At 36.8% G+C, this 72,089-nt stretch overlaps 1 pseudogene; it reads right to left on the reverse strand.

The window, feature by feature from the left end:
• Positions 1-39,470: 39,470 nt before the first annotated feature.
• Positions 39,471-39,981, reverse strand: LOC150001890 (mediator of RNA polymerase II transcription subunit 28 pseudogene; annotated as a pseudogene).
• Positions 39,982-72,089: the final 32,108 nt, after the last annotated feature.

Consider the following 72,089-nt stretch of genomic DNA (forward strand, 5'->3'; position numbering starts at 1 on the left):
TCTTTCTTTCTGCTACATAGAATTCCATTGTGTAAATGTACCACAGTTTTTTGATCCACTCATCTACAGATGGGCACTTAGGTTGTTTCCAGCACTTGGCTATTGTAAATAGTGCTGCTATGAACATTGGAGTGCATAGGTTCTTTTGAATTGGTGTTTCGGGATTTTTTGGATATAATCCTAGCAATGGAATTGCTGGTTCAAAAGGCAGTTCCATTTTTAGTTTTTTAAGGAAATTCCAAACTGTTTTCCACAGTGGCTGCACCAATCTGCATTCCCACCAGCAATGCACCAGGGTTCCCGTTTCTCCGCATCCTCTCCAGCACAAGTTGTTTGTTGATTTGTTGATGATTGCCATTTTGACTGGTGTGAGGTGGTATCTCATTGTGGTTTTAATTTGCATCTCTCTGATGGTTAGTGATGTTGAGCATACTTTCATATGTCTATGGGCCCTCTGTATGTCTTCTTTGGAGAAGTGTTTGTTCAGGTCCTTTGCCCATTTTTTAATTGGGTTGTCTGTCTTCTTGGTGTTGAGTCGTATGAGTTCTTTATATATTTTGGAGATCAATCCCTTGTCTGAGATGTCATTGGCGAATATATTTTCCCATATGGTTGGTTTCCTTTGCATCTTGCTGATGTTTTCTTTGGCTGAGCAGAAACTTTTTAGTTTGATGTAGTCCCATTTGTTTATACTTTCCTTTATTTCCCTTGCCTTAGGAGATATATCAGTGAAAATGTTGCTACGTGGGATATCTGAAATTTTCCTGCCTATTTTTTCCTCTAGGACTTTTATGGTGTCACGGCTTACATTTAAGTCTTTGATCCATTTTGAGTTTATTCTGGTGTATGGTGTCAGCTGGTGGTCTAGTTTCATTTTTTTGCATGTCCCTGTCCAGTTCTCCCAACACCATTTGTTGAAGAGGCTCTTTTCATTCCATTTGATGTTCTTTCCCCCTTTGTCAAATATTAGTTGACCATATGAACCTGGGCTTATTTCTGGGCTCTCTATTCTGTTCCATTGATCTATATGTCTGTTTTTATGCCAGTACCAGACTGTTTTGATTACCGTGGCCTTGTAGTATAGTTTGATATCGGGTATTGTGATTCCTCCTACTGTGTTCTGCCTCAAAATTGTTGTGGCTATTCGGGCTCTTTTTTGGTTCCATATAAATTTTTGAAGTATTTGTTCTAGGTCTGTGAGATATGTTGCTGGTATTTTAATAGGGATTGCATTGAATCTATAAATTGCTTTGGGTAGTATGGACATTTTAATGATGTTGATTCTTCTCATCCATGAGCATGGTATACGCTTCCATTTATTTGTATCTTCTTTAATTTCTTTCTTCAGTGTTATGTAGTTTTCTGTGTACAGGTCTTTTACCTCTTTGGTTAAGTTTATTCCTAGGTATTTTATTTTTCTTGTTGCTATGGTAAATGGGATTTTTCTTTCAGTTTCTATCTCTGAGTTTTTATTGTTGGTGTATAAAAATGCCTTCGATTTCTTAATATTGACTTTGTATCCTGCTATTTTGCCGAATTCACTTATTAGATTGAGTAGTTTTTTTGTGGAGTCTAAAGGATTTTCTATGTACACTATCATGTCATCTGCAAATAATGACAGTTTTACTTCCTCTTTTCCAATTTGGATGCCTTTTATTTCTCTTTCTTGTCTGATTGCTGTGGCTAGAACTTCCAAGACTATGTTGAATAGGAGTGGAGAGAGCGGACATCCTTGTCTTGTTCCTGATCTCAGGGGGAATGCTCTCAGTTTTTGCCCATTGAGTATGATGTTGGCTTCAGGTTTCTCATATATGGCCTTTATTATGTTGAGGTATGCTCCCTCTATTCCCATTTTGCTGAGAGTTTTTATCATAAATGGGTGTTGTACTTTATCAAATGCTTTTTCCGCATCTATTGATATGATCATGTGGTTTTTGTCTTTCATTTTGTTTATGTGGTGTATCACGTTTATTGATTTGCGAATATTAAACCATCCTTGCATCCCTGGGATGAATCCTACTTGATCGTGGTGTATGATCTTTCTAATGTGTTGCTGGATCCGGTTTGCCAATATTTTGTTGAGAATTTTAGCATCTATGTTCATCAGCGATATTGGTCTGTAGTTTTCTTTCTTTGTTGTGTCTTGACCTGGTTTTGGAATTAGGGTTATACTGGCTTCATAGAATGAGTTTGGGAGTCTTCCCTCTTCTTGTATCTTTTGGAATAGTCTGAGGAGGATAGGAGTTAGTTCTTTCCTAAATGTTTTGTAGAATTCACTTGTGAAGCCATCTGGTCCTGGGCTTTTGTGTGCTGGGAGTTTGTTGATTACTGCTTCAATTTTGCTAGCTGTTATTGGTCTATTCAGACTTTCTGCTGCTTCTTGATTCAGTTTGGGCAGACTATAGTTTTCCAGGAATCTGTCCATTTCCTCTAGGTTGTCAAATTTCTTGCCATACAGTTGTTCATAATAATTTCTTATAATTCTTTGTATTTCTGTGGTATCAGTTGTGATTTCTCCTCTTTCATTTCTGATTTTATTTATTTGGGTTCTCTCTCTTTTTTTCTTGATGAGCCTGGCTAAAGGCTTGTCAATTTTGTTTATTTTTTCAAAGAACCAGCTCCTACTCTTGTTGATCTTTTGAATTGTTACTTTAGACTCTATGTCATTTAATTCTGCTCTGATCTTGATGATTTCCTTCCTTCTACTTGATCTGGGTTTTGCTTGTTGTTCTTCCTCTAGTTCTTGTAGCTGTAGGGTTAAATTTTTTATTAGAGATTCTTCTAGTTTTTTTAGGTAGGCTTGTATTGCTATGAACTTTCCTCTTAGGACTGCTTTCGCTGTATCCCATAGGTTTTGGGTTGTTGTGTGTTCATTATCATTGGTTTCCAGGAACTTTTTGATTTCTTCCTTGATGTCATTGTTAACCCATTCATTATTTAATAGCATGTTATTCATTCTCCATGAGTTTGAATGTTTTTGAGTTTTTTCCTTGAGGTTGATTTCCAATTTTAAGGCATTGTGATCTGAGAAGATGCTTGATATAATTTCAATTTTCTTGAATTTATTGAGGCTTGTTTTGTGTCCTACCATGTGGTCTATCTTTGAAAATGTTCCATGTGCACTTGAGAAATATGTATATTTTGCTTCTTTGGGGTGTAAACTTCTATATATATCGACTAAGTCTATTTGATCTAAAGTGTTGTTCAGTGCCTCAATATCTTTGGTGTTTCTTTGCTTTGAAGATCTGTCCATTGTTGACAATGGGGTGTTAAAGTCCCCTACGATGAGTGTGTTGCTGCCTATATCTTTCTTGGAGTCTTTCAAAATTTTCCTTACATATTTGGGTGCTCCTAAGTTGGGTGCATATATATTTATAAGGGTTATATCTTCTTGATGGATTTTTCCCTTAAGTATTATGAAATGCCCTTCTTTGTCTCTTTTTATGGACTTTGCTGTGAAATCTGTTTTGTCTGATATAAGTATTGCTACCCCGGCTTTTTTTTCATGTCCATTTGCTTGGAATACATTTTTCCATCCCTTTACTTTCAGTCTGTGTAGATCTTTTGTTCTAAGGTGGGTCTCTTGTAGACAGCATATATGTGGGTCATTCTTTCTAATCTATTCAGCTACCCTATGTCTTTTAATTGGAGCGTTTAATCCATTTACGTTTAAGGTTATTACTGATAAGTACTTATTCATTGTCATTTTCCCCCTTTGTACTCGTGTTCTTCTCTGTTTCTCTCTATTTCTTTATCTTTTTAGAGCAGACCCTTTAGCATCTCTTGCATTGCTGGTTTGGTGGAGATGTATTCTTTTAGTCTTCCTTTGTCTGAGAAACTCCTTATTTCGCCTTCCATTTTGAATGAGAGCCTTGCTGGGTAGAGTATTCTTGGTTGTAGGCCTTTGTTTTTCATTGCTTGGAATATTTTTTGCCATTCCCTTCTGGCTTGTAGTGTTTCTGCTGAGAAATCTGAGGATAGCCTTATTGGAGCTCCCTTGTATGTTATTAGTTGTTTCCCTCTTGCTGCTTTTAGGATTCTCTCTTTGTCTTTGGATGTTGCCATTTTAATTATGATGTGTCTTGAGGTGGGTCTGTTGGGGTTCATCTTCATTGGGACCCTCTGTGCCTCCTGGATTTGCGTGACTCTTTCTCTCCTCATGTGAGGGAAGTTTTCTGTCATTAGTTTTTCAAAGAGGTTTTCTATCCCTTGCTCTTCTTCTTCTCCTTCTGGAATTCCAATGATACGGATATTGTTACGTTTCATGTTGTCCTGCAGCTGTCTTAGAACCTCTTCAGTCTTGTTCAGTCTTTTTTCATTTTGTTGCATTGTCTGGGAGTTTTTGTGTACGTTGTCCTCCAGCTCGCTGATCCGATCTTCTGCTTCCTCTAGCCTGCTTTTAATTCCTTCTACTGTGTTCTTCAATTCAGAGATCGTATTCTTCATTTCCTCCTGGCTGTTATTGATAGCTTCCATGTCCTTTTTGATGCTGGTATAATTCTCAGTAAGTTCCTTATAGTTCTTCTGGAGTTCACTGTAGTTTTTCTGGAGTTCTTTGTAGTTTCCGCTGAGCTCATTTAGCTTCTCCATAATCCATGTTTTAAATTCTGTATCTGATATGTTGCTCCCCTCTATTTCATTTAGCACTCTTTCTGGGGATTCTACCTTTCCTTTTGATGGGGGGTTGTTTCTCTGTCTCCCCATTTTTGTGATTCCTTTTGTTTGTTGGTACTTCTTAGAATGATCTGCACTTCCTGGATCTGCCCCTGGTGGTGTCAGATCCTGTACCAGTCTGGGCCTAGGCAGCCTGTTGGAGACTTCCAGGGATCTACTGCCTTTGTCTCTCTTCTTTAGTTGTTACTATACTCAATCTGTGATCAGCCGTCAGGCTTAAGGACCGTGGGTGTGGCAACTTAATTCCTGTAGGCAGGGCTTTTATTTCCCCTTAGTATGACACCACTTGGAGGGGGATGGTCTGTCTGCTGTACTGGGGCTGAGTCAGCACTGGCTGGTCCTGGGAGGGGTTTAGTGTAGCTTCCACTTACTCCTCCGCCCTCCTGGATCTCCGTCTGTGTTGTCCTTGATGATATTTCTTTAATCTGTCTGGTTGTATTTCAGCTACTTTTTGGTGGATCTTTTTCTCTGATTAGTTGATTGAGAGTCACTCTGCCCACCTTGTCTTGAGATCTTTTGTGAAGGTGCTGCTAAAACATAATTACACAACCCAGGCAAGAAACCCACACCCTCCAATGTCTCCCCCAAATACAATCCCACTATAGGCTGCAAATGAGCCCGTGTTAATATACTTGTGGAGATACTGGGACTCTTATTTCGTAGGAGAAACAGAAAGGAGTTGTTTTTAATGAAGGAAGGGTAATTTTTGAGTTGGAAGTTGATAGAGTATTAATATTAGCAATTGGGATCAAGGTTATGTAAGAGAGCAATTAACACTTACACTGTCTGTTTGAAAAGGAGGGGAGGGTTACAGTGTGGAGAGAGAAAGTGGAAGTGTATAGTATTAGGATTATATAATCGGTATATACTATATGATTAGCGTGGGAGGTAGGGTAGACACAACAGACATCCAGATAGACAGACAGCCAGAAATTGAAAGAGAGGGCTGGGGAAGTTAGAAGGTAGGAAATAGATTGAGAGAGAATTTTTTAAGGATAAAAATACAGAGTAGAAAATAGCAAGACAGGAAGGGAGAGAGGAAAGAGAGAGAGAAAGTAGAGAAGAGAAGGGTAAGAGAGAGAACAAAAGAAGAAGGGGAGGTAGAAGAGAGGGGACTGGATTAAAATTCTTTTTTAAATTATATGTTATAAAAAAGTTTAGGAGATTAAAACATGATATAAAGTTGCAAGATAGAGAGAAAAGGTGAATATAGAGAGAGAGGAATAGGAGATAGGAAAGCAAGAGGATTTGGGAGGAAAAGAGCTCAGAAGAGGGAAGGAAATCAGGAGGAAGAGGAGATATTAGGGAGGGGAGGATTGAAATTGAAGAGTTGGCAAAAGATAGGATGAAGGAGAGAAATACAAGAGGTAGGGAAAGAAGTGGGGGGGTGGGGTAAAAAAAGAGAAGGGGTAAGAATAGGAGAGTAAAGGGAGAGGGGGATAGATTAGAATTATAATTTGAATATTAAGAGGTTAGAATATAAAGTGTAATAGGGAGAGAGAGAGATTATGTATAGGGAGAGAAGGAAAATAAGGACAAGAGATGAAAGAAAAATGAATGTAGACTGAAGGGGGACAAAATAAAGAAAGAAATTTAATAAAGTTGAAGGTGAGTAGCGCAGAGAAAGGAGAGAGTGAGAAAGGGAGAGAACTTAAAATTATAAAATTAACTGAGAATAGGATGCAGGGGAGAATGCTAAGGGGAGAGAAGGGGGGAAGGGGAGGGGAGAAAAGGAGCAAGAATAGGAAGGGACTGACGGTAGGGGTAGTTAGAGAGAGAGTGAGAGATAAAAGAATGAGGATTTTAACTCAATTCAACTTTTATGCACAGTCTCTGGGTGTTTTTGGTTTGTTTGTTTTTTGGTTTTTCCTTGCTTCCTTCCTGAGTCTGCTCCTATTTAAAATTCCATGAGTTTCAAATCTTTTCTGGTTGGTTGGCTGGCTGTGGGAGGGTTCTGCTTGATTCTGGGGTTGCTAGTCTTTTTTTCGTGGGCCTACCACCGCTCTGCTGTGAGCTGCCTTTAGTTGTCCCCTCCTAAGGCAGCCTCAGCCCTCCTCAGGCTTGTCCAGCTACTCCTTCCCTCTGTTGGTCCAGCCTGTGCCTGCCAGCAATCCCCGCTCTGCCTCCAGTCCTGTCTCTATTCCCAGGCTACAGCTTCTGCTCTCTTCCCTGTCTATATACCTGCGCACCCCACCTCTCTCCCTGTCTCAAGATCGTCCTTTTGTTCTGCAGGACTCTGGCACAGTCGGTCAAAGTGCCGGGCCCAGTGGCCCTTTCCTGCCCAGGGCCTCTCCCCTAGTCTGGAGCTTTGCAGTGGCTTTCCTGCCTGTGCTCTTCTCCTTGCCCCAAAACTTTCTCTATTCCGAGCTACCGCTTCCGCTGGCTTCCCTGTCTATCGGCCTGCGCGCTCTATCTTTCTTCCCGCCACAGCACCGTCCCTTTGTTCTGTGGGACTCTAGTGTGGTCGGTCAGCGCAGCACTCTCCTTCCCCGGAGCTCTCTGCCGGTCCGGAGCTTCACAGCAGCCCCTCCCCGCGGGCCCTTCTCCTTGCCCTAAAACCGTCTCCCCTCCAGAACCTCCGCCTCCGCTCTCTTCCCTACTTACACACCCTGCGCATCCTATTTCTCTCTTAGCCCCAAACCTGCCTTTTGTTTGTGGGATTCTAGCACGACTAAAGAGCAAACACTGATTTCAAGAACACAGTTCTCCCCCGGTCCGGAGTTCCGAAACAGCTTTTCTGTGCGGCCGGTCTCCTAGCCCCAAAACTGCTCCTTTGTTCTGTAGGGCCCTAGCGCAAGTGCTGGGCGCGCCCGGGATGCCGAGCTTTCCGTCGGAGGTTGCAGCTGAGGATGTTTCTCTCTAGACTCAGGTCACACAGTTTCTCCCAGTCCTGGTTGTTCACTGTTCTCTCACTCCTCTGGCTTTTTCGGCCAAATCCTCTCCCTAACTCCCTACAAGAATTCACTCCCGGCTAGTGAGCTCTCCGGCTTGATGTTGCAAACACACGGAGTCTCAGAATGACTCAGCCTGCAGTTTGTGATAAACCCCTCCACCCCCCTCCACGCTGCTCCCACGATCTCTTCCCCGTTCACGTTATCAGATATTCCCACTCACTCAGTCATTCCTCCCCGAGTTTGTTCCTCCTGGATTGTCTCCTTAACAGGAGCGAGCTGAGAACACTGTTCCTACTCCGTGGCCATCTTGGTCCCCACTCTCACATTATTCTTATTGACAGCAGTTCTAAGGCTTTTAAAATAAAATAAATAAATAAACAGTGAATCAATAAAGATTGGCTATTTACTGCAGATTACTAGCTTATCATTCACAAAATTACAGTAATGGTTACTGATGAAAATTCTATTTTATGTGAACCATTTTATTCTTATTATTTACTATTATTAATGTTACCATTATTATTTTCTCACCCTTCAGTTCACAAAATGTATCTTCTTAGTGAATTTTACTTCCAGTATCTTGCTATTATACTGTACATGATCTTATGAAAGACTGTTTTTCATGCAACATTTTCAGTGATACATTATCATAGAGACCATTAATGAATGAGTTTCATATCTTACTAATATTGTTTTAGGTACTATTTTTATTAATGTCTCAAGTTATAATTTTTCATACACTACTTGTGTTTATCTTCTATAAAAGTTTTCTTTTCAATTTTCATAGGGATTTAAAAAGAAAACATTAACTTTATATCTTTAAAATACATTTTATTTCAGAGATTCTCAATGATTACATTATCATAATGCTCATACTTTGTTCTCTTGTGTTGGTAACAAGTTAATTTTCACAAATTTCCTTTTTAGTTTGGATTCCACTTGTGTGTTAATCAAAATTAAAACAATAACACTATGATCATTCTGACATGCAACCAAGATAAGAAATAACTTGAAAAACAAATCAATTGCACTTTGTCTTTGACTAAGATCCAGACACTATAGTCAAATAAAGAAAATAATTATGTTGACTTTTGTACATACTATCCCTAAGCATTATATTTACTTGAAAGTAAATATAATTAGCATATGGATGTTACTGTGTTCCTTGGAAATAATTTATTTTGTTTAAATGCCTTATTTACTTTATTGTAAAGGGATTAAGGATGTAAACAAGAAATTTCTTTTGTTTAGGTTTGTCATTATCTCTTTTTTCCTTGCCATATAATTATGACTGCTAATTATTGCTACACAAAATAATTCTTGCTGAAATTTTTATGTTTGCTTTTTTCCTCACACTGGAAACTTTGTAGAATGGTATGGATTTCTTTTCATATGGTCTTACGGGAAAGGTCAAGAAAGAGAATATAGATAAAATAAGCTTAGATTGTGGCTACATTCCTTTATAATTGTATTAAAACATTCTGACAGCAAAAAATTAGTGACCAATATTAAAATGCTCTTAAAACTATGCACATGTATAGCACATGTAAATAAGCTTAGATCCCTTTGAAAGAAAATTAAATATACATGTGATATTCTGCAACTTAGATTAATAGCTATGGAGAAATGCATTATTATGGTAGCTTAAACTTATAATAAATTTAGGATATAACTGTAACATTCTGCATAAACAAACATATCCCTATTAACTAGTTTGTGTTGATATGCCTCATTTATATTTTCAGTGCATGCTTGTTTTGCTATAAAACTTCAAATTTATACATACATACAGAAAACATATGTACTAGGCTAACTGGACCAGTAGCAATTAAAAAGCACTATTGGTTGAAGAAAGAATGAAGGAAGGGGGAAGGAAGGAAGGAAGGAAAGAAGGAAGGATTTTATTACATCTGAAGACTTTGGACTTTGGCTACTCTAAAATGAGAAACCAGAGTACTAGAAAAGTTAGAATTATGAGACTGTATTTCTAGTATACAGAACACACTCAAGATGATCTTTTGTCAAAGATGATGGTGTTTTGATATTGTGTCAGTGGGTTTAAAAATATTTGATGCCTACACTTCCATAATTGTAGTGGCATTAAGCAAAAAATAGCATACATTTGGTGAGGTGGCTTATCTTCCAATATTGTTTTTATTATTTTACAGTTGTTATCATCTCATTTAACCTTCAGAATACCTTACATGTTAAATAATATTAGTTTTCAGGTCACACAGCTATTACATGTAGAAATTTGGATGGTGAATTATCATCCAAATTATCAATAGTAAACTGATCTATTTACCTATATTATGGCCTATGACACACAGAGGCAAATTCTGTCAAGAAGTTATATATATATATATATATATGTGTGTGTGTGTGTGTGTGTGTGTGTGTATGTGTGTGTGTGTGTAAGTCAGCTGTGTGTCAATGACAGAAAAACATTTCTTTAAGCAGTTTGATGAGTCTGTAATCTGAATTCAAATTTCAGGTGTTCAAAACTTCATTTGTAAAAAAAGAAGGCTAATATTTTACTGAAAATTTAGATTTGAGTGTGCTTTCATATTTTTGTAACCTCTTTTAAAGGCCTGTATAAACTTTTTTTAAAAATAATCGCCTAAGGTATAAAAACAAATATAATAATATAACATGTTATAAAGTTATATAATCACTTCTAGCAACACCACAGAGAAGATTATTAAAATCTTAGAAACTGTGAATGTCTCATCCTTGGCAAAAAAATGTTTGGAAAACAAGTGGAAAGCATATATTTTTAATCACAGCTCCATCATAAATAAGATAGATTTAAATTTCCATTTATCATCAATGATAATGTTTTATATGCAGTAATCTCCACATATCTTCAGTTTCATTTTCATTGGGTTTTTTCAGTTATCTGCGATCAACTGTGGTTCAAAAAATTAGAAGAAAAACGACAGAAATAAAAAACTCATAACTTTTGAATTGTGCACCATTCTTAGTGCATTGAAATCTTGTGGTATCCTTCCCTATCCCATGTAAGATGTGAATCATGTTCTTGTTTGGTTTCTCCAAACTGTATACATGCCCACCTTAATCACTTAGTTGCCATATTAGTTATTATGTAATCTGTTGTGGTATTGCAGTGCTTGTGTTCAAGTAACTTTTATTTTACTTAAGTTACCGAAGTGCAACAATTGTGATGATGACAATTCAGATATGCCAAAGAAAAGCCAGAAAGTGCTTTCTTTAATTAAAAGAAAACATATAGGGTTCATAGTATCTGTGGTTTTAGGCATCTTATGTATAAGGGAGATACTATTATATTGCAGTTTCATGAGGCATCTTGTATTTTAAGTGTCTAGGAAAATACCTGACATAGAGTAATCATGAAATACTTCTCAAATAAAGGGGAACAATAATGATAATGCGATAATCATGTTGAATTTTTAAAAATCCCTTTTTATTTTTAACATATATTAACAACATTGAAAAAATATCACCATTAACAGAAATTAAAATTTTAAAACATTCAGAAAAACCTCAACCTCTATATCAGTTAGAATCTTGGCATGAAACAATGTATCACACAGTAAAATGGGCAATTTTTAAAGAGCTAAATAATTTAATGTTTCAGAAAAAATAAATAGTTGTAATGCTTACTTTGGGCTAGTCATTTTGGGAGCCACTAATGAGAGAATTATAGAGAAAAGTATTGTGATGTGCTTAGAGCCTAGAGAGACTGCTCCATAGAGTTGGCCATCTAACAGGAGTTAGGATGTTTGGAAAGGACACAAGAACAACGATGAAAGAATGTAGAAGAAGATGATGGATGAGTGAGGAGAGGCTGCTCTTGCTTGCTCCCAAGACTGGGTTATAGTTTCAACTTAATATGGACAGAGTCTGTTAACACCTGGATACTGGTGGGAGTTGAGCCTTGGCACTACTGGCAGCAGAGGAGGCCACCTTTGAGTGACCTGTCTGGTGAAGTATGCAAAGGAGACATGGGAGAGGCATGAGTTCTGGCTTGCTTGGCTCCCTGGGCAGAAGCTGTAGGAGCCCAAAGTTTTCTTAATGCCCCTCAGTCTCACCTGAGAGCAGTCGGAGGTGGAGATCCAGACTGTGCCTGCTGGCAGAGCCAGGAGTTGCCCAGGTAACATCTGGCTCTGGGAGGCTGGGAGCAGCATTGTTTGTTTGTTTGTTTGTTTGTTTTGGTGGTTTATTCTTTTCCTTTTCTGTTTTATTTTTTTTTTTAATTTATTGATTTTTTTTGTGGAGGGAGAGAAAAGGCTAGGGGCATGGAGAGATTGTTGAGGAGAGTGCACACAGGAGCCCACTTGCAGGGACCCACTTGGCCCCCATACCCACCACCAGCCAGGGTGGCAGAATGTTCCTGGCAAGCCCACTGCCAGAGCAGGGGATTGCTACCTGCCCACATGATGCCAGCCAGTGTGTCAGAATGCCCCTGGCCTAATCATCCAATGGAACAAAGAATAGTTACCTGGCCCTCTTGCTTGCCAGCCAATGCAAGGGAATGCCCCCACCCACCAGTGTGGAAGAACACTTTTGGCATGCCCCCCAGTGTGCAGAGGAATGCCCCTGACCTGCATACAAGCACAGAAAAACGCCTCCCCCCCCAAAAAAAAACCCACCCTGCCCTACTGCCCACCCACCACACTGGGCAGCCTGCATCCTGGAAGAAAAAATGCACTTCCCACGTTCAATCTGGGCTGCAGCTGAAAGAGGGAGAAATGAACTAGAAGAGATTTTGAAAACTTTGGAATCTGGTTCTGGAGAAAAAAATGGAAGAGCTGTAGACCAGATCCCAGGGCAACTCAACCTCAGTGCTATGGGACAAATCTCATTAGAAGACTATGTCCCTCTAAGAGGCATTAGCCAGCCACAGCTCAACAACTGTCAGAAGTGGGCAGAGTGATTCTCAGTGAGCTAATTTAAAGGAAGGATCCAACAAAGAGCAACACAGCAAACAAAACCAAAATACTACTAGAGAGTCCAAATAAGAGGCATAAAGGGAATCCCAACAGCATCAAGTTAAGGAGATCAAGGAGTCTGTACCACTGAATCACACAGATTCTTACCACTGAAGGTCACACCATAAAACAGAAAATAAAGTCGGATCATTCTAAGAAGGAGAAAAAAACAAGTGCACAAAATGGAAAGGTGGAATAACACCCCAATAAACAGAAACAACACCCCACTAAAAGGAAAGGAGGAATTCCCAGAAAGAGTGATAGATGAAATAGAGGCAAACAAACTATCAGACATGGAATTCAAAACGATAATAATGAGGAAGCTCAATGAAGTCAATAGACTCAAAGAAAACTATAATGAACTCCAGGGGAACAACAAAGAACTCCAGGGAGACTACAAAGAACTCCAGGGAAGCTACAAGGAGCTGACTGAGAACTACACCAGAATAAAAAAAGACATATAATCTATAAATAAAAACCAGGAAAAAATAAAGAATACAATTTCTGAAATGAAGAACACAGTAGAAGCAATCAAAAGCAGGTTAAATGAGGCAGAGGATTGGGTCAATGAGTTAGAGGACAATGTAGGAAAAATTCCCAGATAATGCAACAACTCTAAAAAAGACTGAAAAATATTGAAGAGGGTTTAACATAACTGCAGGACAACATAAAATGAAACAATAACCTTTCATAGGGATACAAGAAAGAGAAGAAGAGGAGCATGGAATAGAAAACCTGATTGAAAAAGTAATGACAGAAAATTTTCCTAATTCGACAAGAGAAAAGTCATGCAAGTCCAGAAAGCACAGAGGGTCCCAGTGAAGATGAACTCAAAAGGGCCTACTCCAAGGCACATCATAATTAAAATGGCAATATTGAAAGACAAAAGAGAATCCTAGAGGAAGCAAGTGAAAAACAGCAAATAACATACAAGGAGCTCCGATAAGCTATCAATTGATTACTCAAAATAAATACTACAAGCCAAAAGAGAATGGCAAAAAATATTTCAAACAATGCAAAACAAAGACCTACGACCAAGACTACTATACCCAGCAAGTCTGTCTTTCAAAAAGGAAGGTGAAATAAGGAGTTTCTGAGAAAAAGAAAGTTATCAGAATACATCTCCACCAAACAAGCATTGCAAGAGATGCTAAAGGGAATGCTTTAAGAGGAATAAAAAGAAAGAGGTGGAGGAAAACAGGTACAAAAGAAAATGAATAAGTACATGTCAATAATAACCTTAAATGTAAATAATAACCTTAAATGTAAATGCATTAAATGTTCCAATCAAAATCATAGGCTAGTGGAATGGACATGAAAACATTACCCACGCATATGTTGTCTACAAGAGACACACAGTAAAACAAAAGATTTACACAGACTGAAAGTGAAGGAATGAACAAAAGCATTCTAAGCAAATGGACATTAAAAAAAAAAGCTGGGGTAGCAATCAGTCAAAACAGATTTAACACAAAAGTCATAAAAGAGACAAAGAAGAACATTTAACAATACGTAAGGGACCAACCCATCAAGAAGATATAACCCTTGTGAACATATATGCACCCAACATAGAGCATCCAAATATATAAGGAAAATCTTGGAAGACTACAATAAGGATATAAACTGCAACACACTCATAGTAGGGGACATTAACACCCCACTGACAACAATGGACAGATCTTCAAAAAAAAGAAACACCAAGGATATCAAGGCATTGAATAACACTCTATTAAATGGACTTAGTTGATATATAAAGTTTCACCTGAAAGAAGTAAAATATACATTCTTTCCAAGTGCACATGGAACAGTTTCACAGATAGACCACAAGGGAGGACATAAAACAAACCTCAACAAATTCAAGAAATTTTAAATTATATCAAGCATCTTCTCAGAACACAATGCCTGGAAACTAGGTATCAACCTCAAGGAAAACTCATGGAGAATGAATAAAATGATATTAAATAATGAATGGGTTCAAAATGACATCAAGGAAAAAATCAAGAAGTTTCTGGAAACAAATAATCAACACAAAACAGACCAAAATTTTTAGGAAGAACAACAGTAGTCCTGAGAAGAAAGTTTATACCAATACAGGCCTACCTAAAAAGGATAGAAGAGACAACTAAGAAGGAATACAACTACCTCAAAACTAGAAATAACCAGAAGTTCCACAATATCGAATTACATGGAAGTCCAGCAAACAAAGATATAAAGAAGAAATACTCATCCAGACATGTAGAAGGGGCGGAGCCAGGGCAGAGAGAACAAAGTGTGGTGGCGGTGGCAGTGAAGGCAGCAGCAGGCCAGCAGAAAGCACAATCACACATTTTAAAACGTTAGTAGGCACACCTGGGGAGCATTCCCAGCTCCTCAACAGATCTCACAGCTTATGGTCCTAGCACCGGGGAAAATCAAACCTCATTGCTTCTGACTATACAAACCACAGGGGGTTGAGGTGGGGGCAGAAACTGCTGGACTTTCAGCAGAGTCCGCTTGTTTAAAGGGCCTCCACGGTCCTGGAATGTCCATAGACACACCATTCTAAGAATGACAGCAAGGGCAGCAGCTAGAGAGGTGCCAGTCCAGTGCGGAATTGGGAGAGGTGCCTGAAAAAGGGGTGAGTACTGGGCAGGCGGCATTGTTCCCTCTTGTACCCCTCCCCCACATGCAGCACTACAATGTGGTGAAACATGTCGCCCTGCACTGAGGATTCCACAAGGCTCCATCCCTTTCAACATAAAAGAAGTAACAACTCTACCTGGGACATGGAGGCAAGCAAACACAGGAGCCTGTCAGAATGAGGACACAGAGAAGTATGGTCCAAAAGAGGGAATGAATCAAGTTCCAGTGGGAGAACTAAGTGATGAGGAGATAGCCAACCTCACAGATGAGGAGAGAGACAACCTAACAGATGCAGACTTCAAAACATTGGTGATAAATATGCTCACAAGCTTGACAGATATGCTTGAGTATGGCAAATGCATAAGAGAAGAAGTGAAGGTGATCCTAAGTGAAACAAAGAAAATCCACAAAAAACCAATGGGGAAGGAAAGAAACTGGATTCATATCAATGATATGGAGCATAAAGAAGATAAAACAGTCAACCAATGCAGATGAGGAAGAAAGAATTGAAAAAAATGAGGAAAACTCAACAAATTCTGCAATGAAGATGGACATATAGGTCTGGGAAGCACAGAGGGTCCCGGTTGAGCTGGACCCAGAGGGGACCACATCAGGATGCATCATGATTGAGATGCTAAAGATGAAAAAGAAAGAGAGAGTTCTGGGGGCAGAAAGAGAGAGGCAGAGAGTTGCCTACAGGGGGTTGCCTATAGAACTATCAGTTAATTTCTCAGAGGATGCTTTGCAGGCAGGAAGGGACTGGCAAGCAGTACTCAATGTGATGAAAAGTAACCTATAACCAAGATTACTCTATCCAGCAAAGTTATCATTTAGAGTGGAACGACAGATAAAGTGCTTCCCAGACAAGGTGAAGCTAAAGGAGCTCATCATCACCAAGCCATTATTATATGAAATGTCAAAGGTACTAACTTAAGAAAAAGAAGATCAAAACTAAGAATACTAAAACGACAACAAACTCACAACTATCAACAACTGAACTTAAAAAATAAAAAAAAAATTGACTAAGCAAACCAGAATAGGAACAGAATCATAGGTATGAGGATCATTTGGAGGGTTATCAGCAGGAATGGGGGAGGGGAAGAAATGGAGATATGGTGCAGGGATTAAGACGCATAACCAGTTGGTACAAAATAGACAGGGGAAAGTTACAAATAATATAGAAAAGGGTGAAGCCAAATAACTTATATGCACGACCCATGGACATAAACTAAAGGGGGTGGAATTGCTGGAGGGAAGGGAGAAACTGTGAAAAGAGGAGCAAAGAGAAAAAATTGGAACTACTGTAACAACATAATCAATAAAATATACTTAAAAAAAAAAAGACTGGCTTGAAAGGAAATGTAAGACAGTCTTTTAGGGTGCATTACCTGCCCTCTGCTCAGATTGTCAGCAATCTGAATAAAGCTCACAAAATAAAATAAATAAATAAATAAATAAAAAGATAGAAGAATCCAAAAAAAATAAAAAATCTAACCCTATAGCTACAAAAACTAGAGGATCCCAGAGTGAGTAAAAGGAAGAAAAATATCAAGATCAGAGCACAATTAAATGACATAGAGACTAAACAAACAATTCAAAAGTTCAACAAATTAGGGCCTGGTTCTTTGAAAAGATAAATAAAATTGACATGCCTTTAGCCACGCTCATCAAGAATAAGAGAGAGAAGACACAAATAAATAAAATCAGAAATGAAAGAAGGAAATTCACAACTGATATCACAGAAATACAAAACATTGTAAGAAATTACTACATACAAATGTATGGCAAGAAACTTGATAGCCTACATCTAATAAACAAATTTCTAGAAACATAAAATCTTCCAAAACTGAGGCAAGAAGAAACACAAAGCCTGAACAGACTGAAAACAAAGAGTGAAATTGAAGAAGTAATCAAAAAACTTCCAGCACACAAAAGCCCTAAACCAAATGACTTCACAGGTGAATTTACAAAACATTTAGGGAAGAACTAATGCCTACCGTTATCAAACTATTCCAAAAATCCAAGAAGAGGGAGGACTCCCAAACTCTTTCTATGAAACCAGTATACCCTAATTCTAAAACTAGGTAAAGACACAACAAAGAAAGAAAACTATAAGCCAATATAACTGATAAACATAGATGCTCACTCCTCAAGAAAATATTGGCAAACAAGATCCAGCAACACATTAAAGAATCACACACCATGATCAAGTGGGATTCATCCCAGGGATGCAAGAATGGTTTAATACTCACAAATCAATAAATGTAATACATCACACAAAAAATAAAAGAAAAAAGTCACACGAACATATCCATAGATGCTGAAAAAACATTTGATAAATTACAACACCCATTTATGATGAAAACACTCAGCAAAATGGGAATAGAGGGAGCATACCTCAGCATAATAATGGCCATATACGAGAAACCAGAAGCCAATATCATATTAAATGTACAAACACTGAATGCATTCCCCCTGAGATCAGGAACAAGACAAAGAGGTCCACTCTCTACTCCTATTCAACATAGTGTTGGAAGTTCTAGCCACAGCAATCAGACAAGATAAAAAAATAAAAGGTATCTAAATAGGAAAAGAGGAAATAAAACTGTCATTATTTGCAGATGACATGATAGTATACATCAGAAACGCTATAGACCACTCTAAAGAACTACTTTACATAATAAGTGAAGTTGGCAAAATAGCAGGATACTAAGTCAATATTGAAAAATCAAAGGTATTTGTTTACACAAACAATAAAATATCAGAGATAGAAACTAGATAAAAAAAATCACATTTACGATAGCAACAAGAAAAATAAAGTACCTAGGAATAAACCTAATCAAAGAGATAAATAACCTGACTCAGAAAACTACATAACACTGAAGAAAAAAATTAAGAAAGATATAAATAAATGGAAGTATATACCACATCTATGAATGGGAAGAATCAGCATCATTAAAATGTTGATACTACCCAAAGCAATTTATAGATTCAATGCAATCCCTATTAAAATATCAGACATATTTCACAGACCTAGAACAAATACTTCAAAAATGTATATGGAACCAAAAAAGACTGTGAATAGCCACAGCAATCTTGAGGAAGAAGAACACAGTATGAAGAATCACAATACCTGACATCAAACTATATTACAAACCCACTGTAATCAAAACAGACATAAGGATCAATGGAACAGAATAGAGAGCCCTGAAATAAACCCTAATCTATATGGTCAACTAACATTTGACAAAGGGGCATAAAATGTAGTAGGAAGAGCCTCTTCAACAAATGACGCTGGGATAACTGGACAGGGACATGTAAAAAAAATGAAACTAGACCACCAACTTACACCACACACCACAATAAACTCAAGATGGATCAAAAACTTAAATGTAGGCCATGACACCATAAAGGTTCTAGAGGAAAACATAGGCAGGAAAATTTTAGATATCACACGTAACAATATTTTCACTGATACATGTCCTAAGGCAAGGTAAATAAATGAGAAAATAAACAAATGGAACTACATCAAACTAAAGAGTTTCTGCTCAGCAAAAGAAAACATCAGCAAGATGAAAAGGAAACCAACCATATGGGAAAACATATTTGCCAATGATATCACAGACAGGGGACTGATCTCCAAAATATATAAAGAGCTTATACGACTCAACATCAAGAAAACAAACAACCCAATTAAATAATGGGCAAAGGACCTGAACAAACACTTCTCCAAAGAGGACATACAGAAGGTCCATAGGCACATTAAAAAATGCTCAACATCATTGGCCATCAGAGAGATGCAAATAAAAACGACAATGAGATACCACTTTATACCTGTCAGAATGGCCATCATCAACAAATCAAGAAACAACAAATGCTGGCGAGGATGTGGAGAAACAGGAACCCTACTGCACTGTTGTTGGGAATGCAGACTGGTGCAGCCACTATGGAAAACAGTATGGAATTACCTCAAAAAACTAAAAATGGAACTGCCTTTTGAACCAGCGATTCCACTGCTAAGATTATACCTGAAAAATCCTAAAACCCTAATTCAAAAGAACCTATGCACCCCTATGTTCATTGTAGCCCTGTTTACAATAGCTAAGTGCTGGAAACAGCCTAAGTGCCCATCTGTAGATGAGTGGATCAAAAAACTGTGATACATTTACACAATGGAATACTATGTAGCAGAAAGAAAGAAGGAACTCCTGGTATTTGCCACAACATGGATGGAACTAGAGAGAATTATGCTTAGTGAAATAAGCCAGGCAAAGAAAGCAAAATACCATATGATATCACCTAATACAGGAAACTAAAGAGCAACACAAACAAATGAACTAACTAGGACAAAGAGTAGAATAGTAGTCAGTAGGGGGGAAGGGGGAGGAAGAGAAGAGGGATAAGTAAGGGAAGGGTCTAGTCAAGGAACGTGTATAAATGACTCATGGACATGGACAACGGGAAGGGATATGATTGTGGGAGAAGGGATGGGCTGGGTAGGGAGAGCAATGGGGGAAAAACGGGACAACTGTAATTGAAAAACCAAAAAATAAAAGAAACTATAAAAAAAATGGGATTACACAAACTAAAAAGTTTCTGCTCAGCCAAATAAAACATCAGCAAGATGAAAAGGGAACCAACCATATGGGAAAGCATATTTGCCAATGATACTTCAGATGAGGAATTGATCTCCAAAATATGTAAAGTACTTTCGTGTCTCAACACCAATAAGACAGACAGCCCAATTAAAAAATGGGCAAAGGACCTGAACAAACACTCCTCCAAGAAGGATATATGTACAGAGGGTCCATAGGCATATGAAAGAATGCTCAACACCACTAGTCATCAGAGAGATGCAAACAAAAACCACAGTGAGATACCACCTCACACTGGTCAGGATGGCCTTCATCAACAAATCAACAAACAACAAGTGCTGGCAAGGATTTGAGAAATAGGAACCCTGGTGCACTGTTGGTGGAAATGCACACTGGTGATGCCACTATGGAAAACGGTATGGGATTTCCTCAAAAAACTAAAAAATGAAACTGCCTCTTGGGCCAGCAATTCCACTGCTAGGATTATACCTGAAGAATCCTGAAACACCAATTCGAAAGAATCTATGCATCCCTATGTTCATAGCAGCACGGTTTCCAATAGCCAAGTGCTGGAAACAGCCTGAATTCTCATCTGTAGATGAGTGGATTAAAAAACTGTGGTACATTTACACAATGAAATACTATGCAGCACAAAGAAAGAAGAAATTTCTGCCTTTTGTGACAACATGTATGGAACTACAGAGAATTATGCTCAGTGAAATAAGCCAGGCAACAAAAGAAAAATACCATATAATGATACAGGAGACTGATGAACAACATAAACAAATGAACAAAATTGAACAAGGAACAGAGTAACAGTCAGCGGAAGTCGGGGTGAGAGAAGAGGATGTAATTAAGGTATGGGTTTAGTAAAGGAACTAGTATAAATAACCCATGGACATGGACAATGGGGTGGGGATTGATGGTCAGAAAGGGGTGGTCTGGGTTGGGGGAAGAAATGGAGTTAAAGTGGGACAACTGTAATAGAAAAACAATAAAAATTAAAATAAAAAAAAGGACAGTGATCATAGAAAGAAAGTTTGAAGAAGATATGCCAATCTCACTCTCCTCATTTTCTCTAATTTCCTGTGCACAGTTTGTATTTGGTGAACACTGTCAAACAGTAGAGATAAGATAGCCCACTTAAGGTATGCATAGAAATTTTCTATCTAGGCACAGGTGGACCCAAGAGGAAAACAACAGACATAACAGATAATGCAATTTATATATAAAATAGAAGAATATGTATGACATATATATATATATATATATATATATATATATATATATATCGTCGTCGTCGGCAGCCGTCCATCTCGAGAGACGATGGTGTAGCTTCTTAAGAGTCTATCTGCACCGCTGAGAATGGCTGTGCAGTCCGACTCGGGAGTGACACTGTATCTGTCTCCTCCCGTGTTGAATCGACATCTTGCGATGACGCTGGAGTGTCCTCTCCAGTGAAGCTGAAGCTACAGAGCCTGGGCAGGGTGATATGGAGGGTCTGCTGTTGCCCATGCAGCAGACCCCCCCTCTCTTCGCAGCTGAAGGATCCAAGGGAAAGATGAAGTCAATACAGCTTTCTTCAGGTGCGCCGCAGGAGTTGCCGGTGTTGACTACAACGTCAAACCGCCTTAGGGACTCCGGCTCCGGATTTTCTGTCGGGGTTTACTCCCTTAGCCTTTCCCCTGAAGAGGTATGCCGCAAGGCAGCGGAGGTTTTTTTGGAATCAGAGTTTTCCTTCTCTGATGTGCCCTGACTGGAAGATCGAACCAGCGACACTTAGCTCGCCGGCCGACGCTCAATCCACTGAGCCAAACCAGCCAGGGTAATATATATATATGGGCTTACCTGGTCCCCTAAAAGCCATTTATTTTTATAATATATTCTAAAAACTGAACTGCTGACAATTTTCAATATAAAATACCTACTATAAATACAATTATTTTTAATAGCTTACTGATGTGCATCAGTGTTCTGTTGTTAAGTTTTTCTAAATGGTTGTTTGTTTAAGTTATCAGAAGGACTGCTTTAAGCTAAATGGAAGTTACATGTTCACAATAAATCTAGACATGAAAATCAATAGAAACATTTGAACCTGTGATGTTGGAAAAGTGCCTCTCAAAAAATAGTAAATGCTAAGAATTGAAAATCACATACATTATTACACATTATCACTACAAGTGAAGGCTTGTTGACACTATTCTGTTTTTATATCAAGGCAGCTGCAATACATTTGAAAAACATGAAACTATTTAAAGGATTTTCAAGCTTATTAATGAGGTCTCATAGACTGTAGGAGTATGTCAGCACTACCAATCAGGCTTTCTTATTCACTTAAGGGATCACTAGCATTAGTGTTTGATCTCACTTCTCAGTGAACTAGCAGTAAACAAGGTAAATGACATAAAGACACACTTTTTATACTAGGTAAGAAATAAGACATATGAACAAAGGAGTTAAGTGAGGATGTACAGGAATTATGGATAAGAAACAAGAGAGAAATTCATGAACTCATTGTAAAGAAACTCCCTTCATTCCCCATCCTCTCAGAAGTCTCATCCTGTGATGATATCTCAATCTTTCAAAGTCCTTATGCCCATATTACTGGGCTGCCAGTGTCTAGTAAATTCATGCTGCTCTAACGTTTTAATTTCCATTCTGTGAGTTTTTTTGTCTCCCCAAATACATTTTATGCTTATGTTCAGTATTTATGAATATTACAGAACATTCTAAATAGTAGCCTTAGCTATATCAACTCTCTAAAGCTACTGAGTTTTATCATAAAGGAATATTTGTGTTTGAGAAATTGTGAAGTTGTGAACTATTTTTCACATGTATAATAAATAATAAGCTTCGTACTCTATAAACTAGCATTTTAGCACATGTGCACACACATACACTATCACACATAAAATCTAAAGCACTCCACTATACCAGCCATTGTTAGTGAAAAGTCATTAAGGTAAGAAGAGTAAATAAAACAAAGCATTAAATGATGCACTTAATGAGATTTGTGAGGTGTGGGTGTGTTTTTAAGAAAATCAGAAAATTCAATTAAAAATCATAAGAATGCCACAAAGCAATAAATAGTTCTTTCATACTACAAAGAAAAAAAATTTATAAGATAAACATATCAATTTTCTGAAAAAATTTTATAGGTTTAATTCATTATGTTTTTTTATCCCAGAATTATTCAGAAGTGCATGCTAAAATAATAAAAATATTTTAAAAAATAGAAGCAATGAAAGGACTGATCTTTACAGTATTAAATTTTGTTATAATTAAATAATAGTTACAACATGATGATGGCATTAAAATACAGTGAGACAGAGAGTTTAAGATGTTGGAGGTGTGAGGGGAGGCTGTGCTTTCTAGCTCCCGAGACCCGTCTGTAGTTTGGACTAATTGCAGACAGAACATCTTAGTGAGAATCTGGACACTGGCAGGAGTTGAGCCTTGGCACTGATGGATTAGAGAAGACCATCTGGGAACAACCTGTTTGGTGAGGATAGCGGAGGAAAAAGGAACCAGATGGGATTTCTGACTGGGTTGGCTTCCTGAGCTGTGGCTGGAAGTACACAAACACTCTTTAATAACCACAGGCTTCCCCAGAGAGGAATCAGGAGGAGAGCAGGTCTCTGCCTTCTGGAAGAGCCAGGAGTGGGTCAGGTGGCATCTGATGCTGAGAGACAAGAAACAGCATACTGCTGTGTATGTAAGAATGTGTTTTTCCTTTATATTTTTCTCTTGTATTCTGCAGAGAGGGGAGGAGAGGTTGGGGTGAGAGGAGATTTTTGAGGAGCGCAAGAGCAGAAGTGCACTCACCCACTCCCCAAACCTCCCCCTGGGTTGTGCGAGCACGCGCAGGGAGGTGCCCTTGTTTGCTGGCACAGGCCTGCAACTAAGTCGCTGGCCGGGCCTCCAGGTGCCCCTCGAGCCCACCCCAACAAGCATAGAATCAACACTCCAATGGGCACAAAATCAACCCACTGGGCACACAGGAGACCATGCGCAGACACACCCCAGTAGGCGCCAAACCAGTGCACAAAACACTTGCACGGGTGCTGCTCGTGCCCGCCAAAGCAGGTGCAAGAACAGCGGGCAGGTGCAACTCATAGACGCCCACTTCCACCATGCACAGTGTCCGGGGCCCCAGAGACTAACTCTCCGGGCAAGGCTAAACAGGCTTGAGGCTAGCGCGCAGACCACTGTGCGTGCGCACGTGCGCGTACGGACAAGCTACCGGGATGGCTCCAATAGGCGCTAAATGAACACACCGGCCACCGAGCACAGGTATTACCTGGGCACATGACCCAGCGGGCATGAGACTAGCGCAACCATCACCTCATTGCAGGCGCACACCGCTGCCACCATGATCAGGAACCTCTAGCTTGCCTCAATAGACCAGGTGTGGATCCAGAAAAAGAAGACTGCACACAAAGGCTGAACTGAGTAAAAACACTATTTTTTAAAAGTTTTTATTTCTATTTTATTTTTTTTAATTTGCATTTTATTTTAATTTTTTTAAATTTATTTTTAATTTTAATTTTTATTTTTATTTATTTTATTTTTTAAAACTATCTCTTTAATTTGTTTCATTCCATCTCTCCCTTTCATCCTTCCTTTTTAATTTTTGTTTTTTTGTCTGTTTTTCTTAGCCTCCCTTTCACACTAAATATATAGCATATAACTACTATATATCTAATACTATACAATTCCACTTTCTTATTATATTCTGCATTCTTCCCTCTCTTTTTAATTATTAACATACAATGTAATTACTTACTGTCTTGCACAGACTAGACACTACTTGCTACTATTATTACTCTATCATTCCCCCTCTCAAAAATCATCTTTTTCTGCATTTAAAACAACTCTTATCTATTCTCTCTATAGTATAATAGGCCAAACCTCTCTACATTTATATTAATACTGGCTCATTTGTTGCCGATAGTGGGATAAAGGGTGCGGAATATTTTTCAGGGTGTGGGTATCTTGCCTAGTCTGTGTGTTTATGTTTTTAACAACATTTCCACAAAAGAACTCAAGACAAAGTGGGCAGAGTGACTCTCAATCAACTAGCCAGAGGGAAGGTCCCACCAAAGGGCATCTGAAATGTAACCAGACAGCATAAACAAATGACATAAAGGGTACCCCAAGAACATCAGTCTCAGGAGATCAGAGTCAGAACCACTGAAACCCCCAGATCTCCTATAAAGAATCTCATACCTCAAAGGAGGGAAATCAAAGCAGACAAAAACAAACAAACAAACAAACAAGAAGGATCCAACATGGTAAGACACAGGAACAACCTCCCAATGAAAGAAAAAGAGTAGTCACCAGAAATAGAGGTAGATGGAATAGACATAACCCACATGTCAGACATGGAATTCAAAATAATGGTGGTGAAGAAGCTCAATGTCCTCAACAACCTCAAAAATAACTACGACAACCTCCAAAGAAGTTACCAACAGCTCCAAGAAAATTACAGGGAACTTACAGAGAACTACACCAGCATAAAAAAGGACATAGAAACTATTAATAAGAGCCAGGAAGAAATGAAAAATACAATCTCTGAACTGAAAAACAGAGTAGAATCAGTCAAAAGCAGACTAAACGAAGCAGAGGATCGGATTAGTGAGTTAGAGGACAATGTAGAAAAAAATACTCAGACAATACAACAAAATGAAGAAAGATTGAAAAAGTGTAAAGAAGGTCTAAGGGAATTACAGGACAACATGAGACAAAATAATATTCAGATCATAGGAATACAAGAAGGAGAAGAAGAACAAGGAGTATAAAACCTGATAGGAAAAGTAATGTCAGAAAGTTTTCCTAACCTGATGAGAGGAAAAGTCATGCAAGTCTGAGAAGCACAGAGAGTTCCAATGAAGTGAAACCCCAAAAGGCCCACTCCGAGGTACATCATAATAAAAATGGCAACATTCAAAGACAAAGAGAGAATCCTAAGAGCAGCAAGAGAAAAACAGCAAATAACATACAAGGGAGCTTTGATAAGGCTATCGACTGATTTCTCAACTGAAACACTACAAGCCAGAAGGGAATGGTCAAAAATATTTCAAGCAATGAAAAACAAAGGCCTACAACCAAGAATACTCTACCCAGCAAGGCTCTCATTCAAAATGGAAAGTGAAATAAGGAGTTTCTCAGACAAAAAAAGACTAAAAATATATATCTCTGCCAAACCAGCATTGCAAGAGATGTTAAAAGGAATGATCTAAGAAGGAGAAAAAAAGGGGGGGGGAGGAACACAGATATGAAGGGAAATGAATAAATAAATGTCAACAATAACCTCAAATGTAAATGGATTAAATGCTTCAATTAAAAGACATAAGGTAGCAGAATTAATACAAAACAAGACCGACATATTTGCTGTCTACAAAAAACACACCTCAAAACAAGAGATTTACACAGAGAGTGAAAGGATGGAAAAAATGTATTTTAAGCAAACGGACATGAAAAAAAAGCTGGCGTAGCAATACTCATATCAGACAAAACGAATTTCAAAGCAAGGGCCATAAAATGAGACAAAAAAAGACATTTCATAATACTTAAGGGAACAACCCATCAAGAAGATATAACACTGATAAACATATATGCACCCAACATAGGAGCACGCAAATATATAAAGAAAATAATTGAAGATCACAAGAAGAATATTAACAGCAACACACTCATAGTAGGGAACTTTAACACTTCATTACCAATAATAGACAGATCTTTGAAGCAAAGAAACACCAAGGATATACAGACATTGAATAACACACTAAACCACATGGACTTAACTGATATATACAGAACTTTCCACCCCAAAAAAGCAAAATATACATTCCTTTAAAAAGCACATGAGACATTTTCAAAGATAGGCCTCATGATCGAACACAAAATGAGCCTCAGCAAATTCAAGAAAATTGAAATTATATCAAGCACCTTTTCAGACCACAATACCTTGAAACTAGAAATCAACCTCAAAGAAAAAAATCAAAGACATCCAAACTCATGGAGAATGAATAACATGCTATTAAATAATAAATGAATTAACAAGGACATCAAAGAAGAAGTCAAGAAGTTTCTGGAAACTAATGCTAATAAATACACAACAGTCCAAAACCTATGGGACACAGCAAAAGCAGTCTTGAGAGGGAAGTTCATAGCAATACAGGCATATCTGAAAAGGATATTAGAATCTCAAATAAAAAAATCTAATGCTAAAGTTACAAGAACTGGAACAACAACAACAAACAAAGCCTAGGTCAAGAAGAAGGAAGGAAATCATCAAGATTAGAGCAGAATTAAATGACATAGAGACTAAACAAACAATCTAAAAGATCAACAAAACTAGGAGCTGTTTCTTTGAAAAAATAAAATCGACAGGCCTTTAACCAGGCTTGTCAAGAAAAAAAAGAGAGAAGACCCAAATATACAAAATTAGAAATGAAAGAGGAGAAATCATGACCGATACCATAGAAATACAAAGGATTGTAAGAAATTACTACAAACAACTGTATGGCAAGAAACTCGAAAAGCTAGATGAAATGGACTGATTTCTAGAAACATATAACCTTCCAAAACTGAATCAAGAAGCAGTAGAAAGTCTCAACAGACCAATTACAAACAGGGAAATTGAAAGAGTAATCAAAAATCTCCCAGTACACAAAATCCCTGGACTGGATGGCTTCATAGGAGAATTTTACAAAACATTTAGGGAAGAACTAACTCCTACCCTCATCAAACTATTCCAAAAATCCAAAAAGAGAGAAAAACCTCAAACACTTTCTTTGAAGCCAGTTTTACACTAATTCCAAAACTAGGTCAAGACAGAACAAAGAAAGTAAACTACAGGTCAATGTCACTGATGAACATAGATGCTAAAATCCTCAACAAAATATTGGCAAACAGGATCCAGCAACACATTAAAAAGATCATACATCACGATCAAGTGGGATTCATCCCAGGGATGCAAGGATGGTTTGATATTCACAAATCAATAAATATAATACATCAACTAAACAAAATGAAAGACAAAAATCACATGACCATATCAGTAGCTGCAGAAAAAGCATTTGATAAAGTACAACACCCATTATGATGAAAACACTCAGCAAAATGGGAATAGAGGGAGCGTACCTCAACGTATTGAAGGCTATATATGAGAAACTGCAAGCCAACATCATATTCAACAGACAAAAACTGAAAGCCTTCCTCTTGAAATCAGGAACAAGACAAGGCTCTCCACTCTCTCCACTCCTATTCAACATAGTGTTGGAAGTTCTAGCCATAGCAATCAGACAAGAAAAATAAAAGGCATCCAAATAAAAATGGAACTGCCTTTTGAACCAGCGATCCCACTGCTAGGATTATACCCGAAAAATCCTAAAACCCTAATTCAAAAGAAGTTATGCACCCCTATGTTCATAGCAGCACTGTTTACAATAGCTAAGTGCTGAAAACAGCCTTAGTGCCCATGTGTAGATGAGTGGATCAAAAAACTGTGGTACATTTACACAATGGAATACTATGCAACAGAGAGAAAGAAGGAACTCCTGCCATTTGCAACATCGTGGATGGAACTAGAGAGAATTATGCTTAGTGAAATAAGCCAGGCAAAGAAAGAAAAATACCATATATCTGTTGATGGAAATCAAGTCTCTGGGTAGGAGCATTTCTTCATGCCCCTTTGTCCAGGTGTCCTGTGACTCAGATAAGCAAGCTGGACTTGCTGACGCCAGCAGCTGTAAACTGTTCTAGGCCACTGAGCTATAGGATCCTGAGAATAAAGAGACTTTGCTGAGTACTCCATTACTCCCTTGTCCTATCATCTTGTTTGAAGCTTAGCCTTAAGGACTTATAGTTTTGTTGTCTCCAAACTAATTAATGTTTGAACCCTGGCATCCTGTTTTCTCCTTAAGCAATATGGTGTGTATCCCGTAATTGCCACCCTCAGATTTCAATAAAAGGAAGGTGCTTGCTCTTCTCAGTGCTGACTTGCCTGAGCGTGCAGCAGCCCCCCGTTCATTCAGTAATTCTGTCTGCTAGAATTATCTCAAGCTTCCTTGATCACATCCAACACCACGAACACTACATCTGACGTCTGAACTCAGGGACTTAAAGGTAAGAACTGGGAACAGATAGAACCGAGAAGGGTTTGTTGCTTGGAGTCTGCAAACCTCTCGGCAATACAAATCATGGTCATGGGGAACTCACAATCTTTAGAAAAAGAGTATGCGATCCTCACAAAGTCTCTTATAAAGGGAAAAATACCTTGGTAAAAAAATATAGCAAGAAAAGATTATATTAAAAATAAATAGAATCTTGGGCACTGTTGGGTAAATACCTGTCTGTCCAGAATACCTGTAATTGGAATCCTGAAAGGATAAGAAAGTGAGATTGTGGCTCTTATTTATCTCCTTTCTCAGGTTAAAAAGCACTGTTATTGTTGCGTTCCGGAAAAGAAAAACCAGTTTAGCTTAAAAGTATGGAAACAAGTTGGAAGAGCTCTTAGAAGAGCTCATCGAACTGGTCATCCTAGAGCAGGCGAAACAAGGGCTGCTTTTAACCAGGTGGCTGTAGCCTTACAGCCATTTCAATCGGACTTTGAGCCGCTTCCTCCTCCTCCAACGCTGCTTGGCAAGGAAGAGCAACTGCCTTCTCGAATTTATTATCACCCTGAAATGGCTCAAAAGAAAAGTCAGGAGGTGGCGGCGGGAGGAGGTTCCCACCATGGGCAGGGGTCCGAATACCCGAGGGGCTGGCAGCGGTGGCAACTCTTGACGCAAGCTGGGCCCTTCTTGTGGATTGCTCCGGCTGCGGCAGGGGCCAGGGGTGTGCGGTCAGCGGTGGCCGCGGGGGGCCATCCCCTCCATGTGCCTCGCCATCCTCTCCCTCCCTGTCCCTCGCCGCACCACTGGTTCCGGTCCCACCGTGTTCGCCCCCTGGGCCGCGGTTCCGCGCGGTGCCTCACCTAGCAGCTGACTTAGAACTGGTACGGACCAGGGTTATCTAAAAAACAAGAGATTTATTTTCGGTTTTTACAGCAACTGATAAAAGATACTGAATATCAAGTTAAGGAAAGGTATCTTGCTGATTTAGTATTGTTACAGAAACAGGGGAGTCCAAAAATCCCCAGAGATTGCAGCTGGGGGATGGGAAGAAAGAAGCATCTTTTCAGAATGCCTCCACATGCCTGAGGCTCGTGCCTAGTGTCTTTTTTATGCAAAATGGCTTTAATGCATCCAAAGCCTCAGGTAGATGGGAGGAGTCTTGAACCAGGGGATGGTATGGAAAAAGTACACAGAGCCTATGTAAGGTTCTGTGAATGGTCAGAACTGTTTGCAACGCCCACTGTGTCAGAGGACACAGTCAGGGATATATAATCAGCTGCGAAGCTAAGTTCTCCATGTGGCTTGGAGAAGGGGTCTCCAGGCTGCTTTAAGAGGCTCTCGCCATGCGCTTTTGAGGAGAGGAGATCCATGCGGTTTGCATGAAGAAGGCAGTTTGCAAGGAGGCTGAGAATCCAGGCGGTTTTGCATTGAGAGCTGGAGGGCACCACAGCACAGAAAGGACCTCCCCAAACAGAAGAGTGATTGGCAGCTGCTGGTAAAGCTGAACTGTGTTTGGAAAGTAGGGAAATGGTTTCTCTAACTTTTCTAAAGCTAGCCTGCTTTGGTAGGGGGGAGGCAAGTATATGTGTTTATGGGTGTTTTAAAGAATATAAGACTTAACAACAGAAATCCGCAAATAACTAAATATCGTCGCCGGCAGCCATCCATCTCGAGAGACGATGGTGTAGCTTCTTAAGAGTCTATCTGCACCGCCGAGAATGGTTGTGCAGTCCGACTCGGGAGTGACACGGTATCTGTCTCCTCCCGTGTTGAATCGACATCTTGCGATGACGCTGGTGTGTCCTCTCCAGTGGAGCTGAAGCTACAGAGCCTGGGCAGGGTGATATGGAGGGTCTGTTGTTGCCCATGCAGCAGACCCCCCCCCTCTCTTTGCAGCTGAAGGATCCAAGGGAAAGACGGAGTCAATACAGCTTGGCCTCAGGTGCGCCGCAGGAGTTGCCGGTGTTGACAACAACGTCAAACCGCCTTAGGGACTCCGGCTCCGGTTTTTCTGTCGGGGTTTACTTCCTTAGCCTTTCCCCTGAAGAGGTATGTCGCAAGGCAGCGGTGGTTTTTTGGAATCAGAGTTTTCCTTCTCTGATGTGCCCTGACTGGAAGATCGAACCAGCGACACTTAGCTCGCAGGCCGACGCTCAATCCACTGAGCCAAAATAACTAAATATATATAACTGTTAAATAAACAATTCTTGTTCTTTTCACTAAACTCTGGTATTGAGAGTTATAATTTTGGCAGCAGGCAATCGGGCCCCTAACTAAAGAGCCCGTGGGTTTGTTTTTAATTGGAGCAGCCCAAGGGTTCTGTTACAGTATATTACTCAAATATTTAACTAATATCCAAAAATTCATGTTTCTCAATGCTAAGAACTGAATTTTTGTCAGTCTATATTAATATTATATACCTCTTATTATCACTATAAATAAAAAGTCAAATTTTATTTCATAATATATATTCCTTAGTTGTTGAGATTTCCAAGATTTAAAAGTTAAAAAACTTTCTTACAACCTTGATGTATTTCAAAGGGCCCTTGAAATATCTCAGGAATTTATTATTTTCTTCTTACCAAAAAGAAGAAAACTCTAAACCAATCAGGCTTAATATATTTTAAAATACTTGGAAAGCATTGTCAAATAATAAAATTTTACAAAAGAGCTCAAAAACAATTGGCTTTTGAAATGCTAATGAGGATTGTAAAAGGGTGTTGGTTCCTGTGAAACAAAAGGGGAAACATTGGACAAACGACTGTAAATCTAAATTTGATAAGAATGGTAAATGTATAGCACCCTCTGATAATCAGGGAAACTGGCAGCGGGGCGTGAGCTCTGGTGCCCCGAACCAAAACAGGAGACCCCAAGGCCCCAGCAATCAAATGTGTTGAGTCAGGGCAGTGCTGAGTCACAAATCTTTGTGCAGCCACAAGCAGAAGAGCAGGGCTGAACTTGGTCACCACCCAGCAATTAACTCTATGGGGACCTTTGCCTAAAGGATATGTAGATTTAATAATTGGCCAATCTAGCCCTATTGCTAAGGGTATTATTATTCAATCAGGAGTTATTAACTCTTTTCATGGGCTATAGCAATGTCTTCTGAATGTGCAGGATGTGTCATTACACACCTCCTAGAAGCTTTTGCTGTTCTTGGAAAACCAGAAACTATTGACAGATAATGCTCCAGCTTATCTTTCAAAAGAATGTCAGGAATTCTTTTATCAACATAATATTAAGTATATTACTGGCTTTCCATACAACAGCACTGGACAAGCTCTTATTGAGCGCCATAATCAGACATTAAAAGAACTTCTTGTAAAACAAAAAGAAGGATATAGTATGGATTCCCCAAAGAAAAGGTTAATGAACACAATATTTACTTTAAATTTTTTACAAATTGGTGATGATTCCCTTGTCCCAGCACAGAGGCATTGGACAATAAAAACTGTTTCACCAATAAATCAGCCTGTTTATTATTATGATGTTTTAACCTCCAAGTGGCTCCCAGCAGCTGTTATTCGTTGGGGTTGATGATATGCTTATATTTCCACAGGTTCACAGAATATCTGGATTCCTGATAAATGCATTAAGTTGCATCATGTCATCCCAGAAGAGGAAATGCAAGGACAATGACGAAGAAGAATGGAGAAATCTCCTGGAAAAGATGCAGAAAATGACCCTGAAGTGAAAACGAAGGAGAGTTCGATGGAAGAACACTGACAACTCTCCAAGAACAGGTTTGCCCAGTTGGAATCAGATCAGAGAATTGACTAATAAAGCAAAACAATTAGTCAGGTCTCAACATCAACCCCTTACATCCAATACTTTGTTTCTCGCCCTTTTAGCAATAATGTTTTCTCAAAGCCCTAGTGCTAGTGCTGAAGATTATACTTATTGGGCCTATATTGCTAACCCACCTTTGATGAGAGGAGTTTCCTGGTGGGACCCTGTTGTTCCCATTTATACCAATGAGCCCAACTGGCTTCCTGGACCTTCTGACATTCGTGGTCCACTTAAACCCGAAGAAGAGGGAACAGTAATTTTATATTATGTTACTGGAGCATCTGGTCCTCCCATTTGCTTTGGTTTTGGGTGTCATTGTCTTAATTATAGACCTCAGGATTGGTTAACGATACAAGGAAATACCTCTAGTCTCTATAATAAACAATTAATATTAATGTCTGCAGCCACTCCATATGGGTTCTTTCCAATCCGCTGCAAACAATGTTCACCGCAGAATGAGCCAGTCCGTGAGATGCCAATGTTTCTCTCAACTACTCATTGGGTCCATTGGACTCAAATGCAGGGGAGAACAAGTACGAGTTCTTGTTACTACTCCCTGTGGCAGCGTCATTAATTGGAGTCCTTATGGCTCCGCTTGTACAGCAGACCCTCATCACAGAATACAATGGTTCAGTCAGAGTACATGGAAGACTAGTATTGCTAGAGATAACATCATTTGGCAAGAGGTTGGGTTTTCGCCCCTGTTGCCTTATATAAATGATTTTTTATGCCCAACCTCATATTTGGAAACTAACAGCAGCATTTGAATCTTTAAATGTTTGGACAGGATGATTATATCAGGCTAATGGCCTTCATAATCTTACAGTTGTTCGCAATGTTACCAGAAATCTGCAGGCTTAAGTTAGACTCCCTTATCTTTTACTCCGAGGAAAGATTACTTGGGTTCCAAGATGGGAGAAATTTCTTGCCTTAATTGTACTTTGCATACTTGTATTAACTGCTCCATGATTTTGTCTGAAAGTGAAAGGCTATATATCCTAAGATCACGAACAGGAGTTTGGATGTCTGTACAGCTTCATCGTGCCTGGCAAGACAGCCCAGCATCTGAACTTCTGCAAAAAGTGGCCAAATGACTGCTTCGCAGAGGCAAGCGTTTTCTTGTTTTCTTGGTCTTCTCATTGCTGTCATCATGGGACTGATTGCTATAACTGCCACTGCACTATGGCTGGAGTTGCTCTTCATCACTCTGTGCAGACCGCAGATTTCGTCTGGACCTGGCATCAGAACTCTGAGCAGTTATGGACTGCACAACGTCAAATTAACTCTGAAATGCAATCTGAATTAGCTGATTTAAATCAGGCAGTTGCGTTAGTTGGAGATCAGCTACAAAGTGTTAAACAACAATTGTTATTGAAATGTGACTGGAATCAACCTACTTATTGTATAACTCCTATCCCCTATAATGAAACTGAATTTCCATGGGGAAAAGTAAAAAAACATTTGCTTAATCATGATAATTTGACTCAGCATATTGTAACTTTACAAACAAAGATACATACTACCTTTGAAAAACATCTTGAGCAATTGACTGATAAAGGTATATTTGAAGATGTGATAAATGGGTTAGACAAGATGAATCCTATTCAAGACATTCAGGGGTTTATTGGATCCCATGTAGGGATGATTTTTCTTGTTCTTATCCTTATTCTTATATTTGCTATTGTATTCTTTAGTTATAAGAAAAAGCAAAAGGCTAAAGCAGCAGCTATTTCTGTAATACTTAACAAGATAATTTTAAAACAAAAAAGGGCAAATGGTGGTGGAAATCAAGTCTCTGGGTAGGGGCATTTCTTCATGCCCCTCCGTCCAGGTGTCCTGTGACTCAGATATACAAGCTGGACTTGCTGACGCCAGCAGCTGTAAACTGTTCTAGGCCACTGAGCTATGGTATCCTGAGAATAAAGAGACTTTGCTGAGTACTCCATTACTCCCTTGTCCTATCATCTTGTTTGAAGCTTAGCCTTAAGCACTTATAGTTTTGTTGTCTCCAAACTAGTTAATGTTTGAACCCTGGCATCCTGTTTTCTCCTTAAGCAATATGGTGTGTATCCCGTAATTGCCACCCTCATATTTCAATAAAAAGACGGTGCTTGCTTTGCTCAGTGCTGACTTGCTTGAGCGTGCAGCAGCCCCCCATTCGTCCAATAGTTCAGTCTGCTGGAATTATCACAAGCGTCCTTGGTCCTTGATCACATCCAACACTACAAACACTACAGATATCACCTAATACAAAACTAAATAACAACATAAACAAATGAACAATAGGGGAAAGAGGGAGGGAGAGAAGGGGATAAGTAACGGAAGGGTTTAGTCAAGGAATCTGTATAAATGACTCATGGACATGGACAACGGGAGGGGGATATGATGGTGGGAAAAGGGGTGGGCTGGGTGGGGGGAATCACTGGGGAATAAAATGGAACAACTGTAATTGAAAAACCAAAAAATAAGAAAAAAATAAAATAAAATACAGTGAGACAGTAAAGAAAGTTCTCTGCTTGAATTTTAAATAAAATTAAAGTAGAGAAAACAAAACTAAGGTAGCATAATATGACAGAGTTCAAGTTATTTAAGACCTTATTTGGTATTCAGATGGATGTAAGAATTATGAATTAATAAAAATATCCAAATTAATGTTGAAAATAAAAATAATTCAACATTTCTAATTCTGGGAACTTCCTAAATCATATATATTTTTACTCATTCTTTGGAAGATATGACACTCTTGGCCGTATTTTACAAAAGATATAATTGAAGTTCAGATATACTGATAAGCTACTTTCTATAATGACATAATATCCTCACTAACATATCACATGTCAATTTTATCTCATTTAAAAAATAAGCCCAGCAACTTTATTGTATTTATTTATTGTTTCTAATAGGATCTTCTAAATTCATGGATTAAGAGAATGACATATTTAAAATGGTCATGTTACACAAAGCAATATACAGATTTAATGCAATCCCCATCAAAATCTGAATATCATTTAAAAAACAAAAAAACATCATATTTATATGGAACCACAAAAGATCCTGGTTAGACAAAGCAATCCTGAGAATAAAGAACAAAGCTGGAAGTATAACACTATCTGACTTCAGATTAAACTACAGAGCTACAATAATCAAAATGGCATGTATAGGCAGAAAAACAGACAGATCAATGGAAGAGAATTGAAAGCCCAGAAATAAATCCACATATAATATAGACAAATAATTTTCTATGAATGAGCCAAAAACATACAATAGAGGGAAAAAAAAGACTCTTCAATAAACAGTGCTGGAAAAATTGTAAAACCACATGCAAAAGAATAAAACTAGACTACTTTTTGTCCCCATATACAGAAATTAACTCAAAATGGATTAAGACCTAAACATAAGTCCTGAAACAATAAATTACATGGAAAAAAACATAGGTATTAAACTTATGAGCCTCAGTGTTAGAAAGGATTTTATGAATTTCACCTCAAAGTAAAGGGAAGTAAAAGTGAAAATAAATGAATGAGGCTCTATCAAACTAAAAGCTTTTGCACAGAAAAATAAACTGCCAACAAAATTTTAAAAAATAAGCAGAATAGAGGAAGATATTTGTAAACAACACTTCCAACTAGAGATTAATATCCAAAACATATAAAAAACTCATATAACTCAACACCAAACAAACAATCCAATTAAAAATGGGCAAAGAACCTTAACACTTCTCCCAAGAAACAAGTAAATGCCCAACATACACGTGTAAAGCTATTCAACTTTATTAGTTATTTGGGAAATGCAAACTAAAACTACAATGTGATACCACCTTGCACCTGTTAGAATTGCTATTATAAACAAAACAGGTAATAAGTGTTGGAGAGGTTGTGGAGAAAACGGAGCCCTCATTCACTGCAACTGGGAATGTAAACTGATACAGCCACTAGAGAAAATACTATAGAGATTCTTAAAAAATTAAGACTTACCATATAACCCAACAACCCTTCTTCTGGGTATCTATCCAAAACCTTTGAAGATATTCATTTACAAAATATCTGCAGCCCTATGTTCAGTGCTGCATTATTCATGGTAGCCAAGAAGTAGAAACAACCAAAGTGTTCTTCAATAGATAATTGGATAAGGAAGATGTGGTATGTATATACAATGAAATACTATTTAACCATAAGAAAAGAAATACTGCCATTTGGAACAATAAATGAACCTTGAGACTATGATGCTAAGTGAAATAAGTCAGCCAGAAAAAGCTAAGAGCCATATGATTTCATTCATACGTGGTATGAAAAACTGAAAGCAACAAATAAACAAATAAACACTCATAAACACAGAAAACAGTATGGTGGTTATGAGATGAAAAGTATGTGGGGGAGTAGTAAAGGGTAAAGGGGGTCAAACATATGGTGACAGAATATTTGACTTTGGCTGTTAGTCACACAATGCAATATACAGATGATGTATTATAAAATTGTACACTTGAAACCAATATAATTTTATTAACCAATGTCATTCCAATAAATTTAATGACAAAAAGTCTATGCTACCCAAAGTATTCTATAGCTTTAATGCAATCTCTATCAAAATTTCAATTGGTATTTTTCACAGAAATAGAAAAACTATCATAAAATTTGTACAGAATTATAATAAAGGAAATAAAATATATCAATAAAAAATCAAAGGCAGATACATTTACTATATCTTAAGCAGTTATAGCTAATAAATCAAAACATTTACCAGTCCTTTTTTCAAGATTAAAACGTTGTTTTCCAGAAAAAACTTTAACTTTAATAAAAATGGTAATAACTGATACATACATTTCTTAAAAATTTTTTCACTAAGCACCAAGTAGAACAGTTCCTAAACTTTTCACTAAGAACCTCTATTATTGAAAGATACCTAAAACTTAGCTTATTTAGGTTAACGAAGAAATCTAAAGCTGCCAATTAGAGCTTCTCATTAGCATGAGGTAATCAGGTGAACCACCCTGAAGTCACATAATGTGCGAAAAAACAAATTTTAAAAGTTTTGTTAAACCTACACATTTTCATTGAGGGGATTCAGTGGCCTCTAGCTGTACATGCACAAATACGAATGCATAAAAGCTCAATAGTACATGAACCCTGTATATTCAGAGGAAAATAATGCTTAATTCTCATGAGGGGAACAGAGACAGATGCAAATTACTAAGTCTCAAGAGAGCACCAAGCAAGGTTGGTAGGAGACAGAAAGTATTGTGTTTTGGGGGTATGGCAGAGAGGGGATCTGGGGGCTTCAGGGACCAGGTAGCACCCAGGCTAGATGGCACCATGACTGGATGTAATGGGTATGAGGAGGGGCCTTCAAGATTGGAGAAAAAAGTTATTGCCAGTTCAGAAGACAGTGGAGCATTTGTTGGGGCAAAGGAATGTAATGTAGTCAGAGACTAAACAACCAAGAAAGGAAATCCTCATGCAAGGAGAGCCAGACACAGCACCAATCTACATTTCTCAGCAGCAGATCAATAAAGAATTGTGTTGGCCAGTGTGACCAACAAGAGACTAAACCGTCTTCTTAAATGCTGAAGCTCCACATGCTGTTTGATGGGGAGTAAGTCACTGAGGGTCACCCTGTAGGTCACCCCCCACCCAGAAGCCCCATCCCTTGGAATCAATACCATCCATTAGCAAAAACTTTCCTTAACTGAAAATATCTATCCAAATAAGCAAAACAAAAACAGCACAAACAAACAAAACTCAAAACAAAAAGAGACTCACAGTGAGCTTTAATCCTCACACTTCACCTCTGCCCAAGTCATATTGTTGAGAACAAGGTCTGATTCATTACTGCAGAATATAACAAAATTTAGCATTTTACTCCTCCTACTACATCCCCATAACCCAAAAATGTAAACATGCATCACACAAAATATAAACTTACCCCCAAATAAAAACATCAACTTAAGGAATCTACTGTAATATCATATTACTACACTAATTTAAGATATTAAAATCCTCTTCTGACTTATTACAAAATATACTCATTCTCAGAGTTCTGGAAGCATTAAAAATATTGTTGCATTAAAGCCCTCTTCTTGAGGTAGTCGCATCATGAAACATGTCTAATTTACATATTTTTACATAATTCGGTAGTGGCGGGAGTACATAATTAACATAAAGATCTACAACCCAAATCCTCACCCTGTGATTGACAGATCGGATCATACAAACTATTTTTCCCTTAGATGATACAAACTAATCTAAAACTGGAAACACAAAAAGATGAAAAGTTACACAGAAATTTAAAAAATCAAAACAAGCAGAAAAAAGAAACATATAAAGGAATGTTAGTGGCATCACTAACATTTCTAATTTTGCTAAAAGCAAAAATATTTACTTGTTTTCCAAAGCCATGGACATTTATAAAAGCTTATAAAAATAAAGGGGGTGTTAGGTGGGAGCATGCAACTAAAATAATCTTTTCTAAAAAAAATATATTTTATTTATCAATTTTCTAGAGGGAGGGATAGGGAGGGAAAAAGAAAAGGAGAGAAACATCAATCAATTGCCACTTGCACACCCCCTAACTGGGGACCTGGCCTGCAACCCAGGAATGTGTCGACTGGGAATAGAACCAGTGACATTTTGGTTCACAGGCCAGCATTCAACCCACTGAGTCATATATTAGCCAGGGTGCAGCTAAAATAATCTTGTTCTCTGGCAGAGTCCTTCTAAAATGTCATGACACCAAGAAGTAAAGCTTGACAAAAAGAACTGTGTTTGCACTGACTCACATACAAGTTACATTCATGCCGGCTTTTACTCATGTTTGCTTCACAGGTGAGGGGATATTAGCAGATGGCTGTTCAAGGTAGGCCAAGGAGCCATGAGGACTGTTGGCTTGTTTCTTGCACTGTTCACTGATGTCTTCCAGCACCTGCTGTCAATGTAGCAGCTTAGTCAAGTGCTTCTGGAACAGAGTATCTTTCCACTGTAATTTATTCCTAAATCTGAGACATCCTCTTTGATAAACTGCTCTGGTTTCTGGACAGATTAACTGTGATCTTTTTATAGAAAAAAACATCCAGAAATTTCTGGATACACAGATCAACATTTCAAACTTCTTCCTGATTGTGCCATTGACATAATGCTGACTCACCAGAGAAGCAAAAAAAGCCTCAACAAATGACTACAACTTATCCACCAAGGTACTCAGAACAAGTTTTAGGGCACCTAGTGTGGCCTGAAAAAGTGAAGACTGGCCCAAGAACCAGGTGTTGGTGGTGTGGTTTGGGTGACTGCCCAGAAAACATGCCTCCCAGTGGAGCTACCATTTCTGAAATGCTGAGAAATATCTATCATTCTTGGACTACTTATTTTTTCCTTAACAAATTTGTCAGGTTCAGGAAGATTCTTTAAAGTTGATATGCCAATGGAAGGACATTGAAAATTTTATATGAAGATAAACAAACAATTAGACCAGTTAAAAGTATACAACTTAAATATTTATTTGTTAATTAAAATTGAAATTGGTACAAATACTGGTACCGAAGCTTAAAATAATTTTATAGATTTACAAAATAACTAATAATTTAGCTATTATGTATAATGAAAACCTGGGAATAAGGTTAAAGTCAATAATTTATTTTACTACATAATTACTTTATGTGTATTAGATAATGTCCAGAGATAAACACAATCAACAATTCATGAAAATATGTGAACCCCAGTATTCCAGATGTTTTAACAGTCCAATGCTGTAACCATCATTTTACAATGTTAAAAACAAATGTTTTGCATTGGCCGCTCTGTGGGCTAAAACCACCAGTCAAAAACGAATTAAAAAAAACCTATTCTTGAAAACTGGCTCGATTTTTAAAATATAAAATTTAAATAGTTATACTAAATTTATTTTTAAAATCTCTCCTATTTACATGTGCTATGTTTTATTTCCTCAACATGATAGAAGAAATTATTTAAAGATATTAATGGAATAGTCTGAAAGAGATAAAGTAACTTTGTTGAAATGAAGTTTTAAGGACTCTGTTTGTTTGTTTTCTTTGGTGAACAAATCCTGATAGTTTTCTTCAAAAAAGAGGTTTTAAGTGTGTGTGTGGTGGGGGGGGAGAAGGTGGCAATTAAAGAATTATTAGTGATAATTATAATCTTTAAATTTAGAATTGTGTTTCAATTGAGTTCAACCTTTGAACAATTTTTAACCAATGTCTCAGAGTTCAAAATATGACTGCCACTTTTACATCACAAAACATCAGCATTCTGATTGATTCTGAGTTTTGAAATAAAAATACTGAATTGTTTTCTAATGCCACTTGATCAATATTTTGCCATTTATAACCATAATAATGAAAGAGCATAGTCTTATAAATCTGTTAGATGTAAAGCTAACATGTTAATCTAAGATATAGTTACCTTAAATAATGGTTATAAATTCATGTATCCATCCTTTCTCTTCTAGTTTGAACAAGAAACAGCTTCAATACAGAAAACTAACTCATAGTAATTTCTTTAATGCCTGGCCCAAGTTTTATACATTGTGAAACAACATTTATTTAATCACTAGATTCCAACTTATTATTTGATGATTATTTCCTGAGGTTTTAGGACTAACAAACAAAAAATATGAAATATTTTGGTCAAATTAAAAAGTTTAAGGCATCTCTTAATCCAATCCTAGATTTTTACACATAAAAATAGAGGTCTAGGTGGTGTTAATACTAAAGTGTTGATCTAAATTCAGCACCCACACATTAGAGCACCACACATCATACTTCCCTTAAAGTAACTAAGGAGATGGTGCAAAGAATGTTAACACACTCAATGCAGGTTTTATAAAAACGTGGTCTGGGTCATTAAAATCCAAAGTTAGGTAAGTTTTGAATGATTCAAAATAATGGAAAAATATGAAAAAATATTATTCTATTAGGACAATTTTATATCATATTTTTCCTTTTGCTTCCATTTCTTCACACACACATGTGTAAAATAAATAAACATTGGCCATTTTAAAAAGTCTCTAAAACATGGCACATTCAAAGATGAAGTCATATAAACTGAAAATTAATAGTGAGCTATTCATTTATTCATCCCTAAGGGAGACTGTTTTCAGTTAGACTAAGGGAAATAGGTTGAGTTTTACTTTATATAATATAAATAACTTTGGAGTTAGATTGCATCTTTCATAGATGACAGTATAATATGTATGTCTTCTTATAATCCATTCATCGCTTTATGGGTCCAAAGTCCTCCAGGGAGTGTCACAAATCCACATAATGTTCATGAGTGTTACATTTTGCATTTAGATCTATGATATAGCAGACAGATGTGAATAAACACTTGGAGTGAGGATACTCTGATAACAGAACATGCTTGGAGACTAAAGAGTACAAATTACTTTAAGATCATATTAGTTTTTCCTTAAAAATTTTTTCTATGATTTCTTTTGTGCTGGTGTGAAGATAATCTTTAGTTAATAAACCTACATATATTTTAAAATTTATATTGTGTTGTGTTTTGGTTTTTATCAAGTTTTCAATAAATTAATTAAAATAAGAATGTTATAAATTTTATAGAGAATGAAAACCCTAGAATGCTATAATTTTGAGACATATTCTCTAACCATGAAAAGAAAATTCCAATACTTATTTGATTTTTTTTGAAGAGCAACTGACTCATTCATAACGAACTCTCCTACAGCCCACAAGTTCTTTAAATAACTTTTCTTCATCTCACTTTTTTTTTCTTTAAGTGAAACCTGATCTTTCCTCAAAGTCATTGCTTCTCTGGTTATGCTCTCAAAATGGTAGCCCCTCTCTTTCTCATGTCCAATGTATTATAAAGACAAGATGTTGTTGGCATCTACATTTCATTTTCATCTTTTTAAAAAATAAGTTCTATAACAAGCTCACATTCTTATACATTTTTTCCACCACTAAATTCTGCTAACTTCTTCACATTCAACCAGGGTTTTGAAGACTGTCTTATTATTTTCCAACAGCAACAACAAAAATTACACCTTATCATCCTGTGAAAAACATCCTTCATCCATATAGGAAATATTTTTAATACCCCAGTCTCACACTTTCTTGACTTTCCCAACAATAATGACATACACCTTCACTCGAATTTAATTGTTTACTTTTGTGATCTTGTTATCTCCTGGAATTTCTTTATCACTGAATAAACCTCTAAAATTTTCATTGTTTATTCAGAAGAGAGATGGTTACTTTGTATTTAACAGAAGTTGTTTGTTTTGGAATTTTAATCACGGGAGAATAATTATAATGAAGGTGAGCAAAGGTGAATTATTGCATTTTCCTATGTTTTTGAAACTTCTAAACATCTTTAAAAAGAGTTTGTTTTGAAAAAAAAATTGAGTATTCAGTTAAGTTACAAAAACTGCAGAATTTTACCTCAGGTATTTTCTCTGTCTCTGAACTATTTGAGAGTAAATCTCAGGAATTTCAGCCATTTACTTCTAAAAACAATTAGTATGCATCTCCTAAAAGCAAAGGCCTTCTCATATAATCATAATACAATGATAAAATGTAATAAATTTAACAAAGACAAAACATAACTATCTAATAAATATTCCATATTTAAATTTCTTTAATTGTACCAATTCTGTCCTCCATAGTAATATTCTTCTTATTCAAAGTATAATCTATAATTATACATTACATTTAGATGACATGCTGCTCAATACCCTTCTGTTATGGTCTAAATTAAGTCACCAAAAATTTATATGTTGAAGCCCTCACTTGCACTACCTCAGAATATGGCTGTTTTTGGAGACAGGGTTTGTTCAGAGATAATTAAGTTAAAAGGAGGTAATATGTATGTATGGGACCTAATCTAATATGACTGATATCCTTATAAGAATGTGGCTTAGGAAATGAGCACACACAGAGGAAAGAACATGTGAAGACACAAAGAGAGATGGCGATCTCTAACTCAAGGAGAGCAGCCTTCAGGGGAAACCAATTCTGTCAACACCTTGATCTGTGACCTCTAGTCCTCAGAATTGTAAGAATAAATTTTCATTTTTTAAGCAACCCAGTCTAAGGTACTCACATCTGTAAAAAATTAATATATTTTGTATATTAGAGAAATACCCATGTATTATTTCCTCAAAAAATAAGATGAAATTCAATTTCCCATTGTACCCTGTGGCTGAAATGTTAGCTCATCACAAAGCTTCACTAATTATATGAGCAGGAGTGAGATTTTAGTTTCAGAGGAAACCACATGAGAATGGAGTACACTCAAGAGCCTCCCAGCAGTGAGAATTGTGACATAGCCATCTGGCTTTACCAGGCAGAAGTAGCCATCAGAGCAGCTAGACAGCAAAGTTCAAGCAATAGTTGAATTTGAAGTAAAGTCAAATATGTGGGCATCAATTATGCAAACTGTAGAAATCTAGAGGTCAATGACAGTCACAATAAAACTCTTCATATTAAGACAGTTCTGCAATTTGAAGCATACTCTTGAAAACTTAGTCTTGAGCTTTGTTCTTGAGTCTTGTTTTTTTCCAAACAAGTTAGTGAACTCCTGATTTCTACTTAATAAATTACTCTGGTGAACCATCCAGAAACTGCTTCCTTTGTTTAAAATGAAGAACTCTGAATAAAATTGAGTCAGCCTATTTCATAACTTTTCCTATCGATTCTGTGTGGTCTAGGAGCACAAAAAGAGAAAGCAGGTGATTAATGTGATTTACATAATTCAATATGTTAATGATCTATTCTTATCTAGGTAATAAAGAAAAGTTAAGAAAATTTGCCTGACAAAATATCCTAGCAACAATTTTTCAATTTTAACTAATAAAATAACTCTAACAAAACGTGTAATTACAAAAGTATATTCACCTTTCATCTTATCCCCATAACATAGTATTTTATTGGTTTCTGTCTTCCTTTTTGATTTCTAAATTTATGTATTATATTTTATACTATGGTCATGAGTTGCTTAGTGAGGGGATCTACGTTCTGATAAATGTGTTGTTAGGTGATTTTGTCATTGTGCAAACATCACAGAGTGCACTTACACAAACCTAGATTGAATAGCTTATTACACACCTAGGCTATATGATATAACCTCTTGCTTCAAGGCTATGTTCCTGTACAGCAGGTTACACTGAATAGTACAGGCAATTGTAACACAATTGTAAGTATTTATGTATCTAAATATATTTAATACACAATAGAAAAAGTACAGTAAAAATATGGTATAAAAGATAAAATGGTAAAACCTTTACAAGGCACTTACCATGAATGGAGCCTGCAGGATGGGAAGTTGCTCTGGATGAGAAAGTGAATGAGTGGTGAGTGACTGTGGAAACCTAAGACATTGTTGTACACAACTGAAGACTATAAACCCTGTTCACTTAAGCTATAATCAATTTATTTAAAAATGTTTACCTTTCTTCAATAATAAGTTAATTTATTGTAAATTTATAAACTTTTAAAATTTTTGAAAACTTTTTGATTCATAATAACACTTAGCTTAAAACAAAAACACATTGTACAGTTATACAAAAATATTTTACTTTATATCCTTATTCTATCAGTTACTTTCTATTTTAATTTTTTAACTCTTTGATTTTTTTTCAACTAATAAAAACAATCGCACACATTAGCTAGGTCTACACAGACTTAGAATCATAAATATCAAAGCCTTTATTTCCACATCTTGTTCCACTAGAAAGTCTTCAGGACAAAACACTCATGAAACTATTATATCTTATGATAATAATGCTTTCTTCTGAAAAACCTCCTGAAGGATCTGCCTGAGGCTTTTCATGAAGAGATGTCATTTTTTTCAGAAATATGTTACTGGTGGTTTACTTGGTTTGTTTCTCTCTATCTCTTTCTCTTTTTCATCATAAATTTGCTTGTAAGCAGATAATGCACTATTTACATTTCTCTTGATAAATGAAAACCTTCTAGTGTTGGAGCCCATGTTTTCAAATTTTTTAAGAAGTTGGTTGAGGTCTGCACATTCTTCTGCTAAGCCATACACTGTAAATTTTCATGGGGTTTCTTTTCATTTTATCCTGATGTTTTCCTTTCTATTGCTTCTTCTTCAACTGTGTTGCTGTTCCAGTTCCAACAACTCATTAGTTAATTCCTCAGTAACTGCCTCTAGGAACTCCTCAATCTCATCCTCATCAGAACTCAGTTTAAAGTTGTTTGCCATTTCAAGAACAGCCTTGTTGATTTTTGAAACCATTGTGCTAGGATGTTATGAGAGCTACTACATCACTGTGTGATGGGAATTATTCAGCTCTATTATAATCTTATGGGATCACTGCCCTATATCATTTACCAAAATGTCATTCGTTGTGCAGTGCATGACTGTTGAACTATAACATTTTTATTATCTACCTGTGTACCAGCCAATGTCCCTGGAGAATGTAAATGGCATGCTCAATTAGGTAATTTAAAAATCATTCAATAAAAGAACAATTTATAAGAATGCGGGCTAGGTATAGGGGAACAAAGAGGTAGTGCAGTTTCCAAAAACTAATAACAGGATGCCGCTCCCAACTCAAGAACTGAAGAGACAACGATTGGCAATGGTTATTCAACCCAGAGACTAAAAGTGCTCTCTGCAGAGGTCTGGGTGATAGGAGACCTTACTTTGAGTTAAGAGGCCCATACAGCTTACAGTGATCCTATAATGAGGAAATTTGGACAATATACATGGTTGTCCAGAAAAAGTACAACCATCGTTAATATAATGAGAACAGTTTACAGTGACATTGATGTAAGCTGGCAGCCAAAGAGAGTGGACTAAAGTGCATATGCATGAACAACAACAGCTTCAATGTACTAGTCAGTGGGGGCAGTAGATGCCATTTAGTGAGCATGTGTACTGTGCGGCCATCACATTCAAAATGACTGAGTGAGTAAATCAAGGAATATGCATGAAATTTCACATTAATCTTGAAAATTCCTCTGCAGAAACTCTTTGGATGATTCAAAAGGCCACAGCAATAGGTAACTGTTGATTGGCAGCTTCATCATGACAATGCGCCTGCTCCTGCACCATATCTCATACAGAGATTTTAAAAAAATAATTTATTTATTTATTTGTTTATTTATTTATTTTTATTTTTAGAGAGATGGAAAAGGAGAAAGAGAGGGAGATAAACATTGCTGTGTGGTTGCCTCTCACTTACGCCCCCAACTGGGGACCTGATGTGCAACCTAGTCATGTGCCCTGACTGGGAATCAAACCAGCAACACTTGGCTCACAGGCTGATGTTCAAGCCACTGAGCCACAGCAGCCAGGCCTTTCAAGCAGAAGTTTTTGATGAAACATCAAGTCACTCAGTTAACTCCGCTCCCCTACAGCCAGATTTGGTGCCCGACAACTTCTGGCTTTCCCTAAAACTAAAATAATCTTCGAAAGAGAAGAGATTTCAGACCTTCTATGAGATTCAGGAAAATATGAAAGGGGAGCTGATGGCAATTGGGAGAACTGTGTAAGGTTCCAAGGTGCCTACTTTGAAGGGGACTGAGGCATCATTGTCTTACATTCAATGTATCTTGTATCATGTATCTTCTTCAATAAATGTCTCTATTTTCCATGGTGCATGGCTGGATATTTTCTGGACAAACCTCATGACAAGGTAGTCATAAAAATGTTGCCAATTTATTTTTAACAGGAAAAAATTAAAAGCTTCATAATACAGAAATAATTAAGGAAAGTGATTATATGTCTTTTTTAATAAATATACAATCAGGTAGTTCTGAATATATTATTTTTGCTTTCCAGATTCTCCCTGCTCTGTTCCACAGGAAGCTGAACTACTTAGACTTTTTCAACGGTTTTCTTCAGGTCATGGCAATGAGAAATAATGGCAGGAAATCGTAGAAAAGGAGAGTAAGGCATTTTGTTGTCACAAATGGTAGTATTTCATCTTATCTTATGCCTGAGTAGTATCCAATGTGTATATGTACTACATATTTTTTATTCAGTTCCCTACCGAAGGGCACTTTGGTTATTTTCATGTCTTGCCCAAGGTAAACAGTGCTTCAGTAAACATAAGGATGCATATGTCTTTAAGAATAAATGTTTTCAATATTTTTGGGTAGATACCCAGAAAGGGGGTTGCTGGCTAGTTCTTAATCACATGCACTCACCTACTTTCAAGGATGATTGGGAAAATTAGTTTCTCCCCGACCATTCATGCTCTATCAGCAAAGTTTCCATTAACAAAAAATGAGAGTAGAAAGGTTAGTAAAGACCTCTGGCACTCTCTTCCATGATGACAGCCTTTGGCCACCATATAATAATACACATTGTTTACGGTACACATAAAATATTTTCATTTCTTTTCTAAGGGAGAAAATCCAGAGTTACCGCCAACAAAAATGTATTATGCCTGGATAAAGCACAGTGCCCCCGAGATTTATAAACTAAAAGACACATGTCCTCAACACATAATGGTCGGGTAGAAACACTATAACTACAACAAAAACTCAAATCATAAGGGAGAAGGAGAAACAATAATCAAATCCTGCTCATTGTGAATTTTGAAGACCATGGTGTGTAAGTTCCTTGGTTAGCTTGACTGTGTGCTATGGATTCTGGAAATAACTTTTTTTTCAGTGTCTTCTGTAATCCCTCCTTTGCCTTCTTGTAATTTTTTTCATCTATGGGCACAAGTGAATATAAGGCTGAAGAATATGTCTATAATGCTGGTGTAGACTTAGGGAAACAGCAACCACAGGCTCTTGCAGGTCACCCTTGTGGTTAACAATTATTTATTCTCATCACCTTGATTCTTGTCTGCTCTATTTGAAGGTAGCCAAAGAAAAGAATCTTCTCTGGTTATATTTTTTTATGACTTCTGACTTTCATTTATTTGCTAGATTCTGGGGTCAGACTACTACTCCTTCACTGACCTCAATTTATTGGCAGCTACCTTCAGACTATCTGAAACAGTAGCTTGAATGTGATGACAATATTATTAAACTGATTTGGGATGCTGAGTTGCTTAAATTTTCTGATGAAGAACATTTAATATGGCAGTTTTTAGAAAGGTTCTCAGTCACTCTCTTTTTTTTTTTCTTTTTTACTGTTTAGGGTTCAGATACATTAGGCTTTTTTAAAAGTCAATTAGATTTATTTTTCGGTAATGTAAGTCATTTGTCTCTGCTATAATCTCATTATTTTTAACACTGATTTGTCATACAATAAACATTAATATTTATTCATCATCTTTTATCCAGTTTGATATTGCCCCCCTTTCTTCCTATTTCACTCTTTGACAATTAAATCACCCCAAATGTTAACAGATGATAAGAGTGAACAAAAATTGTTCCCAATCATGTTGTTCTCTCAACCTGAAATGACCTCTCTATTTATAATCCAGATAAAATCTTGACTTTGAAACAGCTCTATTGTGGATTTTCTAGTGACTACAGACACTATTTTTTATGGAAAAAAAATAAACCACTTCCTGTGAAAGCTATCATATATTACATTTTAAGATCAGTATTTATTTTGATTTAATAGGCCAGAGAGTGTGTTCATTTACATAATTTTGTTCCTTAATTTTTGCTTGCAAATTGACTAATAATTGACTACATTTCTCTCTCTGTAAGTTACTCAGTAAAAAATAGAGAAAATCTGCTAAAGTATACCAACATTTTGACTTTCTCCAGACACTTACCCTGCATTAACAGTTTCAATAAAGATGTGGTCTACCTCTAAAATGATCACAGGTAACTCTTTGCTAAATGCTTTCTCTTGCTATAATAAGAACCACCAGCATATGACACTGCAATATACATTCCCTTGCCTCCTACCACCTGATTGCAAAGCCAGTACCACATATTTTGGATTTTATTAGGGCAATATCTTGCTTTCAGTTATCAATCTCTACATTAGGATATTGGCTATATTGTATCAAAAAGAGAACAACATACATGATTTAAATCGTACAGATTTAAAACAATTTAAATCATGTAGATTTAAAAGTACATCATTTAAATAATATATATTTCATGTTGAGCATCCTTTCATGTGCCTGTGGGTGCTCTGTATGTCCTCCTTGGAGAAGTGTCTGTTTAGGTTCTTTGCCCATTTTAAAATTGGATTGTCTGTCTTCCTGGTGTTGAGTCATATAAGTTCTTTATATAATTTGGAGATCAAATCCTTGTCTGAGATATCATTGGCAAATATGCTTTCCCAGACTGTTGGTTCCCTTTTCATTTTACTGACATTTTCTATAGCTGAGCAGAAGATTTTTAATTTGATGTAGTCCAATTTGTTTATTCTCTCTTTTATTTCTCTTGCCCTAGTGGATATATCAGCAAAAATATTGTTTAATGGGATATACGAAATTTTACTGCCTATGTTTTTCTCTAGAACTTTTATGTTATCATGGCTTATATTTAAGTCTTTTATCCATTTTGAGTGATACAAACTAAAACCACAATGAGATACCACCTCACACTGGTCAGAATGGCCACATTAACAAATCAACAAACAAGTACTGGAGAGGATTTGGAGAAAAGTGAACCCTAGCGCACTGTTTGTGGAAGTGCAGACTGGTGCAGCCACTGTGGAAGCAGTATAGAATTTCTTCATAAAACCAGAAATGGAACTGTCTTTTGATCCAGCAATTCTACTGCTGGGATTATACCCTAAGAATTCTGAAACACCAATTCAAAAAGCCTATTCAGCTCTATGTTCATAGCAATGTTATTTACAATAGCCAAGTGCTGGAAACAGCTTAAGTGCCCATCAGTGGATGAGTGGATCAGAAAACTGTGGCACATTTACGCAATAGAATACTGCACAGCAGAAAGAAAGAAGAAACCTCTACCTTTTCCAACAGCATGGATGGCACTAGAGAGTATTATGCTAAGTGAAATAAGCCAGGCAGTGAAAGAAAAATACCATATTCTCTCACCTATAAGAGGAACCTAATGAACAAAATAAATAAATAAGCAAAATAGAACCAGAGGCATGGAAACACAGAACAGACTGATAATGTCCAGAAGTGAGGAGGGAGGGGGTAAAGGGGGGAAAAAGGGGAAGGGTCTAGTCAAGGATCAGGTATAAATGACCCATGGACATGGACAAAAGGGTGGGAATTGACTGTGAGAGAGGGGAGTGAGCACGGCAGGGGAAGCAATAGGGAATATTGGGGCACCTGTAATAGAACAACAATGAGAAGTTAAAACAAATAAATAAATAGTACATATTTTATATCATTTAAATAACATAGAAGGGCAGATTTTCTCTCATTTATCTGTACGGAATAAAGTGACCCATGGCAGATAACTTGATATTGCAATTCTCAATATGTAGTTTTGATCTCTAGATACAAGACGGCTAGTCCACTTATATCCACTTTTCAGCTAGCAGAAAAGAAATAAAAAGGAAGTTGAAAATAAGCACTTTCCTTTGGAAAGATGAGATTTCAATTGAATGTTTCACTTCTGTTTACATTATTTTGGTCAGAGTTAATGTCACTATATCTAACTAAATTAAATGCAGAGAAATGAATTTGGCCAAGCAGTCATTCATGCAATTAAAACTCAACAGATTTTATCAATAAGAAAAAATAGAATGGTTAATGAAGAGAAATGAGAGGCTTCTGTATACCTCTGTATACCATTACAGTGCTCTTACCTTAAGAGATAACAATCTGACATTTTACAAATCTAAGTTAAAAAACAAATGAGTGGCAGATTTGAAAATTAATTAATTTTGGAGGTGTAGGGAATGGAAGATATCATTATCTAAATTTTTCTTTGGGTCAGAATAGCTGAGAACCAAGATACTAAATGACAGATCTGGAAGAAAATCTTCAGACTTCTTCTTGCTTTTAATTTAGACCATACCTAAAGTACCTTGGAAAAAATGTTAGCCCAATTTAACCTTCTGAGGTATTTAAAGAAGAAGATATCTAGGTTTATTTTTTTTAGTAGTATTTTTACTACTTAATTTTGAGAGAGAAGAACCATGAGATCACAATCCCACATGCAATCCTGCATTTCTCCAGAGTATAGTATAATGTAATGGTAAAGATGGTGGGGATAAAGCCAGTATGGCTGGGTTCACACCTGGGGAATTCCAAGTGTGTTGTTTACCAATTTGGGCCCTGGCTGGTTTAGCTCAGTGGATTGAGCGTCGGCCTGCGAGCTAAGTGTCGCTGGTTCGATCCTCCAGTCAGGGTACATCAGAGAAGGAAAACTCTGACTCCAAAAAACCTCCGCTGCCTTGCGGCATACCTCTTCAGGGGAAAGGCTAAGGGAGTAAACCCTGACAGAAAATCCGGAGCCGGAGTCCCTAAGGCGGTTTGACGTTGTAGTCAACACCGGCAACTCCTGCGGCGCACCTGAAGCCAAGCTGTATCGACTCCGTCTTTCCCTTGGACCCTTCAGCTGCGAAGAGAGGGGGGGTCTGCTGCATGGGCAACAGCGGACCCTCCATATTACCCTGCCCAGGCTCTGTAGCTTCAGCGTCATCGCAAGATGTCGATTCAGCACGGGAGGAGACAGATACCGTGTCACTCCCGAGTCGGACTGCACAGCCATTCTCGGCGGTGCAGATAGACTCTGAAGAAGCTACACCATCGTCTCTTGAGACGGACGGCTGCCGACGACGACGATGTTTACCAATTTAGAGACTCTAGTGAAATACTCAATCTCTCTAAACCTTGGTCTATTAATCTATAAAAGAAGAGTCATATCTGAACCTACTTGAGGTACTGAGAGAAATAAATGGTTCAAAAATGTGTACAGCATTTAGTAAAGTGGCTGGAATTTTGTCAATTCTCAATGAGTAACATCTATTATTGTCTGCTTGTATCTATTCTCAAGTAAGAAGATGTTCCCAAAAGAAGTAATACTGATACCTTTCAAAAAGTAACTAAATTACATGAACATTAATTTAAATTAATCAGACAACATAAATCTACATTATTTTGTATTATAAAAAGTATGTTATACTAATGCAAATTAATAGCAAAATAAGACAAAATGTTAAGCTACTTAAAAGTGAAAACCCAACAAATCTTTTCAAGTACCACCTTAACAGGAGGTTTTGTCTTAGACATAAAACAATACTAATTACAAAACAATTATCCTGTGTTTGTTAAAGCACTTTAACAGTCTCAAAATTTATATTTCAGCTCCAACTTCCAGCATGCTTGTTCTTGCAAAGTATTACAAAATGAAAGTAATAACATAAAATAAAATGTTTTTATTATAAAATTGAAAATCAAGAAATATAGAGAAATACAAAAAAATGTCTGAATTATCTGAAATTCTTCTGTAGTAAAATCAATACTGCTTACCCCTTTTGAATATCTTGATAGATAGTTCTTTGCTAAGTAATTAAAAAAATAAGACCTTCCTGGTAATAATGGGGAATTCTTCCTATAGATAACAATTATAAAATTTGAACAAAATTATTAAAATAATTTTTTGAAGAGCAGTGAATATTACAGGACTCATGCAGATTCTTGTGAATAGTTCATGTTCAAAGGTGGTTACTGTATCTGGTAGAAACCGTGACTTCATAGTTTCCTGTTTTGGCTACTTTATAAGCCATCACACATCCTCAAACCACCACAGTCTTAGCAGGTCAACGTGGCATATGATAACATATGAGGCAGCAGACCAGCTGGATATTTAAGGGAAAAATCCCAAAACCACAAATAGCCACAGACAAAGATTTAAAAATCTAAATTAAAATTTTTCTCAAAATTCTTCTTGTTGTAAACTACACATGAGTTCAAGAGCACACAGGGAGTCTGTTAAAAAGCAGGTAGGAAGTAAAAAAATCTATGAGAAAATACTCCTGGTGAGATTGATGAGTATGTTCACTATTTATTTATTATATTTATTTATAATTTTTATTTTAGAGAGAGGAAGGGAGGAAGAGACAGAATGAACATGATGTGAGTGGGGAAACATTGATTGGTTGCATCCCATTTTTGCCCCTACCAGGGATCAAAACTGCAACCTAGGTATGTGCCCTGACTGGGAATTGAACCAACAACCTTTTGGTGTAAGGGATCACACTGCAACCAACTGTGCCACCAAGCCAGGGCAAATAGGCTCACTTTCGACTGAGTGCATTTCCCAAGCTGCTCACACTCAGGAAAGCAGAAAAGGAATGCCTTACTATCTGGAGTTGTTTTAAGGTTAGAACTCAGAGCTGAAAATAAAGTGGGAAATTTACACTTACCGTAAGGTCCAGCAACCCACTCAAAAGACACAAAAATGTACATCTTCAAAAAGGCTTATAACAAATGTACATTGAAGCTTTATTCATAAGAACATCAAATTGAAATCAATTCAAATATCTAACAACAAGGAAAACAAATTTGTGTATATTTTAAAGATTAACATTGAATAAAAAGGGCAAAGAATAAATATATAGAACAAGAATGAAGACCTACAACATGCTAAGTGAAAAAAGTCAGACACAAAGACTACCTACTATGTAACTGCATTTATAAGAAATCCTAGAAATGGCAAAACTACATGGACAGAATGCAGATTAATGTGTTCCTGGAGCTGGGAGTTAGGGGAGGAGATAAAAGTGAAAGGAGGACTTTCGGGGGGTTAAAGGAAATGTTCCATTTATTGATGTGATGATGGTTTCACCACACTTTTCACTTACCAAAACTTATTTAACTGTATGCTTACAATGGGTATAGTTTTATTTTATAAAAGTATTTATAAGTAAAGCAGTTAAATAAATAAAATTTACCCATCTTGTATTTTACTTCCCATTCCCCCAAATTTCTTGTAATACAATATGTTGATCAAAATGGCTTTCTGAAAAACAGAATGAGCTCTCAGCCTCTCCATAAACCTTGATCATCGAAAAATTATAATTAAGATAACCCCTGAGGAAAAAGACTGAGGATAATCTTTGCTTTAGCTTCATGAAACAAATTTTGATATGTTTAATTTTTTAGGTCAAAATATTTTTAATATCCAGTATAATTTCCTGGTTGATTACTTAAGTGTTTAATGTATAATTTAATTTCCAAATATTTAGAGGTTTTTCAGGTACTTTTATGTCACAGAGTTCTAATTTGTTATTTTACAGAAATATTTTTTATGATATCTAACCTTTTAAATTCATTGACTTGCTTTCTAGCCCAGCATATGATATATCTTAGTAAATACTACATTTGATTTTATAAAGAAAAAGTTTTTTGTTATATTGGTTGGAATATCCTAAAACGTCAATTATCTCAATTTGGTTGATGGTGTTATTCAGGTCTTCTATATCCATATAGATTTACTAGTTGTTTCTCTTCTTCAATTTAAAAAAAAAATTTAACCTCTACTGCTCATCAAGTCTCCTGATTATAAACATTCACCATACTGTACATTAATTCTTTGTAACTGACTGATTTCTCCACTACAGTTGGAGTCACATCAAGCAAGAATAATGACTTTTAATCGTCACAACTTCAGCATTAATATGTTTTCCAGCATATAAGAAGTTATTGTCGAGTGCTTGATGAATGTATAGATTATTTAATCGATCAATCAATAAAACAACCAATAATGAAAAACCCTGCCATTAATAGAATGCAAATTAGAAATATACAGAAATCAGAATACCATAGACTGAATTGTTTTCCCCCACAAAATTGATATACTGAAGTCTTAAGCCTCCAATATGACTGTATTTGGAAATAGTGCCTTTAGGAGGTGAGTCAAGTTAAATGAGATTTTTATGTTGCGGTCCTAGTTCAATTGGATTAGTTTGCCTTATGAGAAGAGGAAGAAAGATCTCCCTCTCTCTCTCTCTCTGAGAAACACTTTTTTTGTTTAAATTACCCAGTCTATGGCATTGTTATGGCAGTCCGAGCAGAGTAAAGTTGCATTATAAATATATTTAGCACTTGTTTTTCACTTAATATATATCACTAAAAATATTTACAATATTCTTCTATATAAACATCAGAAATTGTTTCATGACTAAAATGTTTATAAGGAAAAATTATTAAAATATTTTGTTAAAATAAAAACATGAAAGGTTAAGTAAGAAATTCAGATGATATTTTAGTGAAGAGATTAAATAGTATAAAGTGAGACAAATAATTTTTAAGACAACTAACACTTTACCAAGTACAATATCAATTTCTCTATATTACCCTATCACTAAAAGGTACCAAACAATTATTATCATAGTTTTCTCTCAAAAAAAAAGTCGGAAAATGAAGACTTGTTTACTTCCCCATTACTTGTCTGTAGTATGTATTTTTTGTTGCAAAATCAATGCAGTCAATTCACTGGAGAGGAACAGAGAGAAAAAAGAAGAAAGACCCTAAATGATCGATTGTCTTTTCAATTAGCTATTTTTAAAGGGAAAAAGGAGAATGTATTGTCATATATGATGCTCATCAAATATCAAAAGAGCTTTCTATTTTGAGGAAAGGAGATTTAATATTAAAATTGTACAGAGCCAAATCATATTCAGTAGTTTTATTTAACTCCTCGTTATTATGTAAACATTGTAAAATAGATTATCAGCCCTTATTCAAACTCTAAATAGGATTAAATAAAATAATTGAAAACAGAAAAATGCTCAAATACAACATCTGACTTGGTTAAAAATTTTAACTGTTACAGCAGATAAGCTGGGGTAAGATGAGGTCTGGAACCCATGGTCTTCCTAAATGTACACAGAGTCCAGTTTTGGGAAACCACTATTTAAATAGCCTTGATGACTATCTTTCAGTTCGAAGAGAGGTGAATATATCTTTGGAAATCCAGGTATTATGCTTTGCAGTGAACACATCTGTATAATTATTCATTTGTCTATGTCAACTTACCTTTGACTTTAAATGTGCAGAAACAAAACAAATGAAACCAGTAAATCCAAGAGAAAGTGCACTTAGGGAATAAAGAGCAAGAAAGGAATCTTTATATGTGTTTAAAGTAATCTATCCTGATATAGTGTTTGAGAACTCTTCCCTCTTGTCTTTCAGGTCATAGCTTAACGTATGTCTCTCTCTCTCTTTTAAAGCAATAGTATGCTTTTTTTAAATGTGAGTGCTAACTTTAATTTTTTTATATAGAATTTTTATTTTGTTTTTTAATTACAGTTGTCCGATTTTTCCCCCATTGCTCCCCCCACCCAGCCCATCCCTTCTCCCACAATCATATCCCTCCCCATTGTCCATGAGTCATTTATACACGTTCCTTGATTAGACACTTCCCTTACTTATTCCCCTTCTCTCCCTCCCCCCTTCCCCCCTACTGACTACTGTTCTACTCTTTGTCCTATTTAGTTCGTTTGTTTGTGTTGCTCTTTAGTTTCCTGTATTAGGTGATATCATATGGTATTTTGCTTTCTTTGCCTGGCTTATTTCACTAAGCATAATTCTCTCTAGTTCCATCCATGTTGTCGCAAATGGCAGGAGTTCCTTCTTTCTCTCTGCTGCATAGTATTCCAGTGTGTAAATGTACCACAGTTTTTTAATCCAGTCATCTACACATGGGCATTAAGCCTGTTTCCAGCATTTAGCTATTGTAAACAGTGCTGCTATGAACATAGGGGTGCATAAGTTCTTTTGAATTAGGATTTTAGGATTTTTCAGGTATAATTCTAGCAGTGGTATTGCTGGTTCAAAAGGCAGGTCCATTTTTAGTTTTTTGAGGTAATTCCATATTGTTTTCCATAGTGGCTGCACCAGTCTGCATTCCCACCAACAGTGCAGTAAGGTTCCCAATTCTCCACAACCTCAACAGCACTTGTTGATTGTTGATTTGTTGATGATGGCCATTCTGACAGGTGTAAAGTGGTATCTCATTGTGGTTTTTATTTGCATCTCTCTGATGGCCAATGATGTTGAGTATTTTTCCATGTGCCTATGGACCTTCTGTATGTCCTCTATGGAGAAGAGTTTGTTCAGGTCCTTTGCCCATTTTTTAATTGGGTTGTCTGTTTTCTTGATGTAGAGTCATATAAGCTCTTTATATATTTTGGAGATCAGTCCCCTGTCTATGATATCATTGGCAAATATGTTTTCCCATATGGTTGGTTTCCTTTTCATCTTGCTGATGTTTTCTTTTGCTGAGCAGAAACTCTTTAGTTTGATGTAGTCCCATTTGTTTATTTTCTCATTTATTTACCTTGCCTTAGGAGATGTATCCATGAAAATATTGTTACGTGGGCTCTCTGAGATTTTCCTGCCTATGTTTTCCTCTAGAACTTTTATGGTGTCACGGCTTACATTTAAGTCTTTGATCCTACTTGAATTTATTCTCATGTGTGGTGTAAATTGGTGGTCTAGTTTCATTTTTTTGCACATCCTTGATACTTCTCCCAGCACCATTTGTTGAAGAGGCTCTTCTCACACCATTTTATGTTCCTTCTTCCTTTATCAAATATTAGTTGACCATAGAGGCCTGGGTTTATTTCTGGGCTCTCTATTCTGTTCCATTGATCTATATGTCTGTTCTTATGCCAGAACCAGACTGTTTTGATCACAGTGGCTTTGTAGTATTGCTTGATGTCTGGTATCGTGATTTCTCCTGCTATGTTCTTCTGTTTCAAGATTGCTTTTGCTATTCGGGGTCTTTTTTGGTTCCATATGAATTTTTAGAGTATTTGTTCTAGGTCAGTGAAATATGTCATTGGTATTTTAATAGGGATTGCATTGAATCTGTAAATTGCTTTGGGTAGTATGGCCATTTTGATGATGTTGATTCTTCCCATCCAAGAACATGGTATTTGCCTCCATTTATTTGTATCTTCCTTAATTTCTTTCTTCAATGTTGTGTAATTTTCAGTGTACAGGTCTTTTATCACTTTGGTTAAGTTTATTCCTATGTATTTGATTTTTCTTGTTGCTATAGTAAATGGTTTTTTGTTTTTGTTTTTTGCCTCTGTCTCCGATATTTTATTGTTGGTGTACAGAAATGCCTTAGATTTCTGTATATTTATTTTGTACCTCGCTATTTTGCCAAATTCACTTATTATATCGAGTAGTCTTTTAGTGGAGTTTATAGGGTTTTATAGGTATACTATCATGTCATCTGCAAATAGTGATAGTTTTACTTCTTCTTTCCCAATTTGAATGCCATTTATTTCTTTGTCTTGTCTGATTGCTGTGGCTAGGACTTCCAACACTATGTTGAATAGGAGTGGGGAGAGTGGGCAGCCTTGTCTAGTTCCTGGTTTCATGGGGAATGCTTTCAGTTTTTGTCCATTGAGTATGATGTTGGCTTCAGACTTCTCATATATAGCCTTAATGATGTTAAGGTATGCTCCCTCTATTCCCATTTTGCTGAGTGTTTTCAACATAAATGGGTGTTGTACTTTATCAAATGCTTCTTCTGCGTCTATAGATATGATCATGTGATTTTTTCCTTTCATTTTGCTTAGGTGATGTATTATATTTATTGATTTGCGAATATTAAACCATCCTTGCATCCCTGGGATGAATCCCACTTGATCATGGTGTGTGATCTTTTTGATGTGTTGCTGGATCCTGTTTGCCAAAATTTTATTGAGGATTTTAGCATCTATGTTCATCAGTGATATTGGCCTGTAGTTTTCTTTCTTTGTTGTGTCTTGACCTGGTTTTGGGATTAGGGTATTACTGGCTTCATAAAAAGAGTTTGGGATTTTTTCCTCTCCTTGGATTTTTTGGAATATTTTGAGGAGGGTAAGAGTTAGTTCTTCCCTAAACGTTTTGTAAAATTCGCCTGTGAAGCCATCCGGTCCAGGGTTTTTGTGTGCAGGGAGATTTTTGATTACTGTTTCAATTTCCTTCTTTGTTATTGGTCTGTTGGGACTTTCTACTTCTTCTTGATTCAGTTTTGGAAGGTTGTATGTTTCTAGAAATTTGTCCATTTCTTCTAGGTTGTCAAATTTCTTGCCATACAGTTGTTTGTAGTAATTTCTTACCATTGTTTATATTTCTGAGGTATCAGTCGTGATTTCTCCTCTTTCATTTCTGATTTTGTTTATTTGGGTCTTCTCTCTTTTTTTCTTGATGAGCCTGCCTAGAGGCTTTTAGATTTTGTTTATTTTTTCAAAGAACCAGCTTCTAGTTTTGTTGATTTTTTGGATTGTTTGTTTAGTCTCTATGTCGTTTAATTCTGCTTTGATCTTGATGATTTTCTTTCTTCTTCTTGACCTAGGCTTTGTTTGTTGTTGTTGTTCTGGTTCTTGTAGCTTTAGGATTAGATTTTTTATTTGAGCTTCTTCTGTCCTTTTCAGATATGACTGTATTGCTATGAACTTCCCTCTTAGGACTGCTTTTGCTGTGTCCCATTGGTTTTGGGCTGCTGTGTGTTCATTGTCATTAGTTTCTAGAAATTTCTTGATTTCCTCTTTGATGTCATTGTTAATCCATTCATTATTTAATAGCGTGTTGTTCATTCTTCATGAGTTTTCTTGTCTTTGATTTTTTTCCCCAAGGTTGATTTTTAGTTTCAAGGCATTGCGGTCTGAAAAGATGCTTGATATGATTTCAATTTTCTTGAATTTGCTGAGGCTTGTTTTGTGTCCTATTATGTGATCTATCTTTGAAAATGTCCCATGTGCCTTTAAAAAATGTATATTTTGCTTCTTTTGGGTGAAAAGTTCTATATATATATCAGTTAAGTCCATGTGGTTTAGTGTGTTGTTCAATGCCTGTATATCCTTGGTGTTTCTTTGCTTGGATGATCTGTCTATTGTTGATAATGGAGTGTTGAAGTCCCCTACTATGAGTATGTTGTTGTTAATATCCTTCTTGTGGTCTTCTAGTATTTGCTTTATGTATTTGGGTGCTCCTATGTTGGGTGCATATATGTTTATCAGTGTTATATCTTCTTGATGGATTGTTTCTTTAAGTATTATGAAATGTCCTTCTTTGTCTCTTTCTATTGTCCTTGCTTTGAAATGCGTTTTGTCTGATATGAGGACTGCTACCCCAGCTTTTTTTTCAGGTCCGTTTGCTTTGAGTATTATTTTATATCCCTTTACTTTCAGTCTATGTAAATCTTTTGTTTTTTGAGGTGTGTTTCTTGTAGACAGCAAATATGTGGGTCCTGTTTTCTTATCCATTCCGTTACCCTATATCTTTTAATTGGAGCATTTAATCCATTTACATTTAAGGTTATTATTGACATGTATTTATTCATTTCCCTTTGTACCTCTGTTCTTCTCCTTTTTTTTTTTTTTTTGTTTTTTCTCTTCCTTTTTCTTAGAATATTCCCTTTAGCATCTCTTGCAATGATAGTTTGGTGAAGATGTATTCATTTAGTCTTCCTTTGTCTGAGAAATTCCGTATTTCACCGTCTATTTTGAATGAGAGCCTTGCTGGGTAGAGTAGTCTTGGTTGTAGGCCTTTGTTTTTCATTGCTTGAAATATTTTTGACCATTCCCTTCTGGCTTGTAGTGTTTCTGTTGAGAAATTGGTCGATAGCCTTATTGGAGCTCCGTTGTAAGTTATTTGTTGTTTTTCTCTTGCTGCTTTTAGGATTCTCTCTTTGTCTTGGAATGTTGCCATTTTAAGTATGATGTGCCTTGGAGTGGGTTTTTGGGGGTTCCTCTTCATTAGAACTCTCTGTGCTTCCTGGACTTGCATAACCTTTTCTCTCATCAGGTTGGGAAAATTTTCTGTCACTATTTCTCCTATCAGTTTATCTATTCCTTGTTCTTCTGATCTCTTTTTGATTCCGATTACTCTTATATTGTTCTTCTTTATGCTATCCTGTAACTCCCTTATCTCTTCTTCATACTTTTTAAATCTTTTTTCATTTTGCTGTATCATCTGAGAATTTTTTTCCTACATTTTCTTCTAACTCACTAATCCGCTCCTTTGCTTTGTTTATTCTGCTTTCGACTGATTCTACTGTGTTTTTCAGTTCAGAGATTGCATTCTTCATTTCTTCCTCATTCTTCTTGATAGTTTCTATGTCTTTTTTTATGCTGGTGTAGTTCTCTGCAAGTTCCCTATAATTTTCTTGGAGCTGTTGGTAACTTCCCTGGAGGCTGCCATAGTTGTTTTTGAGGTTGTCGAGTATATTGAGCTTCTTCACCACCATTGTTTTGAATTCCATGTCTGACATTTGGGCTATGTCTATTGCATCTACCTCTCTTTCTGGGGATTCCTCTTTTCTTTTCATTGAGAGGTTGTTTCTGCGTCTTACCATGTTGGATTCTTCTTGTTTGTTTTTGTTATTTGGATTTGTCTGCTTTGCCTTCCCACCTTCGTGGTATGAGATTCTTTATGGTAGATCTGGGGGTTTCAGTGGTGCAGTCTCTTTGATCTCCTGAGCCTGATGTTCTTGGGGTACCTTTTATGTCATTTGTTTATGCTGTCTGGTTATATTTCAGATGCTTTTTGTTAGGATCTTCCTTCTGGCTAGTTGATTGAGAGTCACTCTATCCACTTTATCTTGAATTTGTTTGTGGAGATGTCAGTTCAGCCTTGTGTGTTCTCTCGGTTTTCTGTTTCCATAGCTGGTCTAATGAGGTGGGTCAGAGGTTCGTGTTCCTTGCAGCAGTTGTCCCCCGCACTGCGCGTTTTTTCGGTGCTGGTTGGAGCTAGCCAAGGTGTCCTTGCAGGCACGCCTGTGAGCCGGTAAGGCGGCTGAAGAGGTTGCCTCAGGCCTGCCACGCAGCACTCCGGGAGTTTCCCAAGGTGGCCGGGGAGCTAGTCTCTGGCCTGCCGCACTGTGCTCCAGGAGTTGGTCTCTCACCTGCCAGTGCTGGGCCCCAGACACTCGTGCACAGTGAAAGTGAGCGATTGGTGCCTACTGATGTCTACTGATGTCGGAGAGGTGTTTTTGCGCTTGTGCGCCCATGCTAGCCCAAGGCGGCCCGGGAGATAGCCTCAGGCCTGCCGCGCAGCACTCCGGGAGTTGGTCTCTCGCCTCTTAGGGTGGAGTCCTGAACACTTGTGCTCAGTAGAAGTGAGTGCCTGTCAGTCGCTGCTGCCTGCTATTTCGGCACCACAGCCGCCCATCATTCCGGCAGCTGCCCACCGTTCCCACACCCGCCTGGGTGGGCACGAGCAGAGCCTGAGCAAATGCTTTGTGCTCCAGCCTGGCACTCAGGCCTGGTGCCCACTGGAGCTGGCCAGGGGCGACTGCGCACAGTCTTCTGCGTATCCAGTGGGCCCTCCCTGCGCTGGTTGGGGCACTGATCTTATGTCTGTTGGGGTGTGTCCGAGGGGCACCTGGACTCGGTGCCCTGCGCACCTGGGCCAGTGAATGAGGGCACTTCCCTTTGTGCATCCGCGACCCAAGGGGAGGGTTGGGGAGTGGGCAAGTGCACTTCTGCACCTGCGCTCCTCAAGAATGTACTTTCACCCCCAAACTTCCCCCCACTCTCCGCAGTTCACAAGAGAAAAATACAAAGGAAAAATTACAATTTCACTTGCTCAGCAGCACGCTGTCTCCCGTCTTCCAGAGCCAATGTTGCCTGGTCGAGTCCCATCTCTACCAGCGGGCAGAGATCCGCTTTCCTCCTGACTCCCCTCTGGGGAAGCCTGTGGTCGCCAAAAACTAATGCCTTGAGATTTAATTCAGCTAATCAGGAGGGCATCAGTTCTAACCTTGTCCCACTCCACATTCTTATATGACAGGACTATATGTCTATGTTCTCCCATTGAGATCTCTCTATCTCTCTATGGATTTGGCTACATGAATAGCAACAACAGAAAGACATCGTCTGATGACCTGGACTCCTACTAGGTTTGCCTTACTTGCTCTTACTTCCCTTAGGATGGTATAATAATTGAAGTAAAAAAAGGTGCATATAGTAATTTGGAAGTTTGAGCTAGGAAATTCTTTAGGTTTAGTGGCCCATCTAGCCTTTCATATACAAAGTTCTTATTTTAAACCACTCCAGGATACCTGGATTTACTTATTTATAGTTAAAATAACATTGAGATTTTCATTGAAAATTTAAATACTCACATGCTTTTTGTATGCATTTCAGATTCTGTTGTCTAGAGCAAATAATTATAATACACTCAAGAAATGCATAAATACCACAGGGAAGAGCTTCAACCACCCTTATCCCTAACAACTTGTAAGTACATTTTACTGTGTTCTCCATTCACAGAAAAATCTTTCTGACATCACTTTTGATACCTGAAATAATTCTCCTATCAGGGAACAAAATCCCAATACATTTTTTAATAACTTTTTAACCATTCCTCAATGTCCCTTAAAAAACTTTTTGCTATTTGCTGTTAAACTTTCATACTTGAATTAAACTTGTTGAACCATTTAGAGTCATAGTTATTATACATGTGTACAAGTACTATTGGGATAAATGAACATCAATTGGGCATAAGAGGAAATCTATATTACTTATGGCAAATAAGAGAGAATATATTTGTATTCAGAATGATTCAATTAAATTATATCATTGTGCATTAAAGTCATTTGATGAATACAGAATTTAGGAAATAAAAATTTTAATTATTATTTTAAGGAAGAAAAATCCAAAAGATTTATTTGAATCTATTAAATATGTCAATAATTAGCTGCCAGAGAAGTAAGACTTTTTTCATTACTAATGGTCAAGAAAACAAGATAAAATAAATTTTAACCTACTCACAACTGAATTTATTTATAAACCTTTTCTGATATAAAGTAAAAGACAGCCTTAACTGGTCAGGTCCAGAGATGCTTTTTTTGAGATATCAAACCTTCCCTGTATTTCACTTTGCAATATGCTGCTTATATGCTATTTATAAAAATATTTTACATTTAAAATGCCTGGAGTCAAAATATTTTCATTGTAGGTGAACTTATTTAGAAGCTACATGAATTCTCTTATTCAATACATCAAATCAGGATCTCATGTCAAGGTAATATTTAATTTGTAAAACCTTAATTTATAGTATATTAATTATTTAAAAAATTATCACAATATTAAGGTAGATAGAAAAGCTTTAAAATTACCTAAAAAGCAGTGTTAGCTAGATATTTTGCCTCTCAGAAGCTAAGATTAATGAGACCCCACAAAAACAAGTTTTCTGCTTCTTGAACTGATATTTTAACTTTTTTTGAACATTTATTCATAAGTTTATTTACATGCTACAATAAAGTTCTGAATACTTACTGAGGAACCACAGGATGCTTTAACATTTTTATGTTATATAGATATTACTGAACAAGTTAATTTTGTTTCAGCTTCTGAAAGAAATCTCAATTGCATTTGTATATTTTTTCCTTTTCACTTAACTCTTGATTTTTCAGTTGAGAAGCAACCTCGTCATATATACCAACAGGGGTACCTAAAAAACACTGAACATTAACTTAATACAGAGAATTTTCCACCTGAGGGGATGTCTTTTCTCACTAACTTGACATTTCACTACTGAGATTTATAGTTCTTGACTAAAACTGGAAATAATTGTTTGGTTAACTTTAAGAGAAAAATCTTGATTCTATAGTTGTGCAAGAAGTGAAAATTTCTTGTTGTCTACAGTTTCTGACTGAAACAGAAATAGAAAAATTAAAATTTATGATGGGTTCAGGTTCTCCTAACTGATGATAATTGAATTTTACAAATGTCTGTGCCTTTAGCCAGTCAAAACACACTTATGATCAGTCATTTCCACGGACTAAGTTATTTATCTGTGAGTAGTAGGTTTAAAAGAGAGAACATAGTAAATAAAGTGGTTATATTTTTTATGGATTGAGCCATAATTGAGCCTCACATTAAAATGAGCTATTTATAAAACTTTCTAATCCAGTGGAGTTGTGTGATATGTTATGAAGTTCTTTTCTTTAGACTAGCAGGAGAGCAATTTGGCAATTTATCTTCTTATTGACAATTAGAATGAGAAGTCCATTTGGTCATTATATTAAAATCCTGAGGATCAGATTCTCTTAAATGTCACAGGCACCATGGGGCCCTGAGTTTATTTCAAAATCTAAAAACTTAATCCCTAATTAATGACTCAGGAACTGCTATAACATCTCAAGACTATAAGGGGATCTCTGCAGAAGCCAGAAGTGCGATTTTCAGTGGTCATGGTGACTCCTCTCTGGATCTGTTTGAGACTATTTTTGCAAATACACCCAGTAATCTCAAGCTGAAATAAAATTTTAGGATATCTACTATCAGAGTGAATAGACACCTGAAGCACATTATGGTAGGTCTATACTTGAGAGAGAATGATTATAGTTTATATTTTTCCGTTCTTTAAAATATTAAGTGTATGTTGGTAAATAAATAATAAAACTCTATATTATAAAGATTGTTGTAATTTTAGATGATGAGTACTGTAATAATTTTTTTGTCATTTGATAAGATTATGATCAGATAGGATAGCTTTTTTTTTCAAGCTACTACTTAGTCCTGTCTTTTTATTTGTTTACTTTTATTTCTTTTAGTCTCTATCCTTTCTTATCTTTTATAAACTTGTGATATAATTTTAATATTAAGTCTGTTGTTCTGACCCATTCATGGGATTCCTTTCTGGGATTACTTAACATGTGATCAGGAAAAGTACACTGAGGTGATAGAAAGAATACAGCAGTCTGATAGTAATCTAATTTATTTCCTTAATTTTTCTTATGAACCAGGGAGAGCCAATATATCAGTTACAGAGCCCTACCATTCATCCCCAGAATGAAGATGTAGAGATGAATGATCCTTAAAGCCTTTCCATGTGCACAGCCCATTGATTCTATTAACTGAAGAATTGCTGTTCTGTATCGGTTAACTTTGATTAAGAGAAATGTCAAAAACTGTACAAAACATAAGTGTTTTATTTACTGGAAAATAAGTGAGATTTCATCATTAGTATTTTTCTCTCTACCGATAACCTTTATCCATATTGATATTCCTGTATCTTGAGGTTCAATGTCATTTAACTCTCTTGGTAAGTGTGATTATGGCCACAGGTTTTGGAGTCAGAAAATGGGTTAGAATTCTGAACTAGGTATTTAACAGTTCTTAGATTATAACTATTTTAGCCTTTTCTATAAATTAGAAATAATTCCTACTCTATAGTCATTGTACTGGGTTTTACATAAACATATGAAAAGCATCTAGCACAGTGCATGGCTTGAAATGTAAATTCAAAAGGAGAATTATTATTGTTATTGATTTCACTATTGAGTTTTTAATTCCTTCTTGAGAGCAGAATTTGAAAATAAAATAGGGAGTCTGACTATAACAGTGCTGGGTAATATAGAAGGGTGCTATCAAAGGACAAAACAATAGTAAAATGTAAAGAAATTAATCTGCTATCAAATATTCCCCAAATCAAAGTTGGCAAATGCCATGTTAACATTCCCTTTTAGCCTCCATGGTGGACATCACTAATTACCATAGTCTTACTGAGCCCTAATACTAATGGTCAGATAGGCACTATCCATTGATTCACGTAGCACCTAAGACAACACTTAGTTTGCCATCTCTTGCACAGATCTATCATTAGCCTAGAGCTTTTTAAAAAATATGGATGAAGAATATGCATATACTGAGAATAAAAACTCACAAAGTAAATATAAAAGTTAACTTTAATCATAGATATTATAATTGCCTGTCCTGCTCTATTATTGAATCTCCAGAATTCTTTCATCAGCAAATAACTCAGAATTAGTTGCACAACCACTCTTATAATAATATTGAAAATCACACTATGGGACATTCTGGAGTATGTCTATTGACCCAACAAAAACTTAATGAAAACCTAGTTTGTACAAGTTTATGAGTTCAGAACTATAAAAAATTTCCACTAGAGTTTGTGGAAGAAACTTTTCTGGAATTCTGGATATCATTTTGTAGAAAGGAAGAGAGATATGGATGCAGAAATGCTAATTTTGTATGTAAAAATATTTCCCCAGAGAACTACAAAGTTAATATGAATATCACTGCAGATATTTTATATTTACACGGTAAGTCCAAATGTGTTTAAACATTCTACTCAATCTGAACAACCAAGGAGCAGTGCTGACATTTGAGTGTGGTGTAGAATGTTCCCTTGAAGACCGTTTCAGAGAGATAAAGCACTACTAGAATAAGAAATAAATAAAATATTTTGCTTTCTTTGCAAAGAAAGCAAAATACCATATGATATCACCTAATACAGGAAATTAAAGAGCAACACAAACAAACGAACTAAATAGGATAAAGAGTAGAATAGTAGTCGATGTGGGGGAGGGAGAGAAGGAGGATAAGTAAGGGAAGGGTCAATCAAGGAACGTGTATAAATGACTCATGGACATGCACAACAGGGAGGGATATGATTGTGGGAGAAGGGATGGGCTGGGTGGGGGGAGCAATGGGGGAAAAATGGGACAACTGTAATTGAAAAACCAAAAAATTAAAGAAATTTTAAATAAATAAATAAATAAATAAATAAATAAAATAAAGGGTAATTAGAGGTATCACAGCTTGTAGGAAAAAATTCGAATCCAGTTTAACCTGTCTACCCTCTCTTTTGAAACAAAAATTATACCTCCTTAATTTATCCTTGTTAATAAAGTTTCAATTTGCAGAGAATGTTGCATCTTGTATTTTACTTCCCAATATAGGCAATATAAGTGAATGAATAGAATATTTGGTATTTTAAAATATTTTTAGTGGATTTAAAATAGATTTTATTACAATTGATTAGCTATACTTATCTAAAAGACACTCGTTATTGTTTTTATATAATTACTAATAGAAATTTATCAAATTTGACATTGTTTTAACAGTTGAAGAGTGATTAAAATGTATTCTTTCTTCCAAAATTAATTGGAGGTTAACTGCACAATAAATCAAATCCCTACTTTTTGGCAGTATATTTGATAAGAATATTTTTAATGAAGATATTTTAGAACAATAATTATGGTCATGTCAAATTTCGACGGCAGCTGTAAGGTGTCTAAGGTTGGTCAGATAATAGAAAATGTGTGAATATACTAACACCATTTTGCTAGATTTAGGTCAGAATTAGTTATATTAATGAATGTTCTCGAGTATAATTTAAACTGTAATGAATCATGTGTGGAAAAAATAAAATGCTTCTATGTACTTTTTAAAGCTTTTTAAAAAAGTAGAGCATCAGTTAGATGCTAGAATTATTAATTATTTCATAGTTTAACTCTTTCAACAATTCATTGTAGTTGGTTGTAATAACATGCATTTTATAGCTATGAAAATTCAAACAGAAAAATTTAGAAACTTACCCAAGATAGAGGCCCCATTTTCTAGAATTATTTTCCTGGTTCACCATGTACTTAACACCCTGACTGCCACATTCAATTCCCCAAATACTTTAAATATTTTCTCATGGGCTTTATAATTTCCTCTTCCTTGCATTCCCTCCCTTTGCATAATGATACAACAGGTTCATTCCTTGCTTTAAGGTCTTACCTCAACTCTCTTCTCAGAGAGGCTTTCTTTGACCATACTATTTGAATCAGCCCAATGGCAAACTCCATTTCTTTTTAATATAACTCTGAATATTGCTTTCAGAGCCAGCTCTTTCTGTTATGGGCTGAGTTGTGTTCCCCTAAAACTTATTTTTAAGTCTTAACTTCCAGTACCTCAGAATGTGATTATCTTTTAGATGGAGCTTTTAAAAAGGTACCCAAGTTAAAATTAAGTCGTGTGTGTGGGGTCTTAATCCAATATGACTGGTATTCTTTTAAAAGATAATTAGAACAAAATAAATATACACAGAAATGAGATTATAAGAACACACCAGAGAATCCAAGTAGAGAAACACTTAGAAGAAACCAGTCCTGCCAACACCTTGATCACGGGCCATTAGTCTCCAAAACTGAGAAAATAGATTACTGCATTGTCATTGATTTATTTTCATAGCCCCACTTCTAGAAAGTAAAATATCAAATACAGGGACATCCTCTTATTTACAATAATATTCCCCGTGCCTGGCATTATAAATGGAATTGACTAAGGCCTTAACAACTTATCTCTGGATGAAAAATATTAGGTAATTGATGGCAAAGACAGAATTCACACTTATATTTGCCTAATCTGAATCTGATTCTCTTTCCCTTTTCAACACATACCTTCTGTAAACCAGGCCACACACCAAGTTCTCTTAGAAACAAGAAATGAGTTCTGACTTTCAGTTATCCAAATAGGGGCAATTTAAATACAAGAATTTAGGGTTTAGAAGGTTGTAAATTACTCCCAATACAAAAGGGAACCATGGGATCCTTGCTTATGTAGGCTTCCTGGAGGAAGATCTTGTGTTAAAATCCACAGTGTTAGCTTTAGCCATAAAAAGTATGCCAAGAAGTAAAATGAAATAACTTAGGTATTCCTAAACATAGTTAATATGTTACCAATAACACAGAGATAATTGAAATACAGAAGAGCATCAGTGGATCCAGCTATGAGAAACTGGAAAGGCATAGCCAGGGAAATGAAATGGTGTCTCAAAGAGTTAACTCAGATGTCATTTCACCCAGGAAATTTTCCATAACCTCTCAGGTTATCTGTTTTGAAAGCTCCTTATGTACATTTTCAATATACTTCCTATCACTCTGTAGTAATATCACATATTTATTCATATTTCTACTACCAGACTGTATTGTTCAGTTATCATGTCTTATTTATCTTTATATCTCCAGCACTTACCACAATGTCTACCATATATTAGATGCTGAATATGTGTTCAGTATAATCTATAATTGATGTAGGGACAGTCGGTATATTTATATGGCATAAAATAGCCAAAATTGCATTGGTTATTATTCACTTATTTCTTGTGTCCTACCTATGCTATTTTTCCATTAATAGAAGATCACTTTAATTATGAATTAGTTTACACAGCAGACCCTCCATATCACCCTGCCCAGGCTCTGTAGCTTCAGCTTCACTGGAGAGGACACTCCAGCGTCATCGCAAGATGTCAATTCAACACGGGAGGAGACAGATATCGTGTCACTCCCGAGTCGGACTGCACAACCATTCTCGGTGGTGCAGATAGACTCTTAAGAAGCTACACCATCGTCTCTCAAGACGGACGGCTGCCGACGACGACGGAGTTTACACATATATATTTTTCAAAGTATGTATCTCAAATGTTACATTAAGTTGTGTTTATTCCCATTCAATGATTACCTAATTTTTTCAACCATGATAAAAATACATTTATTCTGACATCTTTTATACTAGCTTTAAAAGCAATATATAAACAAGTGTCTCAAGTAAGTATTTCAGTCCCTCAGCAGTTGGTTAAGAGTCTAACTATATACAAAATAATCTAAATGTCATGATTTAGTTTGATAGCATGCCCTTCCCATTCTCACTGATTGTCATTTAGGGTCTCTATCTGTTTAAAATAATAAGATATAGAAAAAGAATATTCAGTACTATAATAGCTAGGTCTACTGTGGAAGCCCTGGCTGGTTTGGTTTAGCCCTGGCTGGTTTGGCTCAGTGGATTGAGCGTCGGCCTGCGAGCTAAGTGTCGCTGGTTCGATCTTCCAGTCAGGGCACATCAGAGAAGGAAAGCTCTGACTCCAAGAAACCTCCGCTGCCTTGCGGCATACCTCTTCAGGGGAAAGGCTAAGGGAGTAAACCCCGACAGAAAATCTGGAGCCGGAGTCCCTAAGGCGGTTTGACGTTGTAGTCAACACCGGCAACTTCTGCGGCGCACCTGAAGCCAAGCTGTATTGACTCCGTCTTTCCCTTGGACCCTTCAGCTGCGAAGAGAGGGGGGGTCTGCTGCATGGGCAACAGCAGACCCTCCATATCACCCTGCCCAGGCTCTGTAGCTTCAGCTTCACTGGAGAGGACACTCCAGCGTCATCGCAAGATGTCGATTCAACACGGGAGGAGACAGATACCGTGTCACTCCCGAGTTGGACTGCACAGCCATTCTCGGCGGTGCAGATAGACTCTTAAGAAGCTACACCATTGTCTCTCGAGACGGACGGCTGCCGACGACTGTGGAAGCAAGAACTAGATCAATTCAAATAAGCCTAGAGTACCTCATTAAGACCTGTGCAGACATCTTTTTGTCATGAACTTATGAACTGTCACAAAAATCCTTGGAAGTCTCTGTATTTTTTAATTTAAGCTGAGTCAAAATGTTTCTCACCTAGGAAGTGATGTGGTTTAGGAAACATTATTTCCCCCCAGTGTATCAAATATCCAATTACTTGAATTAGAACACATTCTACTTTCTCAATATGGTATGTACAAGAAGTGAAGAAAAATAAAACCTGGTGAACTAAAGTTGTAGTTAGAAAAACAAACCTTGTGTGGCAATTGTTTATGATTCAAGTTCCAAGGCACTTGAATCATAAGTTTTGTATATGACTTAAAAGGCACACTGGGAGAAGTCACCCTTGGCCTATATAATTTCCTAGCCATTCTCTCTTTCTTTAATGTCTTAAATTTCTTTTTAAATTGTTGCTCTATTACAGTTGTACCATTTCCCTCCATTGCTTTCCCCTGTCCTGCCCACCCCTCCTCTTCCATGG

Source organism: Furipterus horrens, unplaced genomic scaffold, assembly GCF_987537825.1.
Source record: "Furipterus horrens unplaced genomic scaffold, mFurHor1.1.pri manual_scaffold_9, whole genome shotgun sequence".
Taxonomy (NCBI): Eukaryota; Metazoa; Chordata; class Mammalia; order Chiroptera; family Furipteridae; genus Furipterus; species Furipterus horrens.